Source organism: Polyodon spathula, chromosome 7 (genome assembly GCF_017654505.1).
Source record: "Polyodon spathula isolate WHYD16114869_AA chromosome 7, ASM1765450v1, whole genome shotgun sequence".
Taxonomy (NCBI): Eukaryota; Metazoa; Chordata; class Actinopteri; order Acipenseriformes; family Polyodontidae; genus Polyodon; species Polyodon spathula.
The window spans coordinates 37,015,019-37,077,859 of NC_054540.1; the positions used below are offsets into that span (position 1 = coordinate 37,015,019).

A 62,841-nucleotide genomic window follows, 5' to 3' on the forward strand; every position below is an offset into this window, starting at 1 on the left:
TTTCTGATATCAATTCCAGGTTTTTTAAATCCATTGATGGAAATGTCCTGTCTACTTTTAATGTTTTCAAGCAAAATGGCTTCATCATTGCCATTCTCATATCCACTTTGACATCTGACCCATTCTGACCCTCATCCAGTGCTTCTTTAACCTGTTCTGCTAACCAGTGTACTAGAGAGCGGGATCGCTACAAGCACTGTATGCAACCCTGTGATTGGTGAAAGTATTATTGGTGATCCAATCAAAACCACCTTAAAGCCAAAATATATTCTCTGCCAGTTTTACAGTACTGTAGGTTGATATGTACGCTGTAATAAAAAACAAATCCTGAACCTTCTAACGCCCCACTCCCCGGATACATTCCGCACCCCCCAGTTTGAGAACCACGGATATAAAAAACTAGTATTACCAGATTAATAACCATCTTGCTTTGAATCAGATCCCTGGGTTAGACCTTGTTTTATTGTGACTAATGAAAACTGATCTCAAGAGGCCTGTCTGTGCACAGTGCTTTTTGTTTTTAAACAGATGCGTCACTTTAGAATGGTAAACATTATTTACAAGGTGTTCTTTGTATGCTATATGCAGATTCATAAAATGTGAACTGCAATGCTCTAGCTCACCCTTGTGGCGTTTCTCTGCTAGTACAGTATTTATTTTCCAAGGAAACTGCTTTTGTATTTGCCCCGTCTGATATTCTGCATTTTTGCATGTTTTTGACACTGAATGTGATCAGATCTTCAACCAAAATCTAATATTAGATAAAAGGGACCCTGAGTGAACAAATAACACAAAATTTTGATACTTATTTCATTTATTTATTAAAGAAAGTTATGCAACACCCAATGCCCCCGTGTGAAAAAGTAATTGCCCCCTTAGAATCAATAACTGGTTATGCCACCTTTAGCAGCAATAACTGCAACCAAACACTTCCTGTAGTTATTGATCAGTCTCTCACAGCGCCGTGGAGGAATTTTGGCCCACTTGAACTGCTTCAACTCACTGACATTTGTGGGTTTTCGAGCATAAACTGCTCGTTTCAGGTCCTGCCACAACATCTCAATATGGTATAGGTCTGGACTTTGACTAGGCCTTTCCAAAACTTAAAATTTCTTGTTCTTCCACCATTCTAATGTAGACTTGTTTGTGTGTTACGGATCATTGTCTTGCTGCATGACCCAGCTGTGTTTCAGCTTCAACTCACGGATGGATGGCCTGACATTCTCCTATAGAATTCTCTGATATAGAACAGAATTCATGGTTCCTTCAATGATGGCAAGTAGTCCAGGTCCTGATGCAGCAAAACATCCCCAAATCATGACACTACCACCACCATGCTTGACCGTTGCTATGAGGTTCTTACTGTGGAATGCAGTGTTTGGTTTTCGCCAGACATAACAGGACCCTTGTTGGCCAAAAAGTTCCACTTTTGACTCATCTGTCCATAGAACATTGTTCCAGAACTCTTGGGGATCATCCAGGTGCTTTTTGGCAAACTTGAGACAGGCATTCATGTTCTTCTTAGTGAGCAGTGGTTTCCACCTTGCTATTCTGCCATGAATCCCATTTTTGCCCAGTGTCTTTCAGATGGTGGAGTCATGAACACCGACCTTAGCCAAGGCGAGAGAGGGCTGCAGATCCCTGGATGTTGTTATAGGGTTCTTTGTGACTTCCTGAACGATTTTACGCCTTGCTCTTGGAGAGATTTTGGCAGGATGGCCACTCCTGGGAAGATTCACTACTGTTCCAAACTTTCTCCATTTGGACAACATGGCTCTGACTATGGTTTGGTGGAGCCTCAGAGCCTTATAAATGGCTTTGTAACTTTTTCCAGATCGTGATCTTTTGATCGTGGCAAGATGTGCCTCTAGAACCTGTGTGCTGACAACTTCACTCTGATGGTAAGGGCCAAAGTTAGTCAGATTTATATTGGGCAGGCTGGCCCAAATCAGGCCTGATTGTTAACCAAAATAGTCAAACAGCTGACCCTAACTAGCCTTTTAATTGGGGTTGAGTTAACTAGGGGGGGGCAATAAAACTTATATATATATATATATATATATATATATATATATATACTAACTTTGTTCAGTAAACCTTTATTTATGTCATGTTGAAATTCTGAGAATATCATTAATAAGTTGACTTTGGTGTTTTGTGTGCAATGCTTCTTACCTGCTGTCGCAGATGGTTCTGGCATGTCTAAGTCATTAGATCCTGTCACAAAGATGGCTGGAGTGGGGGACGTCAGACCAGAAACAGGAACCAGGAAATAAACGACAGAGAGGTGGAGTTTGGTGGAGCTGAGCGAATGGTCTCGCTCAGCATTTAATAAATGAACAGACAGTCAGTAAATAAAATGTTTGTAACAAAAACAGCACACGGTATGTGAGGCTAAAATAAATAAACAAACAAAACGAGTAGTCACCAACAAAACAGGGTGGACCAACGCTACACTTCCAGCACTCGTAGCAATTGATATTTATAATTATGCTTCTCCTCTCCCTCTCATCCGTTCTCCACTCCTGAACACACAACCCAGAGTGAGTGAAAACATGCTGCTTTTATGCAGCTGTACCGAGACTCAATTGCTAATCAATCATTCAATTAGAGTCACGGTACAACTGCACGTGAATTAATAAAGTACAATTCCCCGTGCTCACATATTACTACTATTTACCTGCACGTGAAGTGCTGTGCAATCCTCGTGCCTAAATACAAATATACATTTTAAACACTTGTGTTACACAGACCCGTTTATATCCCGTGTACCAGTGACTATACACCAACATTAACATACAACATATAACACAAAATACACACAGGGGCAGGCACTTTGCCACAGATCCTTTTGCATGGAAGGCCTTGGTTGCAAGGGTGTGCGGTTCTTTGATGGATCCAGATTCAGTTAAAATGTGTTTGCTCACTGATGATGGGAATGAAAATGTAGAAAAGGGAGCCCAGCTAACAAGATTTAAGTTTTTGCAGGATATTGGGATACACATTGAATATTTGTCAAACTGCAATAAATATTGTAATGAGTAATGTGTTTTAGAAAATGTGTTTTAGTAGATCTGCACAGGCCTGTCGAGGTGTTCGCAGAACCAGCCCGAGCCGAGCCTGGTGCAGAGATCGAATCCTGCTGGGAACAAGCTAAGTTATTAGACATTAATTGGATGATAGCCTGAATTGATTGAACTAATATGATATACTCTTTGTCAATAATCATAGTAATACTGCATGTACTCTGTTTCAAATAGACCTGTATACTTGGTAAAAAATATTAAGCAGCTGTTATGTATAGTCTATGTAAAAGCATGCAGAGAAAGGTCGGGCTGACCAGCTTTTGGCAGACAGTGATGGACAAATGTGATTGAGCAGATTCCCTTGTCCATCACGTAGACGTAGGCAACTTTTTGATTTAGGTGCCAGACCTTGTTAGCTAAATTTCTGGAGAAAGCCGTTGGGCTGAGTAAAAAAGGAAAAACATCCTTTGAATAAATAAATAAATAAACATATTGTTAAGACACGTTTGAAATGTTAATTTAATTAAATCAATTTAAAAATTACTTAAATTTCTCCAACTAAACAAAGTGTCTTTTAGACATTACAATATCAATTAAACCAAAGAATATACATGTTTAGTTTATATAAAGCTTTTACTGCAGTAATAAACAGAGGTACTTATTTGCAGAAAAAGTTGTAGCGTTTGAACGTGAAATAAATAATTTGGGGGTCTGCGGTTTTTCTGTAGATGTTTGTCTCAGACACACAGTATAATTCTGGAAGGGCATTAGACCGTCAAAAGATAAGGCTTAATCTTTGGCACCTCAAAGCAGGATTTGGTGTTGGCTCTAAAAAGCGGGATTTGTCACCCTTGAATGATAACCAACTGTGAAAGGGTGCCTTTGCAGGGGTGACGTCAGAAGCAGGAACAGAAACCAGGCAACGGCAACAGCAGTGGACCTTCAGGAGGAAAACTCGGGAGGGGAGCCCCTGGTTAGGCGGCAGTGGGAGCGCCACTTCTCCCTCAAATCCTGTAACAGGTAGCTCCCCAGGCCATGCGGAGCAGCAGGCAACCCCAGATGCGAGCCGCAGCAGCAGGTGCTAAGCTCCTGACAGTCGAGGAGGCAGCTCCTGCTGCTCTGCTCGTGTAGCCTCTTGACGACGAAGGTGGGAGCAGCGTGTATTCTCCTGGTGACGAAGGTGGGAGCAGCGTGTAGTCTCCCCCTGTTGCAGGGGACTGGTGAGGCTCTCCCTTACTTGCAGGTGACTGGTGCAGCTCTCCCTCACATGTAGGGGACTGGTGCGGCTCTCTCTCTATTGCAGGGGACTGCTGCAGCTCTCCCTTTAATCCTGGGAAAGTGGTGCCTGTGTCCATGCTGTGCTGTGCAGGGAAGATAGTGGGGGTAGTGCTGGCTCTGTCGTGGCAGCTCCTGGTTCTCTTCCCCGCGTGGTAGGGATGGAGGCGGGCAGCTCCTGCTCCTCTCCTTGTGAGGGTGGTGGTGAAACCAGCAGGTATTCTCTCTCTGCTGGTGGTGGAGGAACCAGCAGGCAGCCACCCTCTGATGGCGGAGGTGGGAACAGCAGGCACTTTTCCTCTGCGTCCTCCCTCTTGGGCTGTGGACGGTCGTGTTCCTGCCCCTCAGGCTGTGGAGAGGAAAGCAATGGCCCCTCTCCCTCGTGCTGGAGAAGGCAGCAATGGCTCCTCTCCCTCTGGTGGGACCAAAGATAAGAACATAAGAACATAAGAAAGTTTACAAACGAGAGGAGGCCATTCGGCCCATCTTGCTCGTTTGGTTGTTAGTAGCTTATTGATCCCAAAATCTCATCAAGCAGCTTCTTGAAGGATCCCAGGGTGTCGGCTTCAACAACATTACTGGGGAGTTGATTCCAGACCCTCACAATTCTCTGTGTAAAAAAGTGTCTCCTATTTTCTGTTCTGAATGCCCCTTTTTCTAAACTCCATTTGTGACCCCTGGTCCTTGTTTCTTTTTTCAGGTCGAAAAAGTCCCTTGGGTCGACACTGTCAATACCTTTTAGAATTTTGAATGCTTGAATTAGGTCGCCACGTAGTCTTCTTTGTTCAAGACTGAACAGATTCAATTCTTTTAGCCTGTCTGCATATGACATGCCTTTTAAGCCCGGAATAATTCTGGTCGCTCTTCTTTGCACTCTTTCTAGAGCAGCAATATCTTTTTTATAGCGAGGTGACCAGAACTGAACACAATATTCAAGATGAGGTCTTACTAGTGCATTGTACAGTTTTAACATTACTTCCCTTGATTTAAATTCAACACTTTTCACAATGTATCCGAGCATCTTGTTGGCCTTTTTTATAGCTTCCCCACATTGTCTAGATGAAGACATTTCTGAGTCAACAAAAACTCCTAGGTCTTTTTCATAGATTCCTTCTCCAATTTCAATATCTCCCATATGATATTTATAATTTGTGATGAGTCAAAGGGTTTTCGGTCTGTGATTCAGCCTCCCGACAGTAGATGGCATCAAACCAACTCGGGACTTCCCTTACCAAGATCTCGTGACCATGGCAAAAGTCATCTTTTGAGGGGCGGCACCTTGGTGAGGGGCGGAAGTACGAGTATGTAAATTCCAGCCACTGGAGTCAAGTGAAGGATAAGGACACGTGTCAGTTGGGGATTGGTGTTCCACTGACTACAGAGGCGGGACATTACATACTAAAGGGAACGTACTACTGTGTTCGGGGTTGGTCCGAAAGTAAAGTAGGAGGAGTAACGGGTGAAGGGAGAGACTGGTTTGGTGCAGCGGGATTTTTAAAACACTAACATTTCTTTTGTCTTTTTTTGTTTCTGTATGGGTCGCCACGAAGACAATTAAAGACGAGTCATCACAGTTTGTTTTGGATCTCACCCCTGCACTCCTTCCCTCACACCATTTTGTTTTCTTTTGTTATTTAATCCTTTTGTTGTGTATAGAGAATAAAAATAAATTATTTTATTTCTGTACACATAAATTACTGTCTGGACATTCCATTTAATACACTCTCGCCTCACACGTGGTGTCAGAAGTGGGATGGATCCAGCTACAGTTTTGACAATGTTTAGGGAGCAGGAGGAGAAGCGAGAGGAGAGAGAGACACGGCACCAGGAACAGCTCGCCCAGTTCTTTGGACAGCTGGTGGAAAAACTATCAATATCAACATCAGAGAGAGCGGTTGCCCGGATGTTTGCAGCTCAGCCTAATCTTCAGAAGATGACCTCGGAAGATGATCCCGAGGCTTTCTTGATTACTTTTGAGAGAGTGGCAGAGGCTGCAGAGTGGCCTAGGGAACACTGGGCCATGAAATTGGCACCCTGCCTGACAGGGGAAGCTCAGGCAGCGTATCGAGCCCTGACGGCCACGAATGCAGGGGACTATGTTAAAGTTAAAGAAGCCATTCTCTCACGCCTCGGGATCACGGAGGAAACATACCGGCGCCGTTTTCGGGAATACCAGCTGTCCAAGGGGATGCGGCCCCGGGTTGCGGGACAATATCTTTTAGATCAGTGCACCCGGTGGCTGCGGCCAGAAGAACATACACCCCAAGAACTGGTGCAGAAAATAGTTATAGAACAGTTTGCGTCTATACTACCGCCAGGGAATCGAGAGTGGATTAAGAGGAATCGACCTACCACTCTCGAGGATGCCATCCTCCTGGCGGAGGCCTACGAAGACGCAAACGAAGACGCCGGGTCAGACCCCACTCCTGCCCCTAAACTAACTCGGACCAACCAACCAATGAAGCCCAGAGGGGGTAACCAGACCTTCAGACCATGGAGGTCGAGGTTAGCCCCATCCGGGGCGAGAGAGAATCCCCCTAACCTGCCGGTCGCGGACTCGCAGGACAGATTAACTCCGTTGATGCCTCCTAACCAAGTGTGCTACCAATGTAATGAGCCTGGACACATTGCCAGGAATTGTCCAGTAATAAAGGTGGACCTGGCGACAAGATCCTGGTCAGCAGTAACAGGTAGGAACACTGGGGAATGTCGGGAGGGCCCTTATCAGTTAAGAGTACAGGTCGGGGGAAAGAGTACTTACGCATTTGCGGACTCTGGGTGTGCACAAACATTGATTCGGCAAGCTCTCTTGGATGGGGTAGCCTGGGAGCCACAGGGTAAAGTGGCTATCTCCTGTATTCATGGAGAAACTCGGGTTTATCCCACCACTAAAGTTAGACTTATTGTAGGTGATTATTCAGCTTGCGTTAAAGTGGCTGTAGCGCAATGTTTACCATACCCTGTTCTCCTGGGAAGAGACTGGCCGTTTTTTGATCGTATTTTAGGTCGGGAAATGGTCTTAGTTTCTACCAGGGGACAATTAAAGCAACAGGAGAAAACAATTGGCGAGATTTTTCCGTTGCAATCCGACCTGTTTAACCCTAAAATCCGCCCAAGAAAAACAAAAAGAGAGCGTCGGGTGGAAAAATATGAGGGAACTCTGAGACGACAAGGGGAGGGGTCTGACACAAAAGTAAACCAATCGCTGAAACGGCAAGGAAAGGGAGTAGGTATTCAGTGTAACCGGGGCTGCGAGGTTACTGAGGTGGAAGGTCATGTAATAAAAGACACTCCTCTCTGTGTACCTAACCATTGGGACCGAGATATTGACTTGGGATATGAACAACAAAATGATCCCACGTTACAGTATGCTTGGAAACGGGTTAGATATATCGAGGGGAAGGATATGCAGGAAGGACAACCGGTGGTATTTCCGCATTTTTCTGTATCTGGGCACTTATTATATAGAATAACCCGGGCTCCCGGGACGGGACAGCTCGTAAAACAGTTATTGGTTCCTAGGCCTTTTCAGTCAGAAGTCATGAGATTGGCGCATGACATTCCATTTTCAGGTCATTTGGGAACTGAAAAGACTCAGGAACGAATTCTGGCCCGGTTTTTTTGGCCTGGGGTTTATGGTCTTGTGCGGAAGTATGTATCGGAGTGTCCTGAATGTCAATTAGCTGCCCCTAAGTCAGTTCGCCCCGCACCTCTGGTTCCACTTCCAATTATTGGGGTACCGTTTGAAAGGATTGGTGTAGATTTAGTAGGCCCTCTGGAGGGAACAGAGTCAGGATATCGGTATATTTTAGTAGTAGTGGACTACGCAACGAGATATCCAGAAGCTGTTCCCTTACGCTCTATGAATGCAATAGCTGTAGCGAATGAATTGGTAAAAATATTCTCTAGGGTGGGAATCCCGAAAGAAATTCTCACTGATCAGGGCACTAATTTTATGTCAGACTGTATTCAGCAACTATATAAATTATTGAAAATCCGTTCAATTAGAACCTCAGTTTTTCATCCTCAAACGGATGGGCTTGTTGAACGATTTAATCAGACTTTGAAAAATATGTTGCGCCGCTTTGTAGATCAAGAAAAACGCAATTGGGCTAAACTGCTTCCCTACTTGCTCTTTGCAGTTCGCGAGGTACCACAATCCTCAACGGGGTTTTCCCCGTTTGAGCTCTTGTACGGTCGGCAGCCGCGGGGTATCTTGGATCTCATAAGAGAAGGCTGGGAAGAACAGTCAAAGGAGTCTAAAAATGTAGTAAAATACGTGTTGCAGTTACGCGATCGCTTAGAATTAGTCGGTCGATTGGCACATGACAATCTCAAAGCGGCACAGCAGAAGCAGCAACAAAGCTACAATAAAAATGCAAGAATTCGGAACTTTCGACCTGGAGATAAAGTGTTGTTATTGTTGCCCTCATCGGAATCTAAGTTGTTTGCTAAATGGCAGGGTCCCTTTCAGGTTATTCGAGCAATTGGTAAAGTCAATTATGAGATCCGACAGCCTGGGCGTCGGAAAGAAAGTCAAATTTATCATGTTAATCTCCTGAAACCGTGGAAAGAACGGGAAGTCCATTTTATATCTCCTGTACAGGAGGGAGAGGATTTTGGACCCTCAATTGAGTCAGAGTCAGCAATTGAGGTCCCGATGGGGGAACAATTAACTCCTGATCAGCGTGAAGAGGTAAGCAATCTAATTAAAATGTTCAGTGATGTGTTTTCTAACGTGCCTGGAAGAACGCATTTGATCGAACATGCTATTATCACTCCGCCAGGTCTAAGAGTTAGACAGAGACCGTATCGCATTCCAGAGAGTCGGAGAGATTCTGTTCGAAGGGAGGTGGAGTGTATGTTGAAACTTGGGGTAATTGAACCTTCCCGAAGTGAGTGGTGTAGCCCAATAGTACCAATAGACAAGCCAGATGGGTCACTACGATTATGTATCGATTTTAGGAGGGTGAATGCTATCTCCAAGTTTGATGCATATCCCATGCCTCGAGTAGATGAACTCTTAGACAAACTGGGGCAAGCTCGGTTTATTTCAACTCTGGATCTGACGAAAGGATATTGGCAAATTCCATTAACGAAAGCCTCTCGTGAGAAAACGGCATTTTCAACCCCAGAGGGTCTTTTTCAATTTTGTACTATGCCGTTCGGACTTCATGGAGCGCCTGCTACTTTTCAGAGACTAATGGACAGGGTTTTACAACCTCATCGAGAGTATGCAGCTGCGTATATCGATGATGTAGTCATTTATAGTTCTTCCTGGAGAGAACATTTGACTAGATTAGAAGCCGTCTTACAGTCTCTGAGGAGGGCGGGGCTCACAGCGAACATGGCAAAGTGCGCTATTGGAAAAGAAGAAACTAAATATTTAGGTTTCATAATGGGTAAGGGTAGAGTGAAACCGTTGGTTTCAAAAGTCCAGGCTTTGTTGGATTCACCGGTACCTACCACGAAAACCCAGGTGAGATCACTGTTAGGGTTGGCTGGTTATTACCGCCGCTTTATTCCACACTTTTCCACTATAGCCGCCCCTCTCACTGATCTCACTAAAAAGAACGCTCCAAATAAAATTAAGTGGAGTGCAGAGTGTCAGACAGCCTTTGAATCTATTAAAACTAATTTGAGTCAGGCCCCAGCATTAATAAGCCCGGATTTCAGCCGAGAGTTCGTCCTGCAGACAGATGCATCGCAGACTGGTCTGGGGGCGGTTCTGTCCCAGGAGAGAGATGGTGTAGAACACCCGATACTATACATCAGTCGGAAGTTACTGCCCAGAGAACAGAGGTATTCGGTAGTGGAGAAAGAATGCCTGGCAGTGAAATGGGCAGTGGAATCTTTAAAATACTATCTTCTGGGACGACCCTTTGTACTCATCACAGATCACGCTTCTTTAAAGTGGTTAGACACGATGAAGGATTCAAACGCTAGGATTACGCGGTGGTACCTGGCGCTCCAACCCTTCGCCTTTCAAATAAGGTATCGTGCGGGTAAGTTACATCAAAATGCTGATTTTTTTTCCCGGGAGGGAGGTAAAAGGGAAGGGTTAGAGGTTTCCGAGTGTTCCTTCGGCTCCACTCTGAGGGGTGGGATATGTGATGAGTCAAAGGGTTTTCGGTCTGTGATTCAGCCTCCCGACAGTAGATGGCATCAAACCAACTCGGGACTTCCCTTACCAAGATCTCGTGACCATGGCAAAAGTCATCTTTTGAGGGGCGGCACCTTGGTGAGGGGCGGAAGTACGAGTATGTAAATTCCAGCCACTGGAGTCAAGTGAAGGATAAGGAGACGTGTCGGTTGGGGATTGGTGTTCCACTGACTACAGAGGCGGGACATTACATACTAAAGGGAATGTACTACTGTGTTCGGGGTTGGTCCGAAAGTAAAGTAGGAGGAGTAACGGGTGAAGGGAGAGACTGGTTTGGTGCAGCGGGATTTTTAAAACACTAACATTTCTTTTGTCTTTTTTTGTTTATGTATGGGTCGCCACGAAGACAATTAAAGACGAGTCATCACAGTTTGTTTTGGATCTCACCCCTGCACTCCTTCCCTCACACCATTTTGTTTTCTTTTGTTATTTAATCCTTTTGTTGTGTATAGAGAATAAAAATAAATTATTTTATTTCTGTACACATAAATTACTGTCTGGACATTCCATTTAATACACTCTCACCTCACAATAATGTACATTTTTATTTCCTGCGTGCAGTACCTTACACTTTTCTCTATTAAATGTCATTTGCCATGTGTCTGCCCAGTTCTGAATCTTGTCTAGATCATTTTGAATGACCTTTGCTGCTGCAACAGTGTTTGCCACTCCTCCTACTTTTGTGTCGTCTGCAAATTTAACAAGTTTGCTTACTATACCAGAATCTAAATCATTAATGTAGATTAGGAATAGCAGAGGACCTAATACTGATCCCTGTGGTACACCGCTGGTTACCACACTCCATTCTGAGGTTTTTCCTCTAATCAGTACTTTCTGTTTTCTACATGTTAACCACTCCCTAATCCATGTACATGTGTTTCCTTGAATCCCAACTACGTTCAGTTTGAGAATTAATCTTTTGTGCGGGACTTTGTCAAAAGCTTTCTGGAAATCTAAATAAACCATGTCATATGCTTTGCAATTATCCATTATGGATGTTGCATCCTCAAAAAAATCAAGCAAGTTAGTTAGGCACGATCTCCCTTTCCTAAAACCATGTTGACTGTCTCCCAGTACCCTGTTACCATATAGGTAATTTTCCATTTTGGATCTTATTATAGTTTCCATAAGTTTGCATATAATAGAAGTCAGGCTTACTGGTCTGTAGTTACCTGGTTCAGTTTTGTTTCCCTTTTTGTGGATCGGTATTACGTTTGCAATTTTCCAGTCTGTCGGTACCACCCCTGTGTCAAGAGACTGCTGCATGATCTTGGTTAGCGGTTTGTAAATTACTTCTTTCATTTCTTTGAGTACTACTGGGAGGATCTCATCCGGCCCAGGGGATTTGTTTATTTTAAGAGCTCCTAGTCCCTTTAACACTTCTGCCTCAGTTATGCTAAAGTTATTTAAAACTGGATAGGAACTGGATGACATGTGGGGCATGTTGTCATATCTTCCTTTGTAAAAACTTGTGAAAAGTAATCATTTAACATATTTGCTATTTTTTTTTCTTCATCTACGATTTTGCCATTTGTATCTCTTAAACATTTAATCTCCTCTTTGAATGTTCTCTTGCTGTTGTAAAATAGATGGCAGGACCCCTTCCATATCTGCAGCCAGGTAATTGAGCACCATGGCTGTGATGTCTAGGAAGGACACAGGGTGGTGTTGCTGTTCCCAGGTCTCCCAATGCTCCCTATCTCAGGCCTACAGCAGGTTAATTGCCTCTGGGAGGTCCCAAAGGCAAAGATAGCAGGGAAACTTGGTAAAACTGCCTTGGAGACCCATCAGGAATGCCACCATTTTGAAGTCTCCTATGACCTCCCAGAAAAATGCAGATATGTATACACTTAGGCAGCTGGAACTAAACTGAACTGGTGGGCTTAAGGCCCTTGTATTTATACTACTATTTATATTACTGGAAAGTTCTAGAAAGTTCTAGAATGTTCTGGAAAATAGGTACATTTCAAAATATCACTGTCCTGGTCACAAAAGCAAAGTTTGTGGGGAATAATAGCCATTTTCTATACTTTTGAGGCATACGCAATTAGGAAATAACACTTACTAGCCAGGAACCAAAAAATAAATAAAATTTGTTACACAGTGTAATCAGATTTAATTGGGACTCCTGATGTATTCAATGGAGAGAAAATCCTATAAAAACCGAGGCAAAACCCCAGTCAAGTATCACTCAACTTGCTAACTACAAGTTGTGTGATCCATGCTCTGAAGGCCTGTGAAAAACTGATTGCTGTTTGGTCAAAGTCAAGTCACTGCTTTTTGAAGACAGTTCTTATTTTTCAATATATCCTTGTGGCAAAGTATTTTCTGTTATATGTTGTGTGTTAATGTTGGTGTATAGTTATTGGTACATGGGATATAAACGGGTCTGTGTAACACAAGTGTTTAAAATGTATATTTGTATTTAGGCACGAGGATTGCACAGCACTTCACGTGCAAGTAAAAAGTAATAATATGTGAGCACGGGGAATTGCACTTTATTAATTCACGTGCAGTTTTACTGCGACTCCATAAGAGCAGCATGTTTTCACATACTCTTATACTATTATATAATAATAATAATAATAATAATAATAATAATATTAGTAGTCTTAGTTAAAGATCTGCTCACAGTGTTTTGTTTAGTACATTTTGAATGTCTGTTTATTTTGGCAAATGTGTCGTGTCCTGTTTGTTTGTTACAACCATTTATTTTCTGTCTGTCTGTTCATTCATTAAATGCTGATCGAGACTATTCGTTCAGTTCCACCAAACTCCACCTCTCTCTTGTTGTTTATTTCCTGGCTCTGGTCTGACGCCACCCACTCTGGCTGACTTTGTGACACGTGGTTGTCAGAATCGGGATTACCAGCGCCTCCTGGACGCAGACCAGAGCAGGAACTGCAGTTTCTGGTTTAAAAAAACAACAAAAAAAAAGAAAGAAATGGAAGGCTGGAGCTGGAGGGATGACTGCCAGAATCTGGAGGATCTCCTCGGTGGTCTAGAGGACCAAGGCTGGTGCCTTGCCTGTGGGGAGTTCGGGCAGCCGGTGGCTGTCTGCCCCTTCCAAGAGGAGGAGGAGGAACTGGCCCAGGAGAGGAAGGTGAGGAGAAGGAGGCAGAGAAGGGGAAAGGGGAAGAGGAAGGCAGAGCATCCATAGCCCAAGTCTCCACCAGCAGAGGAAGAATGCCTACTGGTTCCATCTCCAGTGTCGGTGGGAGAAGCCCTGCTTGTTCGAGGGCCACCATCAAGGGAGATCTGGGACTGGCTGACGGACCCTGACTGTGGCCTGGAAAGAGATCTCCCGAAGGTGATCAACCTGCTGTGGGCCCGAGATGGGGAGCGTTGGGAAAATTGGGAACATCAACACCACCCAGTGACCCCCAGAGACATTGCACCCATGGTATTCAACAACATGGCTGCCGATATGGGAGGGGTCCTGCCTCTGGTCTCATCAGGAGAAGCCCTGACACTGTCTCCAGGACCAGAGGGAGAAGAGCCAACTCACCAGCCCCCTGCAAGTGAGGGAGAGCCACACCAGTCCCCTGTAACAAGGGTAGACTACACGGCGCTCCAACCTCCGCCACCAGGAGACTACACGCCTCCGTCACCTCCATCGGCAGGAAACAGAGCAGCAGGAGCAGCCTCTGCCTCTGCCACCTACACCAGCAGGAGCGGAGCTGCAGGAGCTGCCTCTTTCTCCGCCACCTCCACCGGCAGGAGCGAGTAGCAGGAGCTGCCTCTGCCTCCGCCATGTCCACCAGCAGAGGGTGAATGCCTGCTGTGTCCCTGTCCACCAGCAGAGGGTGAATGCCTGCTGGGTCCCTGTCCACCAGCAGAGGGTGAATGCCTGCTGGGTTCCCGTCCACCAACAGAGGGTGAATGCCTGCTGGGTTCCCATCCACTAGCAGAGGGTGAATGCCTGCTGGGTCTCTGTCCACCAGCAGAGGGTGAATGCCTGCTGGGTTCCCCTCTACCAGCAGAGGATGAATGCCTGCTGGAATCACTTCCCCCACCGGCAGTGGATGAATGCCTGCTAGTATCACTTCCTCCACCAGCAGAGGATGAATGCCTGCTGGTATCACTTTCCCCACCAGCAGAGGGTGAATGCCTGCTAGGTCCCTTTCCACCAGCAGAAGATGAATGCCTGCTGGTATCACTTCCAACACCATCAGGGGGAGAGGAGCAGGAACTGCCTCTCCCTGCACCAGAAGGACAAGGAATAGATGCTAGCGGTCCTCAGCAGCCCTTTCATAGAAATGCCCGGCTGCAGTGGCCGAGAAGACGGCCAACGCCAGCACCCCAGCTTGTCCTGACTCCCTGCCTCGCTTAGCCCAAGGATGCCTGCCTCACTTCATCCAAGGATGCCGGCCTCGCTTTGCCTGGGGTTGCCAGCTATTCCGCTTTGCCTGGGGTTGCCTGTTGCTCCGCATCGCCTAGGATTGCTTACCGCTCCACATCGCCTTGGGTTGCCAGCCAGTCCATATCACGTGGGGTCGCTGGAACTGCTTTGCCAGGGGTCGCAGTCAGCTCTGCTTGGCCGCAGGGGTCAGTGTGGCCGGAGCCCCACCAGAGGGAGCTGCCGGCTATGAAAAAGGGGGGGGAGGTCAGGCGACCACCCTTCCCCACAGCAATTTTGCTGCAGGAGTTCTGGGGGCTGGAGTCCCCCCAGAGGGAGCTGTCAGCTATAAAGGGGGGAGAGGTCAGGAGACCACCTTCCCCTGCAGCAGTTTCACTGCCGGAGATCTTGGGGGAGCTCTGGAGACCACCAACCCCAGCATCTTTTTTGCTGCTGGACTTGCCCTGGCTGAAGGAGTCAGTCTGGGAGCTGTCAGCACATCTGCTGACAGCCGCACCGTTGGCAACATTTCCGCTGCCAGTGGTACAGCGGGAGGAGAGATTTGCCCCACTGTCAGCACGTTCGCTGACAGCATGGCCAGTAGTAGCCTGGCTACTGGCAACATTGCCGCCCATCAACCCCTTAAAGTCCCTGTTCTTGGCCCAGGACTTTTGGGATTTTAAGGGGGGAGGTGGCCATTGAGGTCATGTGTGCTTTGCACAAGGGGGGATATATGTGGCAAAGTGCCCGCCCCTGTGTGTATTTTCTGTTATGTGTTGTGTGTTAATGTTGGTGTATAGTCATTGGTACACGGGATATAAATGGGTCTGTGTTTAAAATGTATATTTGTGTTTAGGCACGAGGATTGCACAGCACTTCACGTGTAAATAAAAAGTAATAATATGTGAGCACGGGGAATTGCACTTTATTAATTCACGTGCAGTTGTACCGAGACTCCAATTGAATGATTGATTAGTAGTCAAGTCTTGGTACAGCTGCATAAAAGCAACATGTTTTCACCCACTCAGGGTTGTTTGTTCAGTGAGTGGAGAACAGGATTGGAGACTGAGGTAATAATAATAATAATAATAATAATAATAATAATAATAATAATAATATTTAGTAGTTGTAGTTAAATATCTGCTCACCGTGTTTTGTTTAGTCCATTTTGTTTGTCTGTTTATTTTGGCGAATGTGTCGTGTCCTGTTTTTGTTTGTTACAACCATTTATTTTCTGTCTGTCTGTTCATTCATTAAATGCTGATCGAGACCATTCGCTCATCCACCAAACTCCACCTCTCTCTTGTTGTTTATTTCCTGCTCTGGTCTGACGCCACCCACTCTGGCCATCTTTGTGACAATCCTACACTACACTTCCATATACTGGAAGGTAAGCATATATTTTGCTATAAAGGTATAGACATTATGTTTTAGTCTTAAGAGAGTGACATATATATTGAATGTTCTAGAATTTAGCAGTGGGTGTTTTTAGCTTTATGCATGCATAGCCTGAAGGCTAAATATATAATAACCATATTCGTATTACTGTATTGAAGTACTAATGCTGTTAAACCTGTAAAGCACTGGATCGCCCAGACTGCTTTTTACTTAGGATTTATGGTGGTCTGCGCAACCAACCAATCCAATATTTAAAGCATTTAATAAACTGAAAAGAGCACTTGTACTGCTCTGATTTGTTAAAACTTCAAATTAAATGAGTCTGTGTGTTTTTCTTGATTAGTAAAAAGTCATCTGGATACGTTGCAAGCCCAGTGCTCGAACAATCCACTTACAGGAGTCCGAAACATCTTTATGTCCTCCTTGAACGTTTCCCCTGAGTTTAAGAGTGTGCTCAAAGCATATATTTCAATAAAAAGAATATGTGCGAATTCTGACACTGCACTGAAGTGTGATTGTATTACAGAAACTCCTGGTATTGTCTACAAGTCTCACTGGTTATATATATATATATATATATATATATATATATATATATATATATATATATATATATATATATTGCAGAGCGGGAGGTGTGTTCTTAGTTCACAGGAAGCTCGTTAACAAAGCAAACTACACATAGGTGACCTTAGATCATGAGATGGTCAAGGTTAGGCCTGGTCAGTATTTGTTGGAGGCTGTCAAGCAGTGCAATGGTATTGTGGGCAGGCCATCTCTATAATCAGGATGTTTTGCATTTGAGTGGATATTTGGGGATAGAAATAAAACTGTCATTACATATCCATTTCTGGTTTCACTATAAGTTTAATAAAACACACCTGAACTAATCAAGCTTGTAGTAAAACCTGAAATGGGTGAAACTGCCGAGATTTCTGAGTTCTATTACTGCAGTATTGAGTTATTTCAATGTTTCTTTAAATCTGCCTCTTCCTGGCATTGAGCTTGTTTGGAGCACCCTAAGTGCTGGGACTGAACATCCGTTCTCTGCCTGCACCACCTGCTCTAAGTTGAAAGGCCACATTGTCACATGATTTGAAAGGAATGAGGATCTCGAACTGAAGCTCAAAGTAAAATGATCAGAACTCAATATTATAGCAACAGAACCCAGAAACAATTTAAAAACACAATTAAATGAAATTTGAAGCAATGCTGCATTAATATATATATATATATATATATATATATATATATATATATATATATATATATATATATATATATATATTTTCAGTCTTCTATGAAAGAAACAAAGACACACAGACAAACAAAGAATTCCAATAACAGTCAAATGACTTTCCATTTATTTAATCAGGAAACAGGTATGCACAACTGTAAATGTAAGAAGAAATGTAAAACCCAGTACAGTATATTGCCATCATTTTTTTATTTTCTTTTTTGTCCTGTTTCTCCACAGTGGTGGTGACTCTGTTTCCACCCAACAGGATCTTTACTTGTGCAAACAACCAGATATGTAATGCTTAACAAACAACAAGAAGAGATGTTCCAGTCACTTGGAAATAACTTTCACACAAACGGCAGCCGTTTTGCTCAGTCTACGTTTTCTTGTTGTGTAGTTAAAGCAACCACCAATTCTATCTTTCTTACACGTTCTCCTTAAGGGAAAGACTTCCAGTTATAGAATATGGTTATTTTGTGTTAAGCTTTCTCGACCACCTGACATTTTCAAAATGCTTCACCATGGACAATGCAGCTCTAAAAAAAATTAATCTCAAAAAGGCATACGATTCCTTCCATTCTTAACACTCCCATATATAGTATAACACTTACAATTTATGAAAAAATACAGCGGTAGCAATTGGATGGCTATTCAAATAAAAACCAAAATCTTCATGCAACTTAAAAGTCATTCAACTTATGTTACTTAAAATGACATAAAAAAAACCTTTCAAGATGGTGATTACAGTACAGTCTACCATCTAAGATGTATCCTCCATTCAGCCCACTACTCAAACCGAACACTGGCAGACATTTCTTATTTCCTGCTTTATGAGGACTGAACTGACAGGCTTGGGGCAGGGATGCACAATTTTACCAACCTGCTGTGCTGTACGCCAAAACCTGGGAATGTTAATGTCAATTGAAGACCGTCCTTTTCAAACAGGCCCCTCTTCAGTTTACAGACATACCAAGTTTCTGACTGTATTTTGACTGTAATATGGCTTCAGCTGAATGGGGTTCAGTTATAAATAAAACATTCACAAAAAGCACCTGGAAGGGCTGGAAATAAGACCTATCTGGCGAACTGATCATGTTAAAAATACCGTTGAGTGATTCAAAACTTCATGCAAACAACATTACTTTTTTATGCATTTGTTACACGGGGCTTAACAAGGTTTTCTTTTTTTTACATAACAGGTTGGTAAAATATTTCTTTTACGATTGCAATTAAAAACAACAAGCAAATGTGCAAAATAATGAAAAAGAAAACACACAGCAGATTCATTCATTACTGTCTTTCTTTGACAGTGTGGTGCATTTCAAACTTCCACTATACTGCAGTACAATGACTTTTGCCAAGGTTTAATTGCATTACCTACATATGATATGATTTCAATTTGGAAATCTCTGGTTTGATCACTGTGTCCATATTGCCTGATTTTATATATATATATATATATATATATATATATATATATATATATATATATATATATATATAATGTGCAACTCAAAAATTAAAAATCCCTTACTGAATAATTACAGTATTTCACTGCCTGTCATGTGTGTCATTTCTGCCTTTGACTAGAATTCCTGTTATCTATACTCCCATTCTGCTCCGGCTTGGAGACTACAAACTGCTTTTCCAGTTTCAATAGGCACATTTTGGACAAGGAGCTCATCTGAGCGTGTTTACGCAGGTATAATAATGCATAGCTGTAGGTTTGCATCCATGTTATGTCCCTCTTTGTGCTTGGTAAGAATGGTTCTTCACTGTTGAAAAGAATCCATCAACATGTTTTGTTTTTTTAGCTTGCTTGCTGCAAATGTATGTTTATATAGCCATGCTGGTTTTTAAACATCCTAGAATTGTCAGATACCAAGCTAACTCTCCAGCTTCTATGTTTTTGCAATGGGAAAGATGAAGGTACCTGTTTTATCCAACAGCAGTAAACTCTTACTTGTCAGTCAGTGTTGCAGGGTACAAATAAACTTGCAGATGTGTTAACAACAGTAACAGTCTTTCTTTGTTAGTTAAGACCATAAAATTGTATTTTGGATGGTCACTTTTTACGTTATCATCATCTAAAACCAAGAAGGTTGTGCACATTGCTACTTCCCAAAAATAAGCACCTTTTGGGGGGATTGCCCAAACAAACTTCATTTACAGTAAAGACATTAAAACAGTGAACAACACACTCAGGCTGACCACTTTATTAGGACCTATCTGCCCCACTGGTTTTTGGCTCTGGTGTGGGGTTTATTCTTCAGGTATACCTTTGATTGCTCTTGAAGGCTAATAGTTTACCTCGGCATCATTGCAGATCAAGTCCACCCAATTTGTACCGTGATGGTGATGGCTGCTTCCCAGATGATAGCACACTCATCCACCTGGCCAGAACTGTGTGTGAAGTCATGGGACAGGGACCACAATTCCCAGATCTCAATCCAATTGATTATGTTTGGGATGAACTTAAAACATGCATTCGCACTAAATACATTTATATAAGGGGTGATTAGAAAATAAGTTTACCACATGAGATATGGTGAGGTCATGCGGTAAACTTACTTTCTAATCACCCTGTATATGCAATCTATTGGGAATGTTAACTGCTTGCTGGTATGCTGACAACAGTGTTAGATTGACAAAAAGATCCTACAATTGCATGAATGTTTGCATGAAATGATGTACCTATTAAATAGCTATTCATAGCACCTGTTCTTTATATTATATATATATATATATATATATATATATATATATATATATATATATATATATTAGTGATTTAACACCTAGTTGTTGCAACAACAAAAAAACAGCTATAATAAATTAAACTGATTTTCATTTTAAAAAGGCATCAACGTAACACATTTGCTAGAAGTCAGCTGAAAAGAAATGCAGGTATTTCAAGTGACTAGAAAATACACTCCATTTCCAACCATTTTTTTTTGTGCAATAAAAACGGCCACACTTCGGCCTACCACTGTTTCCACTACACCAACCAGTCTCAACGCTGTGTTCTTTCTTTACTAAATAAGAAAGAAAAATGGAACACAAATATACTTCAACGGAATATATGATCATATTAATAATAGCATTAAAAAAACAAACTTAACAAAAAATATATTAAAAAACACTGTATTTCAATTCCTTTATCCCCACATGAATATACCTTATGTGGCATTTTGGTTAGTATTAAATGCATACTAAAATCCACCTCCCAGAAATAAGGCAGAGATATTAAAAAAAAAAATAATAATAATTTTAAAAAAATGAGTAGAGAAGCAACTGAATTTAAATAAAAATAAATACATGTTTGTGGAAGATATTCCATCCATAGATTAACCTGTTGTACATAACCATCTAAGAGGCAGAATTACAGAACTCTTAACATTGCAAGTAAAGCAACACTGTCTGTCTTTCCCTGATAAGTTTCACCTGATCCACAAATACAAAACACTCATCAAAAGGTCAATTTAGAAATGCTAAAAGAAACCTAAAGAATTCAACGACAAACATTTTTTAACAAGTCTACCAGACTGATGGTCGAAACGCTTGTCATTGAATCTGCAAAGTGTCCATCTGCACAGTGGAAGTAGATCTCACATTGTTCCGCTATGACATTGGGAAGTTTAAACTCTGGTTGCAGTTTGGATTGTAAACGAAGGTCAAAGTTTTCATGTATGTTGAAATAACCCTGTGTAATATACAGATCTTTTCATAGTTAATCACAATACCGTCTGCGCAGCAGGGTCCAGTTGGAAGTAGCTATGGAGTAATTACAGACGTCGATCCGTTTGTTTGAGCGATCCAAAATCTGATACGGGTGGAGATTATTTTGTTCCCTGTTTGAACAACTAAATGAACAATCGAGGGAGAGATGTGCGCGTGGTTTGCCGGTTTTAAATCATATCTTATCTGGGAATATAAGATGCTACCCAGGTTTGTTGTTGAATTAATCCCTTATTCATGGGATAACAAGTCATTGAACAGTTTTTAAAGTATTATTCATTATTTCACTGTAGGTTTTCATGTTTGGTACCTTTGACAAGTTTATTTACATGGAACACTGCTGTGTGCAAGGTTTTACAAGCAATAACAACATGGGCCTAAATCAAATCAAAGTTTATGGCGCTGCCATAGCAATACTTTATAATGGCAATGGCGCTGGCTTAATTTTGATTTAATCCGAGCCTTATTTCTGGTGACAGATGACAGATCCGAGCCTTATGTCTGGTGACTCCTACTGCGTAATTGGACCCATAAGCTTCATAAACACTTCTTTCACCTGGCATGCCTGATTCAAGTTCTGAAGAAGTCCCTTACTGCAGCTCAGATCAAGGAGGGAAGGTCCGGTCTGTGTTTCTCCACGTGTTTCTATTGAAGGTCAGAAATAAATAGATAGATAAATAATAAATAAATAAATAAACAGGTTATTTCAAATAAAGTCTTCCTGGATAAGCCCTGTGCCGCCTCTGTGCATGTGTCTTTTCAGCTTCTCGTACAGCTTCAGTCTTTAGGTTGGCAGGTAGTTTGAGCTTGACGTCACTATGCTATAGAGCATGGAAGCCCTTCTGGCTGGTCAGTGGCACAGCCCTCCTCATGGGGCTCCTGGGCGCTGTTCTCTGGCTGAGCTGTGCACAGGGCTAGGGGTGGGGAGGAGGCTTAGACAGGCAGTTGAGGGGTACACACGGGGAGCTGGGATGCGCCTGTTCTTCCTGAAGACCTACCGGTACACTAGGACTGCAAGTTTCAAGAAGAAGAATAAAACAAATAAGAAATATAGGCTCTGTGCATGCCACTCTGTCATGAAGTAAGGTAGCACTGTAACAGTCAGTGAAAGCATTAATAGTGTGAAACACATGATAGCAGAAGACTGTACTGTACATACAACAGAACAACTAGACTTAATGATAACAGTGCATGAGTTTGTTAGTAAAGGAAATTAGAATATGTTAAAAGTACCACTTTACAGTAAGGGTGCTTAAGCACAATGTAATAATACTTATACATATTGTGGTGTAATTACAATGTAATAACATGCTTAATTACACATGGGCTGCATTGTAAATATGTATGTGGTTGTGTATTTCAGTGTAGTTATCATGTAACCACACATGCAATTAGTGTAATTACCGAGTAGTGAAAGACATTTATTGTAAAGCACTGTCTCTTAAACTAAGAGATGTAAAGTATCTGTCAGCAATAGCTGTAACAGCAATAACTTACTATACTTTTACAAACCCATCATAATAATATAAGGAGTGTATTTTAAGGTGCATATACAATATAGACAACTATAGGAGGTATAGGCAGTTATCGTTTTTTTCTCCTAAATGAATGATGTGACATGGGAATGATTCAATGACCAATCATACAGCGATTATGAATTATGTAAGGGAGAGGAGATAAGTGCTGGCACTCAACTCACAATCACTATACTGTACTTTATTTTAATTGGGTTGGCTAGACAATCCCATTCCAAGGGCTAAACTACACAATTAAATAAAATCGTACAGCCCCCGAGCTCACTGCAACAAAGGCATTACTAAATGCTTGAGATCCAATTGGGAGACCAGCATGTCGTTACCAGTGAGATGTCATTCAGCTTGCTCAGTTTATTTCTATACGATCAGGGATAGCCGTCTCCTTATGATATTATTATACTTTTTATGCAAACTTTATTGAGATGCTGACCGGTAACACTTTTAATAGGATACGACTGTATCTTAAAATAAGTATTATAAAGTAGATGCAAATGTTTTTGGTCATTCAGAACTTCAGCAAATAATAAATATGGAAAGTGTTCATCAGCATTGCTCAACTGCGTAATCCATGCAAATAACAACATCAACTGCGATAACGCTGAAAAACAAGTACGGTTCAAAAGGGCAAAAAATGAGGTTGTTGTAAACTTTGTATTTATTTCAGTAAACCATTGTCCAATAGCAATGTCCTCTATGGAGTTCTATATTACTAGCCAGAACCGTTCAAATGTCTCATATACTGTATATTATAATAAGGGAAACGGTTATTGGGGGTAGAAAGAATATATGAGGTGAATAAGAGTGGCACACATTGGCTGTGTGCTACGGATCTCTGGAGTTCTGTGCGTGGTTGACCCATGCAACAATGAATCAGCGTGCTAGGAGTGAATGCAGGTTGGTGCTAGGAGTGAATGCAGGCTGGTGCTAGCAGTGAATACAGGTTGGTGCTAGGAGTGAATGCAGGTTGGTGCTAGGAGTGAATGCAGGTTGGTGATAGGAGTCAATGCAGGTTGGTGCTAGGAGTAAATGTAGGTTGGTGCTAGGAGTCAATGCAGGTTGGTGCTAGGAGTGAATGCAGGCTGGTGCTAGGAGTGAATGCAGGCTGGTGCTAGGAGTGAATGCAGGTTGGTGCTAGGAGTGAATGCAGGCTGGTGCTAGGAGTGAATGCAGGTTGGTGCTAGGAGTGAATGCAGGCTGGTGCTAGGAGTGAATGCAGGTTGGTGCTAGGAGTGAATGCAGGCTGGTGCTAGGAGTGAATGCAGGCTGGTGCTAGGAGTGAATGCAGGCTGGTGCTAGGAGTGAATGCAGGTTGGTGCTAGGAGTGAATGCAGGCAGGCTGGTGCTAGGAGTGAATGCAGGCTGGTGATAGGAGTGAATGCAGGTTGGTGCTAGGAGTGAATGCAGGTTGGTGCTAGGAGTGAATGCAGGCTGGTGCTAGGAGTGAATGCAGGCTGGTGCTAGGAGTGAATGCAGGTTGGTGCTAGGAGTGAATGCAGGCTGGTGCTAGGAGTGAATGCAGGCTGGTGCTAGGAGTGAATGCAGGTTGGTGCTAGGAGTGAATGCAGGCTGGTGCTAGGAGTGAATGCAGGCTGGTGCTAGGAGTGAATGCAGGCTGGTGCTAGGAGTGAATGCAGGTTGGTGCTAGGAGTGAATGCAGGTTGGTGCTAGGAGTCAATGCAGGTTGGTGCTAGGAGTGAATGCAGGCTGGTTGTTACCTGTTCTATGAACACCACATGCAGCTGTGGATAGTTATGACTACTCAGCTAAAAGATTACCTGGCTGTTTGAGATTTCGGCCCTCGCCTTAGTTGTGGGGAGAGTGGCGATATTGAGGCAGTAGGCTGCTGACAATCTACAAGAAACTGATATATTAGACAGATATACAGAGAGGTGACAGTAGGGTTAGTAGAGAAGACAACTGTTGTTCTGAACACCATGCAATTAAATGAGGAATGGCCTGGGAGTGTGTCTGGATTTTTTCATAAGAGCTCTTCACTTGGGGTGAAAAAAAAAAGAAAAAGCTTTATGGTAAAAAAGAGAGCCACACCGTGCTGCCTTATAACCAGATCTGTGTGTGTACTGTTATACAAAAACAATGCATTACGTTTAGGACACAGGAGTCAAAAGCAACATAATTGCAAAGGTAAGGATGAGTACCACTTTGTTTCACATAATATACTCCTTAATGTCCTGTCTTAAGACCACTAACCTACAGAAGAAAAGGATGTGCCATACAGCAATACTAGACAGGTGCCATATAGCAATACTAGACTAGCAAGAAGACAGTGGCACTGCTGTCACTTTTGGGTATTTAACATGTAAGAAATGAAATGGTTGATGCTCCTGTATAAGGTTTCCTTTAAGTCCAGAACAGCTTTATTTGGAATTTACTCAGATTTCTGGTCTGGCAATTAGCAATATATTGGGGTTTTTTTTGTTTATCTTTCTTACTGTATCAAGAAAGGTAAAATCATGAAAAAAAACAAGAGCATGCCAGATTGTAATATAAATAATCAATGAATGTTAAACAGTTTTATAAAAGCAACAACACACTGCAGGTGTGCGTTAGGTAGTGGTCAAAAAGCATTCATTCCAGATTACTTGAATTGATGTATTTAATATCAATGCCACAGAGATTCTTTTGACATTCAAAAAAAGACACTCCAGGTAAATGAAACAGGCAACTCAGCTTGAACAAATCAATAATGAATTAATTCATCATATATGTTTACAGAAAATGAATGCTTAAATTATCCACTTTGAATCTCATTTTGCAATGAAATCCATTCGATAATGAATCTTGAATCCACAAAGGATAAAAAATCACAAAGGGCAAGAATTATCAAAAACACTTTAGTTTAGGGATCCATTATAAGTAGTTTTTTTTTTTTTTATAATCAATAAACACGGTATTCATTTTGTTAATAAATGTAAATATTATAATTAGATATAATATCACAGAATGGCAAAGCAATACATGTTTTAAATAAGGTATATACATATATAAACCCACTTACAACGAAACTAAAGTGTTACTGATTTGGTAATTAAATAAAACAAGCATTTGAGTCTTTAACTTTCTGAATTGTTTCTGGTGTTGTAAAATGAACATTTACCATGTCACATGTGTTTTATAGCATCCAAGGGTACAAAAATGCATTTTACATTCAAACGTAATTCCTATTTGGTTAAAGTAATTCCAGGATTTTCATATTTGTTAGATGTAACTAGTAACTTTCTAGCATTTCTATTTTGACATTGTTTCGCAGTCTCGTGGATTAGCTGCACACCCGGTATATGTTTATTGCAAATCTGAGTCTCTAATGTCTGCTGAAGCTCTTTATACAGTCATGTACTTGGATTCAAGGATCTTCTGCATGTTTTCACTTGTTTTGATGGAAAATCACTATCCTCAACTGCTATGTATGATCCATATATCTATACCATAGTTCTCTCCCTTCCCATGTCATGTCTCAGTCCAAGGATAGCATTCTATGTCAAGTCTTCCCATTGTTATTCGGGATTCAAATGAAAGTTCTCCTAGTTACCAACATTGACTTCCCTTTCTAACCAAATGTTTGTCCTATAATCTACCTTACAGTAAGGGTGCCCCCTGCATTGTGTCTGGGTGCTGTGGTGTCAGCACATTAGTGTTTGAAATCATTAATATGTATAGAACTGGCTGGAGTGTGCAGAACTTGTAACCCAAGCTACCTGTTCATCTTGGTAAGTGTTTGAAACATGACAGTATCTTAACTAATGAATTCTGCATCATTTTGCATTTCAGTTGTCTCATCCTGGAGACTTTTATAACCTAGAAGTATAAAGCATTCATGTGACCGGCTCTCAGAATCATGTCTGAACTCCAAGCAAATCAGATGCAACAAAAGTATTGTATAGTACGTGTACAATTTACTGTCAACATGGTCTAAACATGAAATAGCAGAATATCAGCATTATTGTATAGCTATAATAGTACCTTTGGTTATAAAATAGCTAGCTATAATACTACTATCATTAATATATTATAAGCATAACTATCTATAGTCAAAGGAAAAGCTGTACATTAGAAATCATTAGTGCTAGAGGTGTGTAAGCAACTGGCTATCAGGTCAATATGATTCTGATTGCTGATCAATGGAGTTAAATGGGCCTCCGACTTAGTGAATGTTAAACAGCTACAGATTCTTATTATTTGTTTTAATAAAGAGCAATGGGCCCTTTCACAAAACTTTAAGGACTGTTTTAAGAAGAAATGTTTTAAGAAACATTTATAAACATTCTCTGAGATTAAAGGGCATGACAGTGGGGATTCACTTCTAGCACTCTCTCTAACAGTTGAATAAAAGTGTCATGAATTGAAAGCTTGATTTAAGCTTGATTTACCTACTACTCTATATAGTGCAGTTAAATTAAGATTTCAATCTCTGCTATTCTGATGTGCTATTTATTTATTTTTTTTAAATTTAGTCGTCGCCAATTAGAATTTTTTATTATTTTCTCCCCAATTTAGTCGTGTCCAATTATTTTTAGGCTCAGTTCGCCGCTACCAACCCTGCGCTGACTCGGGAGCGGAGAAGACGAACACACGCTGTCCTCTGAAGAATGTTTCTCTCAGCCGACCGCTTCTTTACACACTGCAGACTAACCATGCAGCCACCTCAGAGCTACAACGTTTGAGGACAACGCAGCTCTGGGCAGCTTACAGGCAAGCCCACAGGTGCCCGGCCAGACCACAGGGATTGCTGTTGCGCGGTGAGGACACCCTGGCTGACCTAGCCCTCCTTCCCCCCGGGCGGCGCTCGGTCAATTGAGTGCCACCCCCTAGGAACTCCCGGTGAAGGTCGGCAATGACATAGCCTGGATTCAAACTTGCGATCTCCAGGCTATAGGGCATATCCGCGCGGAGCGCTTTTACTGGATGCGCCACTCGGGAGCCCATGACGTAATATTGTGACATCAGTTTGAATCCCCCTATAAGAACGCATTGCCTTATAGCAAGATCTGATAAATGCAAAAACAAGTAAAGCCTGCACTCAAATTCAAGTTCAGTTCTCCAGAAAAATATAATTTTTATTTATTTACAAGTCAGTGGTGAGGTGGATACAAACGCATTCATGTTACAGAACAAAAGTGAAACAAAATATAAAATATAGAAACCGTGTCCCGAAGTTAAAGGGGCAACAACCAAGGGTGTAAAAAAACATTTTCTCACATCTCATAATACTAATGAGCAGCCGGACTAGATGATATTTCAAGCACATGGGACCGAAGAAAAGTCTTTAAAACATCAGCAAAAATCATAAGCAGGTAACACAACTTAAAGATAATGCATGCTTATATAACTGAACATCATGCAAATGCAAAGGCACAAAAAAAGTTTAACCAAGAAACCATATAGATTATAAAATGGAAGCAAAGACATAAATACTTTGATGGGATTTTTATCTAACAGTATTCAACTGCTTCTCCAAACCCTTGATGTACAGTGGTTAAAAACGATAATTCACAGCAATTTGAAATAAATAAATCAAATCCAATGAAGGTGGTTAAGAAATAAAGAAATAAGAGCACACTGGCAAGCTAGTCCTCATTAAATCACATGGTAATGCTGACAACATGATGTTAGTACATTTAGCAAAGGAGGTAATGAACAAACACATTTGTGTACTGGAAGTCTCAAAATGTATTATTTCCTTTACATATTACAAAGAGACAACACAGATACAGCCACTATGCACACATGTATATACAAACACAATGTACATTTAAACAGCTACATAACAGTAGATTGCTACTACAGTGTTGGATCTCCTAGTTGGTTCTGTTTTTACAAAATTGTTGTTTTCCATTTTCCTACTGTACATTTGCTTCCCTGTCTAGTTCTTCATAGAAAAAAATACATATGCTGTACCTGTACCACAATCATCATTATACCACAGGGTTCATGTTTGAGGAAACGTGAGAGCTGTTTAGCTGAAAGGAAAGTGCCTTAATAATCTGGGATAAAATATAGTTAGACAGCATGTGTGCTAGTGTGTGCTGGTGGTGGATGTTTGCATGGGGGTGGAGGGACAGTCTGACACATTCATAAAGCAGAAACTGTGGTTACAGGATGGAGGGCAGTTGAGCTGCAGCCAGTAAAACGAGGAAACATTCCTGGTTTATTAAAGCCATTGTTACCGTAGATACAATCATCAGCAGTTGCAATGTAACGTTTATTTATGACGTTTATAATGACTCACAAAACATACCAGCTATCTTTCTCTCCTTGGTTTTTTAAATAACGATCTCTAACCCTTTTATTATTGCTCGTGAAGGAACTTCCAAAATGTAACTACAAACTCTAAAAGGCAGGTCCGACTGTATGTGTTCTTCGGTCACACGATTTAACTTAATCAAGTGAAAGAGTGGCATCAAAGCAATGCAATGGAAAAATAAGTATTGGTTTTGACGAGTGAAATCTAACTTTTGTTATAGATAGCATTTTATGAATTCTTCAAACCAATGCTTTACTATCCCTTTATTTAACTTGTATTTGATTTATTAACATTATGACTGGCCCCTCTTTTTATTGTGCTAAGAAGCATTTGTTTCTTCAGTGTTCATTTGGCATATGCAAGTATTTCAAACTGATAAACTGCTACACCCTACAGCTTTGCTGTACAGCACACAGTCTGAGTGAATTTAAACTGCAGCACAGGTACCAGGAAGCAGCAGCAAAGGTCATCTATAGAGCTGCATTTAAAAACTCTGCGCTACACTCACTATGAAGTATAAAGTAAAAGCAAAGAATTCAACAGAAAAGGGGCTCTGTTGAAGAAATTAGGGATTAGTAGAAGAGATGTGCTACTGCAGCACAATACTTTCTTGTTTGTAAATATATGTATATAGTGGGTTATATCTTCTTGTTTAATTGTACAAATATGGACTGTACTTGATTTATAGTTGGAAATCTAATATATAATCTACAACACATTGCATTGATACTTAATATGCAGATAGCCAATGTTCACAGCACCTTTTTTTCAAAAATTATTATGATTTTAATGGTACACAAACCTATTTTTAATGAAAAGTTAATATCATAAAGCTGTCTAGATCTAAGTAGTGGCAGATCTTAATAACGCTGCCCTAAAATACATAAACGTGCTTTTGTGTAGTCTTCATTTCATTGTATTTTTATTGAATGTTGTAACGTTAATGAATTCACCTCTGGGGGAAACCCCAGCAGAGATTAAGAAAGCCCAGCAGGATTAATATAGAGTTAAAGAGGGACATTATTAAAGATCTGACAAAGATTATCATATTAATAAGATTATTACAATTTTATCAATGTGTGGTAAAAAAATATTTACATCTGTAACTGTATGTATTAGTCAGTAAGTAATGCCTGATTCAATCAAATAATACAGCGCCCATCTTCCTTTTTCTATTACGATATTCAGAGGCACAACACAGTATTCTCATGTAATGAAACACTCATTGCACCAGTAGAGGCTGTGTAAGAGAAGATAACATTGGTAGTTACAGTTATTATCTTGTTCTTACATGGTTTTGTATGCCCCCGTAATATATATGTATGGCAGTCATTCATGTTAACAAAAGATTTTGACCTTTTTGTGTGGCGCATGTTTATCTATGACCGGAAGACTGATTGAATTGGATAGGGAATTTCACAGGCCTTCATAAAGCTGCGTTGCATTCTTTTTTAAATACGGATCAACCTGCACTTTAGTTTTTCCACTATAACCCAAAGCACAGCAGTCCATGTCACAATATATATATATATATATATAATATATATATATAGAAATATATATTACGACTTCCAAATAAAGAAAACAAGTTTGGAAGTCAAACTTTTATGGTAAAACTCACACAGCAGTTTATTAAGATTCTCTGCAGAGTATTTTTCAAAGTCTTCTAATCTCAGCGCTCTTGCCTGCAGGAATTCCAGAAACACTGTTAATGACTTTTTTCTAAACATGCTAATTAACAGAACCCAGGTTTGAAGACTATGGCATGAAGAGACTTTGAGCTAGTTTGTATGGGTAGGATTCATGTTTTGTATCGCATTCTGTTTCACGTATCACATCCTGGCTGCTTCTAAAGACACAGTTTAAAGCACCCCTGTGGTCTGAGTAGAGCTCTTAGAATCATGTTTAAACTCCAGAGCACACTACAATGCACCCCTTAACCTGTCCTGCTGGAACTCTGCTAGGGGCAGTGTTGCGGAAGGACAGGGTAATGGTTACACTGTGGTATTCTGAGGTATTCTGAGTCCTAAAAGCTATTCTGATATTGTAATATTTTTTGACAATGAGCACATTATTCTTGTTTTGCTTATATGGAACTTTCTAACTAATCTAAAGCGAGTATTGCCGATCATGCGATTAACAGAGCTACAAAAATAATAACGTATTAAAGAAGAAGGGTTCAGCGTCATAAAAAAAACATGCATAGAAAAAATGGCATATACCAACACAATTCTACTAAAACTGTAAACACTGCATCTTTTTATTGGTTTATCCACTTAACAACAGGTGTCTTCTAAGTAGTGACTGTTGGGGAAGTTGTAGTATAATTGATAGTATAAAAGTTTATTTGTGTCGTCTCTGCCATTATCACAAGGCTGTCCCAGAATCTGTGGATATTGTCTGTGCGCAATGTCCAGATGTGCTTAAAGTTATTTTAAATAGAAAGCGGGGGAAATTCCATTAAGGTATTATTATTATTATTATTATTATTATTATTATTATTATTATTAAATTAGTCATTTAGTAGATGCTTTTATCCAAAGCGACTTACAGACTAGGTGGCGAACTATGCATTACAACTTTACAAATAGGACCTCAGTTTTACGTCTCAAGCTAAAGACCGAGCACAAGGAGGTTAAGTTCCTTGCTCAGGGTCACGCATGGTGAGTGAGTGGCTGAGCTGGGATTGAACTGGGAATCTCCTGGTAAGAAGCCCCTTTCTCTAACCACTGGTAAAATTGCAGACATGAATTTACAAAGATATGTACAGTATAAATGCAAAAACAATAATATCTTCCCAGGGTATTAGTAAAACTATTCTTCACTAAACTTGCTTTTGTGTGTTAACATATTGATGATTTGTATATCTCAAGCTATTAACTCAGCTAATTTAACACAGTTTAAATGACTGTAGTTCTGTAATGCCCTGCATAGTGTTAAATACTGTAACACTGTACCCGCACAATCACATTTTACCTATACCCGATTCCCCATGCATTTTAGTGAGGGCAGTCAGTGAGGGTAATTCATCTGCAAAATCCAGAACTAAAACTGTTGTACTGTAGTGCCTATGATTCTTTAATGATACTGAGGTGTGGACCCTGTGGGATTCAATTTGAATTTGTTGGGTAATGGTAATCATTAAAGCTTGATGCCAATATAACTTGTTTAAACCTTTATCTCAATATAATCTCATAATACTGTATTAGATCTCGATTTGTCTGCATTGTCTTTGAAACTAAAGATGTTTATATATCTATACCCATCACTGTCCTTCACAAGAGATTTATTACAGATTATTTTAGAAGTGAAAATAAAAGGCTCTTGTATTAGATAAGCCACAGACAACTGACCTCATCTTTCTGTAAGTGTCAAGAACCTAACTGTCTGTCAGCTGTCTAGCAGGTAATGGCAGCTTTGTTGCTGCACAGCTTGAGTTTGCATGTTATCAAGCTTCTTGTACGTTGTTGGTTCCCAGCGTCTCAGTGGTCAATTGTGAACATACTGCATGCGGTAGATTTAGAATTGATCATAGAAATGACGGGGCAGCTAACTGTAGCCTGCCTGGGAATTGCCAGAAACATGTGACCAGTAAGTTTCGGTTTTCATAAAAAAATAAATAAAAAAAAGTCCAGCTGAATCCACTGACTTGCACTGCGTGTTTGTGACTGGTGAGTAAGCGACTGGATTCTTGATCCTTAGGATGTCTGAACACTGTCTCATGTGCTAGCCATAGACGGGATTACGTTTAAACATCCCAAAGTAGAATAGGTGGCTAAAAACTGTCCTCTTTATAAAAACATCATTCCATCTATGGCTATAGCATATTTAGAAACCATCTATAATGCTTTATTAATATCATATACCATAGTTATTAAGTATATATTATATATTTATAAAACATTTATAAAATATTAATAAGCAGCACCTTAATATAAAGTGTTACAGGTAAATCTATATAATAAATACAATACTCCGTGTTCGGAGAGAGTCGGGATGCTTTATATTGTTACAGCAAAGCGGTCAATAAGGAATACAATTTATCATTTCTTTATTTGCATTCGTGCAATATTGGTAGTTTATAAAATATTAGAAATGCAGGCCTTTTGTTAAGTTTATTCCATCTGTTTCTGTGTTTGTTTGCATCACAGCCATTTTGTTTGTGGTCAATAAAGCAAATAAAATAATTGTTGTTTTTGTTTTTATTGTAAGACAAGGTTTTTGTACAGTAGTTGAAAGTAACATTACATTAATAAAAAGGTATACAATCTTTGACAGACTGGGTTTAGCTGGACCCAACTGCATTTGCAGCGCTGTTGAAGGCGCAGGAGCGCAGGCACATGGAATCTTTGACGGTCATGATGGAGTGGATGCACAATATGTTCCTCGAGGCCAATCAGGAGGGAACTGGCAGATGAACCAGCAGTGCAACTACCAAGGATGAGGGTAGTGAAGATGTCACTGGAGGATGGCCCCGAGGCTTACTTGGTTGCGGTCGAGAGACAGGCAGCAGCACCACACTGGCCTCAGGAGTGGTGGGCTACCCAGCTGGGCCCCAATTTGATCGGAGAGGCCCAGGCAGCCTACCAAGCCTAGACACAGAAGCAAGCCCTGGTCTGCTTCAACGACCAGTTGAAGCAGACCATTCTCCAGCGGCTCGATATCATGGAAGAGACGCACTGCCACCAGTTCCAGGAATAACAGCGACCCTCAGGACAGCGACCCCATGTGTTGATGCAATAGCTGGTGGATCATGTGATCCGGTGGCTCTGCCCCGGCACCAACGACTCCGAGAAGATTACGGAGCTAATTGCTATTGAGCAATCCATGAAGGTGCTGGGGTGGGACACCCAGAACTGGGTCCCCCGACATCGACCCCCCACGTTGGAGGCAGCAGTCCAACTGGCTGAGGGATACGAGGATGCATCAGCATCAGTTCCCTTGGTCTTCACCCCAGCTCCTCCCTCCAACTGACTCCGGACGATGGGCCCAAGGACAGGACCCACGAATCCACTGCTCATCGGCACCCCATGGGCAGCCTTCCCCCACATCAATGGAGGGCAAGGTCGACCCCCAGCGGGGTGACAGCAGAGAACCCCTCCCCATTGCCAAACCAGCAGCAGGACATACAGGCTCCGTGGGTGCCCTTTCAACCCACCTGTTACCGGTGCCATGAGGTCGGCCATCTCGCCCGGAATTGTCCGGCAGCGATGGAAAGTGGTGTGGCCTCCCACTACGTACTAACAGTACCAGGTAAGCCCAGGGGTAATGATTGGAAGGGGCCTTGCATTGTTGATGTACAGGTTGGTGATTTGAGCACCCACGCATTAACGGACTCAGGATGTGGGCCGACTTTAATTGAAGAAGCTCTGTTGACGGGGGTACCTTGGTGGTCATGCGGGGTAGTGGTCATTTCCTGTATTCATGGGGATAAGAAGGACTACCCCCTCACTACATTAGATATGACTATTGGATGTCATATCTGCCGCATAATCGTGGCAGTGGCTGCAAAGTTGCCTTATCCAGTTATTTTAGGTCGAGACTGGCCGTACTTTGAAACTATGATTAATAAAACTGTAAAGCCAGTCTCCGGTAAGACCATGGGAGCGGCAGGACAAACTATTGGAAAAATCTTCCCGCTGCAGGCTGATTTGTTCCCAAAAAAACAAAAATAGAGCGCAGGGTTGAAAAATGGGAAGGAATGTCAATGAGACAAGGTTGGAGTTTGTTGAGGGAAAATTCAAAGTCTGTTAAATGCAGGGGAAAGGGGATTGGGACTCAGTGTGACCTGCGGGGGTGGGTTACTGAGGCCCCCATTGCTGAAGCTATTGTAGCTCCGCTCGATATCCTGAAATTCTGGGACCGAGCTGTGAACCTAGCGTTGGAGCAGAAGAATGACCCTTAGCTGGCACACATCTGGGGGCAGGTTCGGTCTATCGAGGGGAAGAATGTAGAGGACAACCAGCCACTTACATATCCTCACCACATTATTGTCCGGCACTTACTGTATAGGGCAGGGATGGCAATTTTTTTTTAATATACATCACTAAGTGCCAAGGGTGCCAATGGTTAATTAGGGGTGTAAAAGGGTATACGGCCGCTAAATGGTAAAACAATATTTACTTTCCTTTTTTTTTGTAATTAAGTTTTTATTAAGCAAACATACCAAAAAAACAGCAATCCACAATACAAAATAATCAAGAACATTACATGAACTAGGACAGAACCCCTCCATCCGCCCTCATCCCCTCAAATCTCAACCCCACTCCTCCCTCTGTTGTCTGGAGAGCAGGTGTGGGGGAACAATATTTACATTCCTATGACTAATGGGACTTCTGCTGCTGAATATCCACTGACATTTTTTCAACCCGTGGTTCACAGTCAGTCATTTTTAGAGCAACACATGCATCACCAATGTCATCTCTCAGCCTTTTGCGCATGTCTGATTTGATCAAATTCATGCCAGAAAAAAGCTGCTCACAAAAATATGATAAGCCAAAAAAAGTTAGAAGTGAAATTCCATGAGTTTTCATTGCTTTGAAAGAATTTGGCAAAGAATTCCAGACTTTTAATATCTCATTTTCTGCACTTTCTGCTTTTTCCCCATCTACTCTGTCACACTCAATCTGCTGTAATGTTACATGCAGATCAGTGAATTTTCTTTTCCACACTGCACTTTCTTGAAATTCCAACAATTCCATTTCCAAACTTTCAAGTCCCCACCATTCCAACTGGGAAATATTCAGCTGGTCAAACATGGCTGTGTCAGGACTGCTCATGAAAGACAGTGTTGCCTCCATGTTGAGGAACTGAATAAACCTGGCTGCAAATGCTTCCCTAGAAGCCCCCACGATTTTGGAAAACTGGTGGTAAACTTCCTGCAGATTACTGGGACTGTCTGCAAAGTGTGCAGATTTCTGCAAATGTGTTTTCAGGTTTGGGAAGTATTTGAGCTGTCCACAGTCAATGTCTCTTTCAAACACCTCTAACTTTCTTTCAAAAGCCCTGATATCCCCAAACATGCTTTCAGCTGTTTTGCCAAAATCCTGCAATTTTTGGTTCACGTCATTAAAATGTTTAGTGAAGTCAGTGAAAAACATAAGGGTGTTAAGCCACACAATATCAGTGAGTTGCGGATAGTTTTCCCCTTTTTCTTCCATGAAAAGTCTTATTTCATCTAAACAGGCCACAAATCTCTCCAGCCCTCGTCCTCGGCTTAGCCACCTGACATTATTATACATCAATAACGTTGAGTACTGTGACTGAACCTCATCAAGAAGCATCTGGAACTGGCGGAAATTTACAGCTCGAGCCATGATGTAATTTACAATCTTTGGGCCTATCTTATGGATGTCATCCAGTTTCTTGTTGCTATCTCTAGCTGACAAGGCTTCCTGATGCATCAAACAGTGAAACTGGATAACTGGATGTTTTGCCTCCTGCACAAGGTGCTGAATGAAACCTGATGTTGCACCAACCATGCTATCTGCACCATCAGTTGTAACAGAAACTACTTTTTCCAAGCTGATATTTTCAGCCAAAAATGCCCCTCGACAGCATTAAAGATATCATTCCCTGTTGTCCTCCCTGGCAGAGATAACAGTTTCACTAATTCTTCCTGCATGTTTTCACCAGCTGCATAACGCACGATCACTGCTAACCTTGCATGGTTACTGACATCAGTACTTTCATCCAGACACAGTGAATAAAACTCTGACTTTTGCAACTCAGCGGTGAGCTGCTGGCTAACATCTTCAGCCATGCGCAGGATTCTGTCTTTGACAGTATTTCTACTGAGTGGCATATCTGTGATGCGCTGCACAATTTTATCCTTGTTAGGGAAGTCATGAAATAAAGAACCAGCACTAGCCAGCATGGCACTCTTCATATATTCACCATCTGACAAGGGTTTGCCATGCTTTGCAATGCAATGAGATAATTTGAAGCTTGCAGCCACCAAATGGTTTGTTTTTTTTAAGATAAGTACTAAGTCTGGTTTTGATACCTCCTCACTGCCCTTTGAAGGAATTCTTTCCTTTCACTCTCAATAAGATCTGTAATGTTTTTGTGGTTGGTGTCAAAATGGCGTTTTACACCAAATAACACACAGCGCTTTCCCTTTACTGTCAACCAATCCAAATGTTTCTGTCCAACCCTCCTGGAAGGATCTACCACTATCTGTCTGAAGCTTTTTTGATTGTGCTCATTTTCTTAACCTTCACTTCACTTTTCAGTTAACTGACGAGAATGTTTTTCTTCAGAAGCACGCTGAAACAGGTTGTCTTACTATCTCCCCAGAAGAGGTCTCTATACAACAGCAGCTTTCAGCATGAACAGCTATCCCACTATTGCAGATATTTGCTGGGTGCCATACCTAACAAAAAATGGCCACAGTTAATATTGCCCACCACATCCCCTCCCCCCAGCCCATCCATATCCCCATCCCCATCCCCATCTCCATCATAACTGCCAGACCAAACATACACTCTCTCTCTCCTCAACCCCATCCCACTCCTGTTCCCCTTTATACTTCACTGGGCACTTAATGCTGGTCTCCCCTCACCGCCCATAATTTCCTCTTGTCCCTGAGAACTCGTAATCTGTTCTAAGCAATTCCCTTACATTCCCCATTCCCTGTCCCTAAGTACACTGCACATTCTAATCTACACTCACATGGTGTTCTTGCTGGAGACTGCAGCCGGGGAGCGTGGTTGTGGTAGAAGGCAGTGGAAGAGTACTTCGCTGCAGACCAGTGGGAGGCAAAGTGAGGCAGCAAGACTGATCAAATTCAGACAAAAAATGAATAATTATGAATATGCATGTTCTTTCCTTCCCTAAATCCATTTTTGCTCACAGATTATATTATATTGTTTTGTAAATTTACAAATGCCCCTCTTTTGCATATGCCCCTCTATATATTTTGGACAATGACTTTAATCTTTATTTAAGTAAGATCAATCAATCTTAATTTTATATAGCGCCTTTCATAGTGGAACATCATCTCAAAGCACTTCACAGCTTGTCAAAGAATAACAGTACATACAATAAACACATAGTTTGAATATTATATTACTAAACTACAGTAAAATACATAAATCACATTTCATGACGCATTAAGTTTAAGAATTATAATGCTAAACATCAGTAAAAGCAACAATCAGAGTGCATCATACAATAAATATAAGACGTTTGCTCAATTGACGCGCTGCACCAGTAACCCTGGCCATAACTGTTTTGTTTTTTTGTTTGCAATTGCACACAGTGACAACCATTAACGGTGTACCGTCATTTTTTCAACTGTATATTTACTTACATAAAACATATCTACTGCTTTTACATTTTGTAAAATAACTATTTAAAAGACGAGTAGCAGATACTTATTAGATACTTATTAGAAAAAGATTTCTGTGGTGTCAAACTACCTTGAAAAAAAGGACTATCCACAAATGTACTCTACATATCAGAGGCATCATTTATTTTGGGACGATTGTTTTTTGAGAATTTACAACCTGCTTTTCCCCACTGTATGAAGTGGGGTAACAACATACCACAGTATGACCCCATAATTAAGATTAAAATAGTATTAAAAAAAAAAAAAAAAAACAGTGCATCAAACAAAGAACACATAGTTTGAGATACGAGTATGTGACAGTGGAATATATTTTTGGTATTTATGACAAGGGAAAGGTTTGACAATCAAAACAGCATGGGACATTTGCTTTAAAGTTTAATGCACAAATACACGTGTTGCCGCCAGTGACATCTGCAAAAGACCTTGCACTGCACATTAACACGTGTACGAAAAGTTGTACATCTTTTTAGAAAAGACGTAAGCCGAAAGTGCTTGGTTATGTAATTTAGACCTATTTAAGGCTCGCAGACCCCCGACCCCGAGTGTAAAGTATGAAAGATTGTGGCCATTTCTCCATTTAGTTCAGGAGATGACGGCCAGTAAAATGCTACAAGCATCAGGCTAACGATCCCTTCCTCCCCGCGTGTCTTCCTGACACATCCATAGCTGACCACAGACTTACTGTTTTTGATCAGCTTTCTGTTCCCTGGCTACTTGAATAAAGCAGCTCAGCAACATAAACAACCAACCGTGAAATAACAGCTACAGTTAGCACTGCTTAATTACTGGGGGCGGGGCCGTCCTTGCAAATCAAACTGACTGGCTTTCCAAAGTGCCACTCAGAGGGCATGCAAAAAATAAATAAATAAATAAAAGTAGATAACTGCTCACTCGGCATGCCAACAAATACGACTCTGTGTGCCACTCTGGGCACGCGTGCCATAGGTTCGCCATCGCAGGTATAGGGTATGCCAAGCCACGAGCACAAGCCAGATTGTAACACACTTACTTGTTCCTTAGTCTTTTCGATGTGAGATCATGCGGTTGGCTCACGATGTCCCATGTTCCGGCCATTTAGGTAGCGATAAGACTCGGAAACGAATATTGGCTTTGTTTTATTGGATGGGAGTGTTTAGTGAGGTGACGAGATATGTGGCAGAGTGTCCGGAATGCCAGCAAGTAGCGCCGTGGCGGGTTCGCCCAGCCCCGCTGGTCCCACTGCCCCTGATCTCAGTTCCCTTTGAACGCATTGCTATGGACATAGTGGGTCCATTGAGCCAGTCTGACTCCGGATATATGCACATTTTGGTACTGGTGGACTACGCGACTAGATATCCGGAGGCAGTACCATTGAAATCCACTAGTGCTGCAGCAACTGCTCGAGAGTTAGTACAGATTATAGCGAGAGTAGGGATTCCAAAATAAATCTTCACTGATCCTGGAACTAACTTCATGTCACAATGTTTGAAAGAATTATATAAATTGTTGCAAAGTAAGTCGATTCAAACCTCTGTTTATCACCCGTAGATGGACGGTTTGGTGGAACGTTTTAATTAGACTTTAAAACAGATGCTGAAGCGGTTTGTCAACCAAGAGCAGAAATATTGGGCTACACTCCTCCCCTACCTGATGTTTGCAGTGAGAGAGGTGCCTCAGAGCTCAACCAGGTTCTCTCCCTTTGAGCTGCTGTATGGGAGACAACCACGGGGTATCCTTGATCTTGTGAAAGAAGGGTGGGAGGAGCAAACAAAAACTTCTAAAAACACAGTCAAGTATGTAATCATGTTAAGAGACCGCCTAGCACTGGTTGGTCGTTTGGCGCAAGAAAATCTAAAACTAGCTCAGCATCGCCAGGAGCAGCAGTACAACAAACAAGCATGAATTCGGACTTTTCGACCAGGTGATAAAGTACTGTTGCTACTTCCTACATCGGAGTCTAGGTTGTATGCTAAATGGCAGGGGCCATGTGAGGTGATATGGGGAATTGGTAATGTGAATTATGAAATTACACAACCCGATCGTCGAAGTAAGACTGAAATTTATCACATTAATTTGATAAAACCCTGGAGTGAAAGGGAGGCCCTATTTATAGCAAGTGACAGTTTTGAAGATGATTTTGGTCACACTGTCAATCCACTAGCTACAACTAACATTCCGATGGGGGAACAGTTACTTCCGGATCAGAAACGTGAGCTCTGCCAGTTGTTGGAAAGGTTTAATGATGTCTTTTCTGACTTGCCCGGCAGAACTAATGTTATTTCACATGCTATTATTACTCTGGCAGGTGTCCGTGTCTGGGAGAGACCATATTGGATCCCAGAGAGTCGCAGGGGTCCCGTTCGCAAGGAGGTGGAGGATATGCTCGGGTTCGGAGTCACTGAACCTTCTCGGAGCGAGTGGTGCAGTCCTATCGTGATGGTGGGCAAGAAGGATGGTTCCACTCGGTTCTGTGTGGATTTTTGTAAGGTTAATGCCATCTCCAAGTTCGATGCATATCTGAATTCCCGAGTGGATAAGCTCCTCGACCGATTGGGTTGGATCTGACGAAGGGATACTGGCAGATACTGGCTCACTCAAAGCGAGAGAGAAAACTGCTTTCTCTAGATGGCTTGTTCCATTTCTGGACTATGCCCTTCGGGTTGCATGGAGCTCCTGCCACCTTTCAGAGACTGATGGCTCCCCATCATCAATATGCAGCCGCATACACTGATGATGTGGTGATTTTTAGCTCCAACTGGAATAGGCATATTATTAGGCTTTCAGCTGTCCTACAGTCTCTAAGGGAGGCAGGGCTAACAGCCAAACTGGGCAAGTGTGCATTTGGCAAACAGGAGACCCAATATCTTGGCTACATTATTGTTAATAGCCAGGTAACGCCGATCGCCTCCAAAGTCCAGGCACTGGTGGAGACAGCGATCCCGAGAACCAAGTCACAGATGAGATCATTATTGGGGTGAGCTGGCTATTATCAGTGTTTTATCCCTGAGTATGCCACCATAGTCAACCCCCTGGTTGATCTCGCCTGAAAGGCTGCTCCAAAAATAGTTAAATGGACAGGGCAATGTTAGGAGGCATTTGATATGATTAAGAAGCAATTCTGTCAAGCTCCCGCTCTAATTTCACCAGATTTCAGCACAGAGTTCATCCTTCAGACCGATGCCTCCCCCATTGGTCTGGGGGCGGTCCTGTCCCAGCAAGTTGATGGGGTAGAACACCCTACCATTTATCTAAGCAAAAAATGTCTCCTAGGGAAATTAACTACTCTGTTATTGAGAAGGAGTGTTTAGCCATCAAATGGGCTACTCATGCTCTTCGCTATTACTTGTTGGGGGTGTTCTCTCTTGTCACTGATCATGCTCCTTTAAACTGGTTACACAAGATGAAGGACAATAATGCCAGAATAACTTGATGGTATCTGGCGCTACAACCCTTCCACTACACTGTGAAACAACATCACGCAGGTAAGGAGCATCAAAATGCAAATTTTTTTTCAAGGGAGGGGGGAGCATTGGGTAATGTAGAATTGGTCAAGTGTTCCTTCTGCATCACTCTGAGGGGTGAGAGAAAGAGAGAAAGGATCGATGTTGTAAATCCCCTTCCCGATTAGAAAGGGCACTGTGTAAAGACGGTGGTATGCTGCCTCCTAGATGGGCCGCCTTGACGGTAGGTGGAAACCGGAAGGTGACCATATTAGGGGGAGCGTGTAGTTGCACGTACCCGGAACGACTCCATTCCAATCAGCTGCAAGACGGCCCTCTGTTGGAGAAACCATGGTGACGGGTCGATTGCAGGGAGGAGGTTGTGGGTACAAAGGGAAAGCAGCTACGTCAGTATGCCGCTTTGCGCTGAGAAACATAAACAGGCAGCAGGAGCCTGTGTTGTTTGTTTTGTATTATATGTGTTTCTGTTCTGTGTTCACAGAGGAGAACGGAGTAATGTGGAGCTGTCGCTGTGAAGCCAGCAATCACCTGAGCACTGCCCTGCACAAACACCACATCATTTCACCACATTTTCCTGGAGTCACGCACGCACACTTTTGTGTAAGGGACGGATTAAGTCCTTTGGATTGGGGCTGGCATTATTATTATTATTATTATTATTATTGGGTTTGCAAGCCTGCCGTGTACCCCCCGATACCATTGCTGGTAAAGGGGTGGATTGTTTCTCTACTTTTGTGTTGAAATAAAACACAGTCTTTTTGGGAAACGTACTGTGTGGACAGTCACTTTTACTGCACTGCACCATCTGCATCTGATGACAGTTCTATTCACAAAGGGTCAACTTATTTAAAGAATGTTGAAGCTCTAAATTTACATGGCTTACTTTCAGGTAAGTAATTTTCACGCCGAAAATTGAGAGAATTACACTGTCCAGGAAAGACAAGTATGTACCTAGTACCTGAAATTAAAGCAAGTAAACTTGGTGCTTTCTGAGTATCAAGACTAAAGGTTTGTGAACATGAATTTGGTATTGCTTATAGGAGTGCCTGATGCATTTTGAGGTTTATTTTATAGATAATTTATTCAATCGCTAGAAACTGTTCTCTCAATAAAATCACTCACGACTAGGTGTGTTGAAGAGGTGAGGTATCCTGTTCTGGAGTTTTTGTTGTTTATATTGCACTCCACAGATTTAGGACATAACTACTATTTCATCAGCATACATGGAGGGAGACTTTGCCTGTCAGTCCTTGTCAACAATGCAATATGTGTCATTTAATGTGAATACAGTGGGAGCAGAGTGTCTCTTATTGCCGCAGTATGGGGTGAGAGGATTGCAATGCTCTGGCTGCTCAAACTGTGTGAAATTATTTCTGTTAAAACAAAAAAAGACCCCACAAACTATGTATTGATTTATTAGACATCTCAGGATTCTATGAAACGAGGATTGTACTTTGGAACGACTGTTAAACATTAAAAAGTGTTCTTTTTTAGAACCGTGTGTGTTCTGTGTACGGGATGACATCTGCACAGCTTTAGAACTGTGCTGTGTGTTCCGTGTATGGGATGACATCTGCACAGCTTTAGAACTGTGCTGTGTGTTCCGTGTATGGGATGACATCTGCACAGCTTTAGAACTGTGCTGTGTGTTCTATGTATGGGATGACATCCGCACAGCTTTAGAACTGTGCTGTGTGTTCTATGTATGGGATGACATCCGCACAGCTTTAGAACTGTGCTGTGTGTTCCGTGTATGGGATGACATCTGCACACAGGATGAGATGCATTGGAATTTTGACAGATCCGAACAGTGATTGGTTGATTTTTTATACTTTATTTAGAAGTGTAAATCAGACCTATATTTATTTCTGGTTTTGTAACTTTATTTTTTTGTGCTTTTCCTTTCTGAAAAAAACAAAACAAATGCTTATAAAGATTGGAATATAAAGATTTTGTTAGAAAAAATAAAACAAGTTACTTTTAGACAAATCAAATGAATCTAGTTTGTTTGATGACAACATCATTGTTAAAGTTTCCTTTTGAAAGACAATGGTTTAATTGTTTTTATGCATTAAATATTTGTAATTATGATTCAGAGAGGTCACACATTTTGAAATTTTGTTTCTTTTAACTGAAATGTTTAATTTAGCATTTCATACAGTAGAACAGAACAGTTTTACAGTCTGTGTAAACAAAACGCTCCAAACACTGCATTGCATTTAGAGATTAGAGTTACAGCTCAAAATTTAAGGCCTCAAAACCTTTTTAATGTGGTTTTGATTCTCTTCTACCTAAGGCTGCTTCCATCAATTTCCATTTGAGTTGCAAAAAACTAATAAAGTAATTTAGTAAAATTACTGGCAGTGATATATGCTATGTTTGTCTCAAACAACTGGTTATGAAAAACCACTTTTCATGAAAGCTAAATATATTCTTTATATAGGGAACTGTATTCATACTGGCCCATGCTCTGCCTGCATGCCTTCTTGTTGGAATCATGGGGCAATCACACATGACAGCACATGACGTAATTCGTTCCCGGCTGTGCAAACACTCAGGTTTTCCTTTAAGATGTTTTCAGTCATCAGGTAATAACTATAACTAAGGCTGTATTTTTTCATGGTTACCCATTGCCGTGTAATATGTAGTTCCCTTTGAAATTCCTATTTCTGAAAGAATAAAGTAAATATGAATTTCTGTACACTTTAAAATAAACAGAGCAAACATTAGCTTTCCTGCCGCATTGCCACACTTAGGAACCTGGCAGCTCTTTTAGTTTGCTTCCAGTAAATGATTGAACACATTGCACAGAACTGCACGATTTCACAAAACTCTCTTCAACAAAAAAAAAAACAGCTACATGAAAGGTAGTTAATATTACTGCTAATGATCGCTCTGTCCAGTATAAGAAAGGGACTTTTCACAAGTCTGTTGCTATTTTTATTTTTGTTTATGTTTTTATTTTATTTGATAATTCACTGATGGTGAAAATAGAATGTGTTTCAAATGTGGACATAAAAAAAATAAATACTGCGTTCTGCAATTTAGCATTAACTTTTTCAGTGAAGCATTTAAATATTTTGAAACATTTGTTGTATAATGACGGTAGTGAAAAATGAAAATGGATTTAATATCAAAACAGACATAAAAAGTAAAACAAATAATTGCAGATAAAAATATATGTGGTTTTAATAAATCTGGTTCTGACAAGCGTTAGACAATTTTATTTTCATTCACAATGTGTGGCAGAGTGAAAGCCCTGCCAGTGCACGTGTGTGTGTGTGTGTGTATGTGTTGTGTGGGGAATACTGGGTCAGCAGGGAAGGGGTTACACTTTTCCCTGTAAAAACACGTGGCTGAATAAACGATGAAGTCATTAATTAGGCTCCAACCACAGGTGTATAAAATAGATGTTCGTGTTAGGAGGAAGGATAGAATTTATGTTGGTGATAGATGCGAAGGTATGTGTTTGGTGTTCCGTGCTGTCTCGTCCTGTGTTGTGAGTTTTGTAGACCTTTTGTTTTGGCTCTTGTGCCTTTTATTTTGTCAATGTGTTTTTCTTTGTGTCGGTTCTGTGTTTATAAATGAAGAGCGCATTTGTGCTTGAAACTGCAGCTCTGTGTTCTGAGTCTCTCTTCCTGCCGGTAACAGGTTGGCCGTTACGCTACTCTGTCACACAATGCCAGAAGACTTTTTGATTGTTCTTATTGATAGGTACTTAATGTGTAGATTGCTAATGATGGAGAAAGCATTATTTAGTGTTTTCACAATTAACACATTTTTATCACGTTTTCTCAGTTTAAATTAACACCTGCCGACATAAAACATGTTAAAGGGAATTACTTGTAAATACAGTATAATCGTAAATCTCAAAAAACTACTCACTTCTATATCTTTTGCAGTCATTTTTGTATTAATTTAGTAAAATACATGTTAATTTGGATTCATATGTTGCTTTTTTCTGACTTTCTTTGAACGAAAAGACACACATTTGCCCATTTTCCCATTGGAAATAGTGATATTTTGAAATTTCACTGTCCTGGTCACAAAAGCAAAGTTTGTGGGGAATAACAGCCATTTTCTATACTTTTGAGGCATAAGCAATTAGGAAATAACACTTACTACCCAGGAACAAAAATTGTGTTACATAGTGATATCAGGAGTATTTGCACAGCCTAATACTTTTGTAACCCAAAAACTGTGATGAACATAGGATAGCACAGGATTCAAGTGAAGATTTACTGCATTAATCTATTAGTTTTTACTAACCACCGTAAAAAAGGTGGCCTGCTGGACCTGCATTCTCTTATTCCTTTCTCTCTAAAACCATTAGCCCAATCTGTGCCCTAGTACTTATTATGAAAGATTGCACATCTATCGTTGTGCTGACCTACTTGCTTATAAATGATTAAAGCTATGGGCTGATATCTAACATACTTTCACACTGGCAAAAAAGTGCTAGCATAAATGAAGACAACCAATTCAGCCACTTTGTGGTTTTGGAAAAAAGTTCTTTAAAAAGAAAAAGAAACAGTACTGTATGAGTGCTGCTCTTGATCTTGTATGAGGCACTGAAGTGCATTATGTTTGTATAAAAAGAAAACCTGCTTATTTTACAATTGCCGCAACAGAGCACTTCTACACATTAACACTTGAAAAAAAAAACTAATCAAAAATTCAAATCAAAGTTGAAACATTCTTGCTTGTTTCGATTTCTTTTTCTAACCCTGAGGAAGTCGGATTGGTTAACAATCTAAAGCCATAAAGGCGAATCCAGGTTTGGTCCAGCTGGGATTATAAATGCATTCCACTGTCCTCTCAGCACCACTGTCTCTCCCCCAGATTGTGTCACTGCCGTGAGCCCTGAATCTGTATGGTGGAGGCACCTGGTGTGGATGGAGGAGTAACTAAAGAAGATGGTGGTGGGTCTACAAAAGACTGGCCTAGGGTAGATGGTCTGAGGCCTAGGATAGGAGACCTAGGGTGTGGGCGAGTGAATGGACGGGTGTCTGCAGGAGACAGTCTTGTGTTTGGAATGAACGCTGTGGTATCTGTGGTCAATGCTCGAGTATCTACAGTAAACGTCTGAGTGCCTAAGCTCCATAGTGGACTGCCTGCATTGATCGGTTCAGTACCTGTAGTCCACTGTGGAATGCCTTGGGGAGAAGGTGGGGTGCCTGTGATAGTTGGAGGGCTGCCTACTATGTCAGGCGCAGGTACACTGCCGGCTGCCTTGCGACTTACTTTGGGGGTGCTGCTCTTGATCTTGGTGGCCTTGCCCTTGGTGCGGCGCGTCTGCTCGTGGTCGAACTCCAGGTCCTCCAGCCGCTGGGTCAGGGCCAGTTTCTGCTGGATGGCTATGCGGAGCAGAGAATTCAGGGTCTTCTTCTCATCCTCCGCTGCGGCCAGCTGCCTCTGCATCTCATCCAGCTGGGTGACGTACTCATCACACCTGTGAGAGAGAGATGAACAGGAGAATCCGTTACACCATTGCCAACGCACCGTTTGTTAATCGTTCTTTAGCCATGCATCATGTGTGCGAACACACAGAGGGTGGAAGCAATGTGTTTGATGAAATGTCAAGGCACAAGTGGACCATTTTGAGATGGACAAAAAAAGGAACACCTGATCCATGACTATCAAAGAGAATGGTATTTAACTGTAACTTGCAACTGGTCAGTACTTGAATGGGTGACTGCAGTGTTTACAGTGATTCTGGAGGTTACCCATTGCCCCAGCACTGTGCTACAGAAGGTGCTGTCCTGCAGATCAGCAAGGTCCTGTATGTCTCTGTATGGACATTAGAGATCCCATTGCAGACAGGTCAAACTAAGCTTATATAAGCAAATCAAAGTAAGATTTGCAGGTCAACAAACATAAGATAATTTGAAGATGCCCTTAGTAACCCTACCCTTTTAAAGAGGGGTCTGGACACCCCTCAAAACGAGAAAGTGGATCAACATTTTGTAATAAATTGGTTTGTGCAAGTGTATGCTTTGTGATGACATATGCAGTGAGAAACTGACCTCTACTGCAATCATGTTGGAGATTAAGAGGGCCCAATTTTAGTTTCACCTGTGTGAAGTCTGCCTCCAGTTTGTGAAATGCAGAACAATGTTGTAAAGCTTGTAAATCTGGAACGACTAGTATTTTACTGCTTACTGTATATCTAAACCCACATTGTTTCTAAATAGTTTTGTATTATTTGTTTTTTCTCATTGAGGCAAACTAATGCACTGGTGCAAAAAGAACATACATCTGATTTAAATAGTTTGTATTTCACCTGTTTCAATTGACAAACTGAATCAAAACTTTACAGCGAGTCGGCTAGTACTGACTAAGAAACTGCTAAAGTTTAAACAGAAACAGTCTCAGTTTTTGAGTAGGATTAAAAGGAAAGATGTCGGTTTTTCCTGTGCAACACAACAGTAATCAATGCTGGGTCGAGTGTGACTATCATAGAACTATTACGTGTGCTCTACATCTATACATCCATTTGAAAGCAGGGTTAGTTCATTATGAGAGAGTCTTGTCATTGGGATTAGTTCCTTGTGAGAGAGTCTTGTCACTGGGATTAGTTCATTATGAGAGAGTCTTGTCACTGGGATTAGTTCATTGTGAAAAAGACTTGTGATGGGCAGAAAAGTGTGACCCCTGTTTATTTATTTATTTTTTAACAATTGGTATTTTCAATTTAAATAAAGATTTGAATAAAACAGCAATAATCAAACTCACAGTCAGTTAACCCATACATGAAGCAATAGTGGCATCAAGTGGCTAGATTTCATGTGTAATCTTTATTTTTAGTGCCTTTCAATCGCTATCCCTGATAACACTTCATGCATATTTGTGCACTGTCTTTTCCTAGCTGGTAGTCAAATTCTATTCCAATTGATCGTCCTGACCCCATATAAACAATAACCACATACTGGAGTTTAAATGAAAGTGCAGCACGTGCTTTGCTGCCATTGCTCCAGTTTTCCTTCCAGTAATACAAATGCTGTCTCTGCAAATCACCACCACTGCACCGTTACCGAGTTTTAAACACATGATCTAAAGAGACCCTACTGATATGTACCATGCTTTTTGGTTTATCATGATCAGCAAAATTTCAAAACCGATGCCAATTTTCGATCGCCCCTCCAACCCGGAAAATTCACTGTTTTGAAAAAACACAAACCAAACAAACGAAAAGAATGGTCACTGGGCATGTTTGAATCACTACACATTGACCAATCGGAGGACTTTTTACCGAAGGTGTGGCAGTGGCTTACTGAAAAACATTATGTAAAAAGTACAACACAGTTAACAAGTGACTGTTACACTAATGTACCCCCTCACAGATAAATTTAAATTGGAAGTTGTATAAAGATGTGATTTCCAAAGATTTCAAATTCTTATTCTTGCCTCTTAGTAGCCCTGGCAGCATTATCACTGTTCCCATTTTTCTTGTGTAAATACAGTGTGATAGATTAAAATAATACAGCGTTCCTGGTACCTAATCACATCCTGTAGGGTAATCTCAATCCAATGGTGTGGCTGCAACCTGACCTACAGCACAGGAAGTGATTAGGTACCAGGAAGCAGCTTGTGTGTAGTTTTTCGAGATTTACAATTATACTGTATTTACAGTATAATCATAAAGCTCGAAAAACTACTCACTTCTAAATCTTTTGTAGTCATCTTTCTATTACTTTAGTATAAATACATGTTAATTTGGATTCATATGTTGTTTTTTTCTGACTTTATGTGAACGAAAATACACACATTTGTCCATTTTCCCATTGGAAATAGTGATATTTTGAAATATCACTGTCCTGGTCACAAAAGCAAAGTTTGTGGGGAATAATAGCCATGTTCTATACTTTTGAGGCATAAGCAATTAGGAAATAACACTTACTACTTACTTTTTTTTTTTTTGTTACACAGTGTAATCTGACAGTAATTGGAGCTAAATATATCAGTGCCACTGCTATTGAGACGTTCCTTTCTCTTCCTGTAAACAACACATGTGTCCATAAAGAGATGCTGTGGGTGGAGTGTTAAGTGCCATTTAATTAAATTGAGCATTGCAAAAAACATACTTTAATTCAGTCCCCCTCTATTGTGGAAGAGAGAATACTATAATAATAATAATAATAATAATAATAATAATAATAATAATAATAATAATAATAATAATAATAATAATAATAATAATAACATAAAGACTGGGCTTTTCACCTGGTGGCAAACATGGCTCTCAGGGAGGAGAAGGTGGCCGCATCTTCCTTCAAGGCCTTCAGCTCGTTTCGGAGTTTCACCATGGTTTCCATCACCATTGACGTCTCGTTTTCATATTTGCTTTTCAGGTTGGCGAGAGCAATTTCAGCTGTCTGAAAGAATTAATGAACAGGATTGTTGGCAGCGTATTATATCTTATTTAGTACAATCTGGTGAGCCTGTACAGTACCATCAAGTAACACTTGCTAAATTGGTTCAGTTAAGTACAGTGCTTCCTTGTTAAAAGGTGGACATTTATACTGCAGAACCAGTTATTAGGCTGTACTGTCTTGGCTCCCTGTTGTCCCATAATACCATTCTACAAGCACATGCAAATACTGTACCATAGTCTCTTGATTGTGGTTCCCCACAAGCACTGTGTTATTGCTTAATAATGTGTATTGTATTAATCTTCCAAAACTATATTTGTATGCTATCCAACATGTTTGATTATTAAGTCATGATCATACTATTAATTATCACAACCCTTACCTGTTTGTTGGCTTTCAGGACTAAGCGCAATGTGGCTATCTGCTCCCGCTTTGTGCTAAGCAGCGATTTTAACTTTAGGATCTCTTCCATCACCGCCTCCTTGTCTTTATCGATCATGGGGGCCAGCTCCCTCGCCGCTGCGCGCTGTCTAGAGAGCAGGAGGGACCGGTCCACGGCTTTCTGCAGGTGCTTGATCTGGTCTCGGATGATGGCGTTGAGGTTGTAAATGTTCATAGGCTCCTTGCGGAGGTCGGTGGACTCTGTGACAGGAGAGGAGGGCGGGGCGGTTATCACGGGGGAAACTATGGGGGTCCGAGTGGGACTCTGGCTTTGCTCTTTGCTGGCTTCGCTGGTGTCCTTTGGAGCTTGTTCAACTGGATTCCTGTGTTCCGATGGGGTCACCATGACCCGGCGTGCCAGCCGTGGAGATAAAAGTCCCCTGGGGTCATCAGACCCTTTTAGGCTCCCGCTGCGGGTCACTCGGCTCTGCCTGTAATAGTCTAGCATCACCCTGTTGGGCGTCTCATTGTTGCAAAGGCAGACGTGATGGTAGAGCTGGGCCAGCTCCTCGCTAAAGGTCACCAGCTCATCCTGGGCTGTGTTGAGGGTGTTGTGGTTCTCGTTGGCCATCCCCATCACCGTCTGCAGTTCTCTTTCCAGGCAAGAGATCTGCTCCTCGCACTCCTTGTTGGTCTTCTCCAGCCTGGCCACCTGCTCGTCCAGCACCTGGATCTTGCTCTCCCCCTTGGTCTTCTCGTCCGTGTAGCTCTCCAAGCACTTGTTGTACTTCTCCTTCAGGGCTTTGATCTCGGCCTTAAGGTCGATGACCTCGGTGACGGCCACCTTGTACTTGCACTCCAGGATCTCCAGCCCGTTGATGTCCACTTCGTAGTCATGGCCCTCCTGGGAGGCTTCGCAGGACGATTTCTCCGTCTCCAGGAGCTCCTTGTTGCTATGCAGCGTCTTCATAGAGTTGACGTGCTCGGTCAAGCGGTGTATGCGCTCATGTTGCTCCGTCAGAGCCCCCTTGGTGTGCTCCAGCTGAGTTTGAGACTCCTGGAGGTTGGACAGGAGGTTGGATTTCTCTCGCTCCACCTAATAGAAGGAAATGAACCAAGGCCTTTATTTCTGACAACTGATTTGAGTTTTCTGTCTTTTACTTTGTACTATACTGAACTACACAAGTATTACGCCTATTACAATATTGTTAATTAATATGATTAATTTAATTCTCCTGCACCGTACAGTACACGCACAAATTACAGGATTCTGTTTTCTGTTTCGTGTTACTTTATGTCAGAACATTTAAAAGTGTGATAAAAACCATAGCTAGCAGGAGCCTGTCCCAATCGACTCCAATTCTATTCTGGTTGGAGTATTTCAATGTGATAAAAAGCAGTCTAAGGGTGATGGGAGAGGGCAGATCCCTTTAGCAACCTTGGTGGCTTTTAAAAGACTGTTTAGAGCATTAAACAGGGTTAATGGTCTGTAAAAAGATAATGAGGTAATCAGCTTTATAACAGAGGGGCTAATTATTTTCTGCATTTTATACATTTTAAATTGCTACAAAAATTATACTGGCTTGGCACTAAATGCAAAGTAATGGATGGTCCAGGCATGGATGTAAGCTTAAAAGATTAATGCATTTCAACAATAGCGCAGAGGCATAGCAGGCTAAAGCTGTGCTCTGCAAGTTCAAACAACGGTAATTTTTTTTATTTTATTTTGTTTTTGGTGCCATATGTGCTGTTTTAAAACATAAATAAATTGTTTAATATAAATGTTGTGGATATAAAACTGCTTGCGATCCCTGGTTTATTTTGATGTTGACCAACATTTGGAATCACATGATTGGTCGATGTCCAGTTATTTTGCTTTTCTGTTTGAAAAGTCGCTACAAGAAGAACAATTTTACCTTAGTTTGACGATTTGTATCTCACTGTTTATAAGAGGTATTACATGGTGAAAACAGCAAAACTCTTGGAGCTGTATAGAGACTCACGGCAGTTTCAAACACATTTTTCTAACTTGTACGAGAAACTACCGTTCCTCTCAAGTAGTAGACGGCTAAACACGATTCTGGAGCTGTCGCCAGAGGCCTGCACAAACCTGAAACAACATTTCACTGTATCACAATAAACTGTGTTTGCACCACTAGCACTAATTCACACATTAACGGACTTGTGTGTGTGTGTGTTTTGTGTGGGTGTATAATAAAAAAGGGACTATTATATGCAGGGATTATAATTTAAGTAATATACGCTGTTGTATTACTTAACACCATTATTATTTACTGTTTGTTTCGCTGTCAAGCACTGGACAAAACTAATAACAAACCTTTGCACCTGGATTACAACTGTCTGTCTTCTCTTTAATCACCTGCACCTGTACACTATTAACCACTTTGCCACAACGCTTCATCGGGGACTGTAGTGAAATAGCTTTAATTACACGCTTTGTAGTACAACTGCATGAGGTATACCGGTACATGGCTTTGGTTAGATTTGTGCTGCTGCTGTGTAATGGCTGGTTATCTGTCCTCAGATTGGCTGAAACGTTATAGAGTGTTGTCTAGGCTACATCGAAATAGACTGAAATGTCAAATACGTTTTTTTGTCTGACTGTAAAAACTGTAAGCAAACGTATAGGTTATATACATTAGTGACGATGTGGCTTGTCTTGAAGAAATTAAAGTCTGGTGTCTGAAATAAATAATAGAAAATGCACATATGTGGGATAGAAGATAGTAAAGTGAAGGCAGGCGGGCAGACATGATTTGAAGTAACATGACTAGTGCCATCATGCTGTTAACAATTCAAAACAAAAACCACAGGGGAGCAGCAATATTTAAGTGTTGAAATGCTCGAGGTAAGATTGTTTAAAAAAAAATAAACATGAGATGTTTTTACATTTCAGGTCCCAACACTGTAAATAACGAATAAGTTTGTTTCATTTCCATGAACAAATATTCATAACTAAAAAATTATTTCTGCTCTCGGCTACTAGTACAATCCAAAGTGTCCAGGACTGTGTCTTTATTGTATCCTATAGATTCATCTAGTAAGTGCCTAATAACTCTTCCTGACAAGTCAAGCAGGGCTGCCCTTCTTACAGCTATGGCCAAAAGTTTTGCGTCGCCTAGAATTTTAGGATTGAGACATAATTAAAATGATATATATATATTTGAACATAATTTAGATATTTTATTTAACATCATGTATTAAAATAAACTACAAAATAATACTGCAAATCTACCGGAAGCCAAACAGTAGTACAGTATTTCATGTTAAATTTCGAAATGTCACATTTTTCAATTTTTGTCAGTTTTTCAATAAGCACTATATTCCTTTGAATTTAAGACGCAGCCCAAATTTCCCACCTTCAATTTGAGGAAAAAATAAAACATCAAACAATTAAGCATTTACAAAGATACAACCTCAATTACGCATATGGAGGCAGTTTGCAACCGTTTGCCATCACACAGAGCATTACAGTTATGTACTGCTTCTCATTTCCACTCGTGATTACTCCCTTTTTGTGAACTGTGGTATTGCTTGGCATGTCGAAAATGTGTTTAAAAGGTATGTCTTAAATTTGAAGGAATACAGTATATGGAAAACTACAACCTGGTATGTAATTTAATATGTTAACGTAACAATGCAGCAGGTTTCATTCGACTTTATGAAGCACAATTAGCAAATTCTAAAGGGTGATGCAAAACATTTGGCCACAGATGTACCTAATCAATATAGACAGTGCCACTACAATGGCAATGGTTCTGTACTATGGGTATATAGTATCCTGAGCACAACTAACAGTTGCTAGAATGGTATCAGTTATTTTACCTACATTGTTTTCCCCCAACTTGAAATTTCCAGTTAGGATATAGCCTGTTGAAGACAGTCTAGCCGAAACGTTTATCATGCGACTTATTGAGGATTTTTTTTAGTATTTCAAAAGCATGAGGACTGAAAATAAGTGATTGATCTCTGTCCCTCTGTTCTGACCTATTTTAACCTGACCAACCTAGTGAATGGATATTAGTAGGCTACTAAACCCTGGAGGCGAGCCACAGTCTGGCTATTCTAAGCTCGGCCAGTAAGGGTCACTGAAGCGGGACAATTGTTCCCCTAAATGGTGAGAATGCAACTTAGCATAACCGCTCGCATGACTCACTCCCCTAGGTAGTGCTTTTTACAAGGTGAGACACAGGGGACTTTAGGGTGATACACTGGGATTGTAATAATTAATCTAAATTCCACCCTACTAGTTACATTGGATTCATCAGCACCTGCTGTAATTGAACAAACTTGTCGCTTCAATGAAGAATAGCTGATTATAAATATTTAATATACATTTAATCACAGTACTTAAGGAATCAGAATCATGCAATGGATTGGAACATGAGATTAATTAATACTTCAGGGTGTTTTGAGGCTTGCGAGTTCAAGGAGTTTCTAGAGAGGATGTAATTACCAGCCTGGAGGAGAGCTGGGATTCAGTACATTATAACTCTATTCTATCAGTTATGATTAATATTTATGTTATAATGAAATGTATCCCCCCCCCCCCCCCCCCCCCCCCCCCCCCCCCCCCCCAAGATACTTGTTTTCAGCAAAAATCTAATTCCACAAAAAGAAATGCAAAGTTTTTGATTAGATGTCATCCTTGGCATATTTGAATGTTCAATGAATCTCCCAGACAGAAATACAGAGAGGGATACACGATGGTTCCCTGTGGATAACCGAAAAACAATCAGTGAGCGAGGGGACAGAAACACAGAGTTGTTTTTAAGAGATTATTAGTGTTTTGTTCCATTGCATTTTCTGTTGATCCCACACGTAATTAACAATTCACATAAGCTGTGGGTATTTTGATTGGAACAAGATGAGATTGTTTTTTTAACAATCATTATAAATACATCGGATAATTTATTCAGACCATTCATTTAAGTTTAGCAAAGTTTATCGTAAAGCATATTAATAAACATGGCAAACCAGGGTAAACTATGGTAAATGCATAGTATAACCATGAGAAAAGCATGGGAAAACTGAAAAAAATACCGTGCAAAAATACTGTAGTCAACTTTTATAAGGTGGAATGAATATGACATGAACAGTGTTTCCAGGTCAATATCCTGCCATTCTTCTTGTCAATATACCAGTAATTTAAAATGAGAAAGAGGGTGGGGGGTACCTTAATAGCAGATCATTGTCTGGTTTTATTGCTGTCATTCTATTCATAACTTCAGCACCAGAGCATTAAACATGAAATGGAATTAGCTTTCACTTCAGGCAGCAGCAGTGGAAATTACCAGTGTAGGGAACCGCTTGTCTTATTGCCTGGGCAGTAAAGAATGCCTGATTCTTGCACTGCTGTGTACAGTACTGCATGCTATGTGGGTCGATAGGAGAAGGAAAAGAACAGGGAGTGTCAAGTAATGCTGAACTGTTAGTTTTTTTCTCCATCACAGAAAGAGGTTCGTCCTCTAAGTGAAGATCATGTAACAGTCCAAGGGTAATTTTCAGCAAGTCAGCTGAGGATTTGTTTTGTTTCTAAAAAAACGTTACTAGCAGTTATACTGTACTGTTTTATTATTTTTATTTAACACATGACTGTATAATTATTCAGAAGAACAACCTCCCTGTTTCTCCCGTCGAGTCACCTACAGTTATAGAGGGTATTTCAATCACACAAACCATTGTTCTTTAACCTTTCATTTTGCCAGTGCTTCTGCAAATAATATATACACAAGAGTAAGTCGCTTCAAATTGAATTGTCTTAATTTTTTATTTTTTAGTCCCACCACATTTTTAAAATAACGTTTGCAATTATTCTGCGTGGTTCTAGCTGTAATTACTCAAGCTCTGTGTTTGTATTATTTATTGTCTGTTTTCGGTGCGTTCTCCAGAGTTCAGATGCTGCTCTAGATTCCTATTGGCCTGCAGTAAATACCAGTAAGTGTAACAGGGCCAGCATACTGTCACTAGCAGTCGCTCTTGAAAAGGAATAGACAGTTTACAGGATTTTGTACAGACGGTGTGTGAGGATACACCCTGCAGTAGGATCTCCCTTACCTAGTGGGATCAGCGCAAAGCCACCTTATACTTCCATACAGTGCACTGTTTAGCAGGATTACCTGATAACGGGATTGTAATCTTTTTTGTCCTAGGTAGTTACTTTATTGCATTTGGAAATCTTGCATGTTGAATAAAGCTCCGAGACGTGTGGATACTTCCTGGTCTCGTAAGTTTTGTTTTTGTTGAATGAAAGCATTAAAGCGGCCGGTTAAGAGACCCACACCTTCTGTTTGCTTATTGTTGCTAAACGCTGTGTCCTTCTCCTCTCATCTGGTTTAAAAAGGGGAAAGCCTTTTTTTTTCACTGGCCAGCAATTACGGGTGGGGGAGGCATTTCTTGTTTGTCAAAGCAGGTAGGTCAGTTTGGGGCTTGCCCTCAGCGCACCGTAAAGGTAATCGGTTATTTCTTTTTTATTATTATCGTGGTTGCTGTTTTGTAAACACTATAGTTCTTTAAGTGATAGTTTGGTATTTTTAAATGTTTTTTAGTTTTGAGTGTGCTAGTATTTTATGATTTTAGTTGTGTTTCGATATTTCTTTTGATTATATTATTATTATAATTGCCCTGGTTTTGCTTATAGAAGGTGGGGTTTACTAACAGGTGTGGGTGAGGAGAATAGCCACCTAACTGACCTGATAGTTAGATAATAATCTTTTTTTTCTGTTTAATATTGAAGTCCTGCCATTCTAACATTTAATTAACCCTTAATCCTTGGGAACCCCTGTATATTGCTGTTGACTTCTAATACAGTTGCTACCCTGTGTGTGTTTATGAACTATTTGGTTTTGTTGTAGAATCCTTGCTAGGGAGACATGTTTCCCTCAATGAGAAGTGCTATTGCTGATAGGCCCTGGTCTAAGGACCCTTCCAGTTGAATACAGTGTATTTTTTAGCAGCCTTTTATTTATTTATTTAACTGACTTTTTCTTATTAAAACTGCGATTTTATTGGTTATTTAAACCAACTTTTATGTAACTTTGAGACCACTGTAATAAAACTTTTTGGACTTTTATTCTGCCTTTGCCATTCTGTTGCTATCTCTGGTCAGTTTACCTCTATTCAACAAACCTGTTGATTTGGTTTTGTTAGTAAATTGAGTATTTACAAATTAAGTCTAGTAGTGCCCCTCCCCTTTCACAGCAACTCCCCTTTCACAGCAACATAGATTAGACCTGCCACTTTGCAAACAATTTCCTTTTAGTTTTTCTGGCAATACACCACTCATGGTCAAAGCACCTTAAATATTTATTGAAATAACCACACAATTTGAAAATACTAAGAATGACTGCAAACATCATAATGAGACAAGGGACAGTACAATAATTCAAAGCTACTTACTCTTAAAATGTCCCACCTTCATGTTCCATCTACAATAGACGTGGTGCCTGTTCACCACACCCTTCTTACCACCCAGCCTTCTGTGCAGATGGTTTATTTATGCTGGAATCCCTATAGGTGGTTCCAGCTGTAGGAACACAAGCTTCCTCTGATCCTAATTTCCCATGACACCACCCCAGCAATGCACACACGACTACATATATATTACAAATACTGTGCATGTGTAAGTATGTGTGTGTCTGGCAGAACAATGAAGAGGGAACAGGCTTTTAACTGCAACGCACCAAAACTGCTTTGGGATGCTGATGTATGCACCTGCATCATGCAGATCAAATCATGCGTGAAAAACTGATGGTATTAGATTCCTGAATAAAATGTATCATGGTGATTTAAATGTTCTCTTTTTTATTACTATTAAACACTCAGTAAAACTAAATAAAAAAAATGAAAACGTAATAAATGCAATGATAAAGGTTTCGACCAGAAGTCTTTTTCAATGTCTTTTTAATTTGACTTTAAACAGGAGCCTTAAAAAGCAGAGGTCTCGGTCTCTTTTTTGTCTCTCAATTGCCAACATTTTATTTGCTGTTATTTGTTTATGCTTTTCTTATACTTTGTACTCATATTTCAACAGCCAGCTTGTAGCAGTGTGACTTTACAATAACGGCTTTGCCAAGCTTTGAATTCAGAGCTCCCAGCAATAGCAATGCTTAGTCTGTAAAAAGATAAAACTGCTTAATCAAATCTGTTATCATAAGAAAAGGCTTGATGATGGATGGTATAAAAAGAAAACACAATGGTCTTTGGCGGATAACTAAAAAATAATCAATTTGTGAGTAATGACAAACAACTTCTCCCTCTGTTTGCACCTTCCCTCTGTAACGGGCAGTGTGTCGTTATGGATTCTATCCCGTATTCCCAGACGAGCCCGGCTCTTTTGCATTGTGGTTAAGTTGCTCGCTTACAATGTGCAGTGTCACTGGTTCACGTCCAGCCTCCACCCTGTTACACTGGTACAGTGACCCACATCTCATAGACTGGCTGCAGCCGATCACCGTGGTTTAAAGTGGGTGAAGAGTGTAGCGGGCAGCGTCTTGTGATGCAAGATCTAAGATAAGATAAGATCTAAGACTACAAATGCAGACGAGTCCAGGTCTTTTGCTTTGTAGATAAGAAGCTTTCTTGCCTCCGCTCTGTTACCTCTCACTCATTGATTATATTTTCAATACCCACTTTGTGTATGCGTGGCCAAGTCCCATTGCTATGGCAACTGAACACCCAAGTCTGTGCATACCTACCTGTAGCAGCTGCTGTTTGAGCTTCTGCATCTCGGAGAGGTTGAGTTCGCTGAAGAGGTCGGAGACAGGGTGGAGCACCTCTCCTTTCCTGGAAGTGGAGCCCCGGTAGTCTCCGTTAAGCTTGACCAGCGGGCCGTGGACGTGCCCGTTGCACTTGTCCTCGTTGTTGGGCGTGCCGTTGTTGGCCTCCTCGTTGAACTTGAGCCCATCGACGGAGATGCTGAGGTGGGTGCTGTACATGCTGTTGCTCATGCTGATGTACTGCGATAGCTCCTTGCGCAGGTTGTTCTTCTGCTCACGCTCGTTCTTCAGTGTGTCCAGGGCTTCCTCCAGCTGGCTCTCCGAGATCTCCTTCAGGCGCAGCGCGTCTTCCAGCTGGCTATTGAGAAGCACCGTCTCCTCCTCCAGGCATTTGATCTCGTGCTTCAGCCCTTCGTACTCTACCTGCAGAGGGCGCACAAGAGTAAAGGAAGAGTTTGTGTCAAAGCTTTCACACTATATTACCCTAAGCATTCCCTGCACCTACACTTTATCTGTACTTACCAATTACGTTTATCCAAAAACCTTTACTGGGTACCAATTAATGATTTAATGATTATTGATTGTTTGTTTTCCCTTTCTTTAATTCTTTTGATATACAATTATTTTGATTTCACTTTTTGACTGTTTACTCAGAAATGCACCATCTTTGCAGAAAGATGTAACCTTGACAAATAAATGAATATCCCAGGATGCACAGCAGTGCACGTAACTCTTAAGGTTGGTCACATGTACGTGACGAATCAGTTGCTTTTTGCTAGTTTCAGATTTCATTGTCATTTTGCAGCCTTGGTACAGCAGTAAAAATGTCAGCGCCCCTGGTGAAATACAGCTTCATGTAGCAACATAGCTTTTATAAATTGCCCAAAGACCCCACTTCCCCTTTAGTACCTTTTTAGGTGATGTGTATGTTAGCTCTGCCCATTCAAAATGCTTGTAATGCAACTCCAGTGAAGTTTTGAGAAGTGCAATGTGAATGTAGTGTGGGCCAGACCTGGTTCTGCTTGAGGGTGGAGACCAGTTTCTGCAACATGATGTTCTCCTCCTCCAGCTCTGTGTAGTCCTGCAGGAGCCTCGTCTCCCGAAACTTGTACTCTCGAATCTCATCCTTCATACGAGTTCTCTGCAGCTCAAGCACCTCGTTATTCTGAAACACAGAGAACACAGCGACTCAGTCTCTCTGCAGCTTCATAGTCAATGTTATTCTGAAACACAGAGAACACAGCAACTCAGTTTCTCTGCAGCTCGAGCACCTTGTTATTCTGAAACACAGAGAACACCGCAACTCAGTCTCTCTGCTTCATAGACAATGTTATTCTGAAACACAGAGAACACAGCGGCTCAGTCTCTGCTACTTAATAGACAATGTTATTCTGAAACAGAGAAAACAGCGACTCAGTCTCTCTGCAGCTTCATAGACAATGTTATTCTGAAACAGAGGATACAGCGACTCAGTCTCTCTGCAGCTTCATAGACAATGTTACTTATAATTGGTCTACACCGTGGCAGCCCTTAATAATGTTTATACAATTTTAATATTAAAAATAGGAACAGACTTGACATTTAATTATTTTAAAAGATAAAAACATCCTCTGGTCCAGTGGTTCTCAAAGAGGTCAAACTGAATAGGCTGATCAATTGTTGATATAAATTAGTACAATACCCAAGCTAAAGTATATTACTAATGTATTGAAGTTAAATAAATACAAACAACACAGTCACTTTCCTGTTAAAATCACATGCTGCACAATTCCCAGCAGTATAACGATTTGCCATGCTGTTATATAATAAAACTATACTGTATGTAAAACTGTAATACTCATTATTTTGCCTGTCACTCAATAAAGTTATACATTTTTCTTGTGTGTATTTTAGGCAGACATCACATTTTTAATTTCTTAATCTCTGCCTTATAGTTTCTTCACAATAACAAAGTATCCAAAGACACATTTTCATAAGGAAATAGCATCACTAAGGTTTACTTATGCCTTTTTTTTTAGCTGTACACCCAAGTGAAAACTGTCAGATTTCATTTAAATAGACTCTTGTGGAAAAGGGGGCATTGCACAAAAAAACAAAACAAAAAAAACTCCCCATTTTGGTTTTTGTATTACTCTACTCATAACAGAAAATAGGATCAAAATAAAACAAAACTTTGATCGCTATACCGTATTGTTACAAAGACGGCCGGAGTGGGGGACGTCAGACCAGAAACAGGAACCCGGAAATAAACAGAGAGAGAGGTGGAGTTTGGTGGAGTTGAGCGAATGGTTTCGCTCAGCATTTAATGAATAAACAGAACAGTAAATAAAAAGGCTGTAACAAACAAACAAAAAACACAGGACGTGGCATATTCGCCAAAACAAAAAGAGACAAAAAAAATGGACTAACACTACACAAAACACGGTGAGCAGATATTTCAACTTTATGTTATTATTTTATTATTTATTACCTCCATCTCCAATCCTGTTCTCCACTCATCGAACACACAACCCAGAGTGGGTGAAAACATGCAGCTTTTATGCAGCTGTACCGAGACTCTATTGCTAATCAATCATTCAATTGGAGTCGCGGTACAACTGCGCGTGAATTAATAAAGTGCAATTCCCCGTGCTCACATATTATTACATTTTACTTACACGTGAAGTGCTGTGAAATCCTCGTGCCTAAATACAAATATAGATTTTATACACTCGTGTTACACAGACCCGTTTATATCCCCAGTACCAATGACTATACACCAACATTAACACACAACACAAAATACACACAGGGAGGGGCACTTTGCCACACGTATACATATATTTACCTTTTAAGTTGCTTGCGTTTGGAAAGCACACCTGCATCTGTATCCCGATTCTGACTCGCTTACTAAATCTGAAGCAGCACTTTCTTGATCCTGTTTAATGTTAATGTTAATCCCTACTGTCCCACACATCACTTACCATTTTAGAAACTGTCGCACAAATTCTGGGAAGGTGGTAAAACACATTGCGTTACGTATTCCTAATATCCATAAGACAGACAGAGACGCGTATTTTTGCCTTTGAATTCATGTGCAGTTAAGAAAATTATGTCATGACATCCAATTTCATCTGGCACATAGGCAGGCTGCAGGAAGTGTAAATGAGCGCTCACTGTTTAAGAGTACTACGACATCGCGGATATAATCACATCACATCAGCGGAAGGAATCAAGTTAATGATGATGAAGACGTCCAGGTCCTGAGGCAGCAAAGCAGCCTCAAACCATCACACTCCCACCACCATGCTTGACGGTTGAGATGAGGTGTTTCTGTTTGAATACAGTGTTTGGGTTTAGCAAAACATAACCTTTCTCAGTGAGGACAAAAAGTTCTACCTTTGACTCGTCTGGCCAGAGAACATTGCTCCAGAAGTCTTGTGGATCATCGCTCTTTGGTGAACTTCAGACGGGCAGTAATGTTCTTTTTAGAGAGCAGTGGTTTCCTCCTGGCTATCCTTCCATGAACACCATTCTTGTTTAGTCTTTTTCTGATAGTTGAGTCATGAAGACTCACATTAGCCAAGGCAAAAGTTGCCTGCAGAA

At 41.0% G+C, this 62,841-nt stretch overlaps 1 protein-coding gene across 2 annotated transcripts; it reads right to left on the bottom strand.

Moving 5' to 3' along the window:
- Window positions 1-20,791: 20,791 nt before the first annotated feature.
- Window positions 20,792-60,409, bottom strand: LOC121318605 (protein bicaudal D homolog 1-like). Of its 2 annotated transcripts, none has more exons than XM_041255469.1 (7): window positions 60,269-60,409; window positions 59,236-59,679; window positions 50,520-51,614; window positions 49,989-50,140; window positions 47,010-47,217; window positions 24,490-24,565; window positions 20,792-21,824 (listed from the first exon to the last, which is right to left on the bottom strand). In XM_041255469.1, exons 1-6 carry the CDS (start codon window positions 60,386-60,388, stop codon window positions 24,518-24,520), a joined length of 2,067 nt encoding a protein of 688 aa, XP_041111403.1. In that variant the 5' UTR covers window positions 60,389-60,409; the 3' UTR covers window positions 20,792-21,824; window positions 24,490-24,517. The 2 variants fall into 2 exon arrangements, with proteins under 2 accessions (XP_041111403.1, XP_041111402.1); XM_041255468.1 differs by having other exon boundaries at window positions 20,792-22,190.
- Window positions 60,410-62,841: the final 2,432 nt, after the last annotated feature.

Excerpts from the sequence above, each read along its gene's own strand:
- LOC121318605 (XM_041255469.1), bottom strand. The coding sequence starts at position 60,388 with ATGAAGGATGAGATTCGAGAGTACAAGTTTCGGGAGACGAGGCTCCTG. Across the intron at positions 47,218-49,988 it reads AGAGCCATGTTTGCCACCAG|GTGTGATGAGTACGTCACCC; the intron begins GTGAAAAGCCCA and ends TCTCTCTCACAG. Across the intron at positions 24,566-47,009 it reads TCAAGAGCAGCACCCCCAAA|ATTGTCAGCAGCCTACTGCC; the intron begins GTAAGTCGCAAG and ends AGTTTCTTGTAG.